This window comes from Meriones unguiculatus, chromosome 1 (assembly GCF_030254825.1).
Source record: "Meriones unguiculatus strain TT.TT164.6M chromosome 1, Bangor_MerUng_6.1, whole genome shotgun sequence".
NCBI lineage: Eukaryota > Metazoa > Chordata > Mammalia > Rodentia > Muridae > Meriones > Meriones unguiculatus.
The window spans coordinates 173,382,198-173,454,286 of record NC_083349.1 but is presented as its reverse complement, the minus strand read 5'-3'; the positions used below and the strand labels follow the sequence as shown (position 1 = coordinate 173,454,286).

The following is a 72,089-nucleotide window of genomic DNA, read 5'->3' as shown; positions in this document are numbered from 1 at the left end:
TGAAAGGTATATCTGCCACACAGGCATAACTGACGTGGTCTCTTTGGTCCATCATCCCTCAATCCCTAATCTGACACACAGGTAGAACTCCATTCCTGAAAGTGCTGAATAGAATTTTAGAATCCAGTTCCTATCATACAAGACTATTTTCAACCACAGATTCCCTGGGGACCACCTCCCAAAATTTATTTCTTCATAATTTCTTTGTTGGTCTGATCAACAGTCAGTAACAACTATTACCAGAACCAATGGGACCTTTCCCTAATCTTAGAGGAAATATACCCTCCTTAAATTCCCCATTTTTCCCTCAGTGTTCTAGAGATGGGTTCATCACTGTAGGCCAAGCAAGATGACCCTCAGGGCTCCCAGATCTTACTTACATACCTTTAACATTTAGGAGTAAGGCACACTTCTCACCAGGTTTCGCCTTACAGCATCTTTCTCCTTTCTCACAAATCCCCTGAGAATTGAGCCTAGCACACTCAAAACATGTCAACGCTGAAAAGACAAAAGCCAGTGTAAGGGGCTCATTCAGAGCCCAGACTCAGGTATCAATAGGAGTTGAGTGTGTGGCTCTAGTTAATGAATAACAAACAATAGGCAGACATGGAGGTGGCTATATGCTGAGCTGACCCCCTCATGAAAGGTCATGACCATGGGACTAGACTCTGAAAAGGGAAGTTTAAAGAAGAGTTGGAAGGCTCCCCATCCTCATACTCTGAGAATGGACCAGGTTATCAGAATGAGAAAACAAAGCTCTGATGTGGGGTACGTAAGCCACCACACAGTGTTAGGTTTCTGAGAAAGCCTAAAGAGAGAGAGGGCAGAAAGAAACCAGAGTCTGACCTCACCAGACAGGATTGTTATTTGTTGGCATACACAGCAAAGGGAAACCTCTCTCCCACAGGAAAAGGACCTTCAGAGGTCAGTGAACTGATCTCAAGTCTTTGTGGTCAGGGGAAGGAGGAATCTTTTAACCTGCTTCAATCTGATGAATGGGGCAATATAGAAGGGGCAGCAGTTAGCATGCCTCACATTGGATGGACACTCCTGCCAGGGGGAAAGGCTGGCTACAACCCGTTATAAGGGCAGGGTGAGGTGTTTGGTGATGAATAAATTGCTGCGGTTTGGGTGCTATGTAGCATGCAGTCTCTACTTCCTGAAAGTGCTTTCCTAAGGTGAGGCAGGCTATCTTGGGAAACAGGCTATCTCAGGAGACATTCCTTTCTGTGACTGATAAGGGAAGAGTGAGGGCATCTATATTCTCACAGGAATCCTGTTTTCAAAACACTCTGACATTCCAAACCCTGAAAAGCACAGAAAGAGCTGGGAGCCAGGATGGACATTGAAAGAAAGGGAAGCTGGACAGTGATGCTTTCCTGCTGCTTCAAGTGGAGGGGATTTGTTGTTGGGAGGGAGTAGTCCAGGAACCCTTGAATAGAGTAATGAAACATGTGGTTACTTAGCAGGAGGAGAGTTTCTCTTTATAATCTGCAATGGATCACATGATTGCAGTCATGTATTCCTGCAGAAACCTTTGAAAAATAATCATTGGAGGGCTCTAAACAGATGTTTAGTTAGAATAAAACTGAGATTTCCCCGGAAGGTAAAGGCAGGGAGGGAGTAGAAGAGGGAGAGATGGTGAGATGACATAAGTGTCTATAAACAGGAGCTTCTAAATAGGGAGTGGGAATTGCATTGCATTTCTTTGGGAGGGGTGGGTCTGGTCAGAATGAAAAGATGCCAGTGGAGTTGATAAGGTGGAAGAGAGTGACAGAAACACTTTTGGGTTTGTGGAAAGAGTAGAAGACGGTAGGAGAGAGAAACTTTTCCTTCCAGGTCTAACTGATTCAGGGTGACAAGGACTACCAGGAGTTCCACTACCAGGATTGCTGCCCCAAAGTAAGCTACTTAGAAGTGACAGAAGCTATGGAGTATTGACGGAAAGAAGAGGGAGAAAATACAGGACTAATATAAAGAATTGTTTCTGGCCTGAGGTGAAAGGGAAAGCAGTCCTATGCATCCAGAGTTTCCCGACAGCATCTAAGACATCTTTCTGCAGATGAGTCAGGATCAAATGGAGCTCTTGTAGGGTAGGTGCCATTAGGAGAGCTTATGGGGCACATTTTATTTGGGTGTAAGAGGAAGTTCAGTAAGTAAAAATACTAGTGTGAGGATAATAAGGAGAAAGAAGTGATCAAGGGGAGGAGCCAGGGTGGGAGGGAACCAAAAGCCCATAGGTGGCTTATGGTTGAATTTTTTTGCCTGGTCCTTGAGTCTCAACCAGTTAGGATTTGTTGGTGCAAAAGCAACAAAACTAGAGAAGGATGGTACAAATCCCATTCTTAGCAGTATGCAGATCTAATGAGTTTTAACCTAGAAGTGCTGCAACAGGCAAAGAGCACAGCTGGTCCTGAAGGATGTTAGGCTGATCTGAAATTTCTTTATGATTTTCTAAGAGCTTGTGAGACAGAGAGGTTAATTGATGCAAAGAAGCCCTTAGACAGCCCATTTTAGTGCTGAGTTCTGATAACACACCCAGAGTAGCAAGAAGAGAGATGATTTGGATGGCCCATGGCCCATTAATAACCCAGTTGAGATGTCAGTGAACTGATCTCAGGGGCTTAAAGTTGGGGGCAGGGCTGATATTTCTAAAACTGCTTCAGTCTGATGAAAAGGGCAGTGTAGAAGAGGCATCAGTTAGCATGCCTCAGAGGAGGGTCCATCCAAGCTATCGCAATGAAACTTAACAAATGGCAGATCTAGAACATAAGTCAGGAGGTAATAACCGTACAGTTTGGGGGAAACACTGAGACACTGTAATCAGCTGTTTGTTTCATCAGACTTCTGCATAAGGAACAAGTGCCTGGAAGCTTTGTCAAAGAAGTCAGCTGAAGTCAGTGTCCTGGGTTTTCTATTGCTGTGAAGAAACACTATGACCAAAAGCATGGCAGGGGGAAAGGCTTTCACTTCCACATTGAAGTCCATCACAGACGAAAGTCAGGGCAAGAACTCAAATACAGCCAGAGCCTAGAGGCAGGAGCTGACGCGGAGTTCTTGGAGGATGCTGCTTATTGTCTTACTTTCCATAGCTTACTTACCCTGATTTTTTACAGAACCCAGGGCTGGAACTACCCACAATGGGCTCGGACCTCCCCCATCAATCACTACTTAAGAAAATGCCCTAGAAGCGTGCCTGCAGCCCAGTCTCACAGAGGAGGTTTTCCAACTGAGGCTTTCTCTTCTCTGATGGCTCTAACTTGTGTCAAGTTGGGCATAAAAGTAGACATCACAGTCAGCATCAAATTGATAATTTAAGTAGAAATAGAATCCTATTGAGTAATTTTTATAGGATTGTCTAGCAAAATGTCCAAAACAGTGCTTGAATATTCTACATACTTTTCCAACCTCGTTTAATCATGAGCTGTGGGTGGTTAGGCACTCTGGAATTAGCTTTTGCTAAGGGAATAAATTGAAAGCCAAGGTAACCAGCATGGCTCATTGAACTAGCGCGCAAATCCCATACCAGTCGAGCAGTAGCTTTAGCACAAGGTTCCCTGTCCACAGCATCCTCATAGGTCAGCTTGAGAGACACTGAGGCAGAGTAATTGCTGCTGGCCTCTCTGCTATTTAGACCTCTAAGGTGTGGGTGCAGACTCTGAGATCCTCCACATGAGACATAAGGAATGATTCATCTTCTCTATAGATAGGAGTTTTTCCTGGTCTGGCCTACACAGGCAAAGATAGGGCAGCAGACTTCTGACAGCTTATTTGTCCATGCGTTTTTCTCCTGTAATGAGGCTGAGATTCATTCTACTCTGCTGAAATTTTGCCCCATCCAAACAAAAGGTTACAACTTCAGTCTGGGGACACTCTGCCATGTAAGAGTTTTGTAAATTTAACCCATTTACTTAAGCAATCAATTTTTCATGATTAATGTTTCAAAGTGTGGTTCATTTCTAATGTTATTTTACATTTAAAAAATTAAGTTTACGTTAAATTTGTTTTAAGTTACATGTGTTGAGCCAAAAATTATATAGAGGACTGTATAATGAGAGATATAAATTGGTGTTACTTTGCAAGCTTTCCTCTGTAAAGGAAGACATTTGCATTTAGCATGGCTGTAAACAGAGTTGAGAACACATTAAAATTTTTGATCATTTATAAGGTGACTGATCATTAACTTTTATGCATAAATTATCTTTAGCAGTTTGTAATAAATTAGTAAGACTTTTAAAATTCTAAGTTTATAATTTTATCCCTGTTAAAATTTTGAGCCATAAAACTTATAACTTTGAATTGAATATCTTACAGTGTTAGGTAAACTATAAATATAGTCTATAACTATTATAAATATAGTCTATGAAGAATCTGGGGATAGAATCTCATTCTACAAAATATCACAGTTTTTTGTATCGCTCTGGTTCTCCAAATAGCTAAAGCTTAACAAAGTTAGCAAAGAATACGTAATTATACATATAACTTTGTCAGATTTTTGTTAGCATGAATAGATCATTATAACCTTAAGAATTCATAAATCTTTTGAATCAAACTTAGATCATTCTTAAGTCCTACTTTTCATAAATCTTTCATAACTTACTCAGACATTTTGCAATTTAGCTTTATGCTTTTGTTGTTTCTTTTCCTTCTTCTGTTATTGTTTTCATTGTTAAGACAAAATTGTTTTACAAAAATCCATTCTTTTCTGAGATATTTAACTTTTTTCTCCAAAACATAAACTAATATTTTAAGTTTGTTAAAACACCTTTCTCATATGTGCTTACTGTTTCTTCCTATTTCCACAGTTTAATCCAAGTTACATACAAGGCATACTGTAGCAAGCTAAAGTCGATCACCTATGAGACTTTTGGCTATCAACCCCTTTCATTGTAGGTCTTAAGATTTCTCTCTGCTTGAAATTAAATAGTTTTTTTTTTAAACAACCCTCAGTGGTCTTACAGATCCTGTGAGAAGAAAAGTTTACATTTCGACAAGAACTTCAAAGATAACCATGACCTTGAATGGAGAAACATTTTGTAAACAAGAACAAAGAAGGGCAATATTCAAAGAGCTAGACATCTGTAATTACATTTAGTCACTTCAGCTTTTGTATAGAAATCCTTCTCAATTTAAAAAATATACTCACTCATATAGACATACAACATAGGACAAACCCACTAAAACCTGTGCATCTAAAGAAACTAAGCAAGAGAGAGGACCCTAACTAAAATGTCCAATCCCCATCCAGAAAGGCAAAGAGGATGGACATCAGAAGAAGAAGAAAACAGGAAACAACCTAGGAACCTGCTACAGAGGGCCTCTGAAAGCCAGAAGAAGAAAACAGGAAACAACCTAGGAACCAGCCACAGAGGGACTCTGAAAGCCTCTGCCCTGCAGACTATCAAAGCAGATGCTGAGCCTGATGGGCAACTGTTGGGCAGAGTGAATGGAATTTTAGGTAAGAACTGGGAAATAGTAAGAGCTGGAGAGGACAGGGTCTCCACAAGGAGAGCAACAGAACAAGAAAATTTGAACACAGGGAACTTCCCAGAGACTCATACTCCAACCAAGGACTATTCATGGAGATAACCCAGAACCCCTGCACAGATGTAGCCCAGGGCAGTTCAGAGTCCAATTGGGTTACATAGTAATGTGAAGAGGGACTGCCTCTGACATAATCTGATTGGCCTGCTCTTTGATCACCTCCCTCTGGGGGGGAGCAGCTTTACCAGGCCATAGTAGAGGACAATGCAGCCACTTTTGATGTGAACTGACAGACTAAGATCAGAAAGGAGAGGAGAACCTCCCCTATTAGTGGACTTGGGGAGTGGCATGCAAGCAGAGGGAGGAGGGAGGGTGGGATTGGGAGGGGAGGAGGGAGGGGCTTATGAGGGGATGCAGAATGAATAAAGTGTAATTGATGAAAAATTAAAAATAAATAAATAAATACTTGTGGCATAATAGGAAGAAATAACCTCATCATTTTCTGTGAGATAATTTCTGTATGGATAGGTTTAGTATCTGAGGCATTTACTCTTTATTTATAACAATTTTCTCAGGGCTGCATGGTTGGACTCCCTTCCTATTTTTAGATTTTAGTCTCTAAATTCCAGTCTTTTTCTCCTGAAAACCCTCATACATGCCATTAGGACCTAATTATACATAATTGGCTAGGAGGAGTGACTGAACACTCAGATAAAGGTTCAAAGATCTTGCCTATGTTCTTCTTTCTTGACTTAATATATGCATCTAACAAGTCCAGCTGTGACGATTTTAAAGAGACAAAGCTAGAGTTCTGAAGATCAAAATTGTTTAGCTTAAAACGTCATGTGCAACATCACCTTAATAAAACAAGGTTAAATGTAAATTTTGCACATAAAGTAGTGTGGCAAATTATAACTACCTGTATGTAACACAATCATCAGTAAATTCATGTGTATAGAACTGAAATTAACTGAGAAAGCCCTATTAAAACTATGATGCTGGACTACTATTGAAAGATTTTAAACAGATGGTCCCTTTTACCATTTTCATGTATGAACATCCTATTACATGTTGTTACAGACATTTTATACCGTGAGATAAAAAATAGCATCTTCTATTGGAAATAGTTTACTTCTAAGCTGTGTGAAATCACATAACATTTTTGGGGTGTGTTCTGTTGTTTCTTTCCCTGTCACATAGTCAGAGGGACAGCCTGACCCAGGACAGAGGCTTTGACAAAATTTGAGACAAACGTGCTTGGGTCTGAAGTTGGCAGGTCAAATCCGATCTCCAGTGCCAGATTTTCAGTGAAGTGAAACAGCATGTGGTGGACTGGAGAGATGATTCAGAGATTAAGAGCACTGGCTGCCTCTTCCAGAGGTTCTGAGTTCAATCCCCAGCAACCACATGGTGGCTTACGACCATCTATAATGAGAGCTGGTGCCTTTTCCTCTCCTGAAGGCACACATGCAGGCAAAACTCTGTATACACGATAATGAATAAATCTTTAAAAGAACAGCATGTGACAATTTTCCAATATTACCTCCCAACAAAAGACATTTTAATCTCTATAAGATGGAACCCAATGGTCTATCCATAACCAGTTTGTATGTGTGTGTGCATATGTGGCCAAACAACTTGAAAATCCTAACAAGTATTTTTTTTTTTCTCTTATGAAGACAGCAATTTGCCAATAATGTAAGTACCTATAACCTAGCAACCATCAAATAGAAAACTGGAAAAATACAAGCAAGAGAATCCATGCTTGGTGGGGAAGAAACAATAACAGAACCAAGTTATAAGGAATAGAAGTGTGTCCCAAGAACAGTAAGACTAGACTATCTCATTTCAGTTAAGGAAAGCAGGCTTGGAAATCCACAGAAGCTGCAGGCAGCAAGACCCATTGTAATTTCTACTCCCAGTTTCCCTTCCATGCCGCACAGCAAAGGGGCCTTGCTTATACAGAAAATCTTGTCTTTCATATAAAAACTTGCCCTCACCCTACAGCCTTTCTAAGGTGGGCTCCTGGACTCATTGGCTAACAAGACTGTTGAGATGCTTGAGATTTTGTCATGGATAGAGAAATGAAAGGGGCTGCTCCATTTTCATACTCTTTGCAGCACCTGATCTGTAGTTCCCACAGGGAGCATTCCCCTTATGCAATAAGCTGTCTCAGTTGGGACCTTATCTTGACTTTATGGTTCACTTCCCATGAGCTCAGAGGACCCTTTGGGAGAAGGGGGTTGGGAATTAACTAAATTGGCATTCTGAGCAAGATGGTAATCTGGAGCTGAGTAAAAGGTATGAGGAAGGAAAAGATTAGATGGGAAAGTCCTTAGACCATTCTCCATCCTATCTTAGGAAGTTATCTAAATCAGTTTAGATATTAAGATTGAAAGTTTCAATTTTGATCCATCAAATGGACATTGTCCAATATATATTGAAGGTAGAGTAGGACTGAGAGATGAAAAAGTATGGCTAGTCAGAGGGCTCCCAAAAGAAGCTTTTAAAGTTTAGTCCATAAACATGCTAAGGGTAATTAATTTGGAACCCATAATGGGTGCAAAACCAAGGGAAAAAATCAAGTGTCAAATCTAGCTACTAGACGAGTCCCTTGGGTTTTGGGTTGACCAAATATATCTGGAAGTAAAAGGGCATCCCCAGAGGTATGTTCCAGGAGCCAAGAGACCACAAAGCATGTGGAAAGTTCCTTGAACTATTGATGGAGTGAAGTTCATGGCCCATTGGAAAGCTTCTAGAACGATCAACTAAGTGAGTCTCGAGATAAGAAAGAAAGGGCTTCAGTGAGCTCCCAGACCTAAACGAGGTGCCTTTGAGTTAGTCACAGAGAGTTAACTTGTCCTAACATTTGAGCTGTGGTGAATATGTGGGCTAGTTGAAGGAACTGGGCCTTGGTCTGGAAGTCAGATTGTGTCACAGTGAGACAGAGGAAAGTAAAAGGAAAGAAGGAGGTATTCTAGAGTAAAAGCAATGGTTGCCTGAGAGAGACAAATGTCCCTGCTAGACTACGTGGGGTCTAGGATGCTGCTACAGATGAGAACAAGCAAGGTCCATGCAGGAGGACTCAGGCCAACAGTGGACTCTGATGCCCTTTCAGTGTTTTGGCACTGAATGTTAGATTTCTGAGGCATCATGAGGAATCAGAAAGCAGAAAGAGGCCAGATCTGACCCTACCAGGGAGAACTATAAGCACACACGGTGAGGAACGGCCTCTCTCCCAGAGAAAACTGAAAGGTCTACCTCAGGAAAAAGATGACTTTGACCCTTTATAGGGACTGGCTGAGGGACTTGGGAATGAGGGAAATTGTGCAGCTATAGGAGGCTATATAGGTCTGCAGTGTTTCTTTCCTGAGTTTTCCCAAGACAGACAGACTATCTTGGGAAAGAGGCTGTCAAAAGAGGCATTTCTTTATATACTGGCTAATAAGGGCTGAGCAAGACTAGCTGTATGTAGTCTCTCAGAAATCCTGTTTTTAAAACTAAGGCATTCTATCACACAGGACTGGATGAACCCAGGTTTTCATTCTGTTAATGACCTTCCTATCCCACTTCCTATCCAAATTTAGGCACATTCACATTTGAGTTTGAGGAACTGAGGATGTTTAGATATGACAGAGCAACAGGTGAAAGAAGATAGGGAGGAGGAGAACAGGGTGGCAAGGAGCAGGAGGAAGAGTACCAGGACCATAACAAAGAGAAGGAGGAGGGAAGCATCCTTGAGTGTGTACAAGAGGCAAGGGGAAAAATGGAATGTGAATATCACATCCCCAACACCCCTATTCTGGGACATCAGTATGTCTCCCCACCATCATCAATGCCCCCAGAATCTTACCTTGCAGGGAGCTTGCCAGCAAGGAGAGGCCCAGCAGGAGCAGCAAGATGTGCTTTCCCATTGCAGTGAGATCTTCAGATCAGAGAACCGCAGAGAACAGGACAGAGCGCTTAGGCCCCATCTCAGTAAGACAGGTTTATATTGTAGCCTAAGTTAAGAGGAAGCCAGTGGCATACCAGACAACGGACTGAGCGTATAGCCAGGGGGAAGCCCAGATACCACAACCTTTTACTAACTTTATGCTGCTGTAACACATGGCCTGTAAAGCTGTCATTAGGGAAAAGCTTAAATTCAAGGTATACTGAGTCACAGTTAATGCTACCCTTGGTGCTCCCATCTCTTTCCAGGAAATTGGAATGCTATCTGATGACCAGGAGGGCAATTCCTTGGAGGACTCCTTTTGGGAGAAGTGTGTTCAGAGGAAGTATGAACACCTGTGACCTCTGAAACTGTAGATAAGGACTAATACTCCCAATAACTAAGTAACCCTGCTCTCTCCTGCTCTCTCACTCAAATAAGTTGTTCCTTTTTTTTTTCTAACCAAAAAGAATCAAGAGAATCTGTGTTTGATTACTGCACTTCTTTTCCAGAACTCCAAATTTTACAGAAACTTTAAAATCGGGGTTTATGGCTGTGAGACCCCAAGGAATCCTAAGGTCTGGATGAACTGGAGGGGAGCTGCATAATGTGCCCTGGCTTTTTTTCTGTGCATAAGCAAACTATTTGTCTCAACAGGATACACTGAAATAATAAAATTCTACGTTCATTGAAATGAGATATGTGCCTGGGAGTATCCTTGTAGTTCAACCGAACAGTAGTAAGAGTAAATAGCTGATTAGGTTTGTCTTCCCTGCATGCCATGTTCTCCTCCTTACATAGGATACAAAGACAGGAAAATTAAAGGACTCTGAGGAAGGCCTAGGAAGGAAAAGAGTCCTTCACTGTGGGTCTGGTTTCCTTATCCTGCTGATGAGTCAAAAAGCTTCAGGCACTGTGGATAAAGCCTTGGCGGTAATGGATTTACCTTAACACACATCAAACAGATGGCCTGCTTAGATTTTATTGTCAATTTGGCACACCCTGGAAAAGGAATCTCAATTGAAAAATTGCCTGGATCATATTAGCCTGCGAACACAGCTGTGGGTCTTTGGCACTGTCATTGTTGTAGGCAAATTGATGTAGGAGGGCACAGTCCAACATGAACAGTGACAACCCTAGGCAGGCGAAATCTAGCTGAGCGGAAATGAGTGAGCCAGCCAGGATGCAGTGTTCCTTCATGATTTCTGCTTCAGTTCTTGAGTCACTGCTCTTAATTCCATCAGTGATAGAGCTGGAATTATAAACTGATATGAGCCCTTACCTCACTCAAGTTGCTCTTGGTCATAGTGTTTGTCACACTGACAGAAAGAAAACTGAAAATCATATGAAAGATGATAAATGAACGACTTATTTAGCATCAAAAGATGTATAACCTTGAGTTTCTGACATTTTTTTTCTCTCATTCGTATATTGGTACATCCACCTAATATTTTTGTTTTATACGAAAATCCTCTAAACCTTTAACATTGCACTAAACTACACTCTGAGAAATGTTTAAGGGAGGGGAGCTTAGCCACTTTCAGAAATTATTTTAGCACTACCAAAATATGATAGACATTTATTGTAAACCCAGTTAGTTCAGACAGTTCCTTAAGGAGCCCACTTACACATTTGTGTTTTATTAGGACATGGACCTGCTGTTCTAAGATCTGCAACCAGGAAAAGTTGAGTTATGCCACCACCTCATGCTGCTAAAAGCTGGGCATTGCTGTGAAGAAAATGACCTTTCTTTCTTTCTTTCTTTCTTTCTTTCTTTCTTTCTTTCTTTCTTTCTTTCTTTCTTTCTTTCTTCTTTCTTTCTTTCTTCTTTCTTTCTTTCTTTCTTCTTTCTTTCTTTCTTTCGGTCTTTCAGGAAAATAGAAGATTTTTGAGCTTTGGACTAAAGAGTTTATTAAATGCTATAAGCAGACCTTAATGTCTCATCTTAATCAAAGCCTGGAACACAATAATGCTGGCAGTGAAGCAGACTCAAAGTAATAATTCAAGTGGTTTCAGAATAGCAACTGATTCAGAGGCCATTCCTGTGATAATTTGGGAAAGAATATGGCCATCTTCTTCCATTGTCCTAGGAACTGGTTTGAGCCTAAATTTAATAGTAATGGATGATTTGGTTGAGGTGGTACATGCCTATAATCCCAGCACTTGGGGAGACAGAGGCACGTGGATCTCTGTGAATTTGAGGCCAGCCTGGTCTACAAAGTGAATCTAAGACAGCCAAGGCTACACAGAGAAAAACTGTCTCAAAACACCACAAAAAAAGTATATGATTAATTTCTTTGGCAGAGATTTTTTTTTTCCATTTCAGACCATTTACTTAGGTTTTTTCTTTTCTTGTTCTTATCACTTATTTATTTATTCAGTTTGTATCTCTTCTGTGGACGCTCCCTTATCTCCTCTGAATCCCTTCCTTCCTTCCTCCCTCTTCTCCCCCTGAGCCCTTCCCCTAGTCCACTGATTGATAGGGGAGGTCCTCTTCCCCTTCTATCTGACCCTAGCCTAACAGGTTTCACTAGAACTGGCTGCATTGTCTTCCTTTGTGGCCTGGTAAGACTGCTCCCCACTAAGAGGGAGGTGATCAAAGAACCAGCCACTGAGTTCATGTCAGACTTCATGTAAATAGGGAACCCAATTGGACACTGAGCTTCAGTGGGCTATATCTGTGCAGGGGTTTTAGGTTATCGCCATGCATGGTCCTTGGTTGGAGTATGAGTCTCTGGGAAGACCCCTGTGTTCAAATTTTCTGGTTCTGTTGCTCTCCTTGTGGAGCTTCTGTCCCCTCCAGGTCTTTCTATCTCCCACTTCTTTCATAAGATTCCCTGCACTCTACTCAAAGTTTGGCTATGAGTCTCAACATCTACTTCAATGTCCTGCAGGACAGTTTTTCAGAGACCCTCTGTGGTAGATTCCTGTCCTGTTCCTTTTTTTCTCCCTCTTTCAATGTCCATCCAGTTTGCCTTTCTGAATGAGAATTGAGCATTTTATCCAGGGTCCTCCATCTTGATTAGCTTCTTTAGGTGTACAGATTTTAGTACGTTTATCCTATATTATACATCTAATAACCATTTATGAGTGAGTATATACCATGCTTGTATTTCTGATTCTGGATACCTCACACAAAATGATCCTTTCTAATACCCACCATTTGCCTGCAAATTTCATGATTTCCTTGTTTTTAATAGCTGAGTAGTATTCCATTGGGTAAATGTACCACAAATTTTGTATCCATTACTCCATTCAGGGACATCTGGGTTGTTTCCAGATTCTGTCAATTACAAATAAAACTATTACAAACATGGTTGAGCAAATGTCCTTGTTGTATACTTGAGCATATTTTGGATACATGCCTAGAAGTGGTATAGCTCAATCTTGAGGAAGCACTATTCTAAATTATCTGAGAAAGCATGAGATTGATTTCCAAAGTGGTTGTACAAGTTTACATTCCCACCAGCAATGGAGGAGGGTTCCCCTTTCTCCACATCCTCTCCAGCATGTGATGTAACTTGAGTTTTTGATCTTAGCCATTCTGATGGGTGTAAGGTGAAATCTTAGGGTTGTTTTGATTTGTATTTCGGGATCCAAGATGACGACGACCTGTGTGCACCTTATCTGAGAAGCAGAGGATCTGAAGCTCCTAAATTGGTAAGTGGAGGGGAAACTAAAGCCAAAAAATCAACATTGAGGTTTCCTGAACAAAAGGGGATATCACATGAGCTAAGAACATTTAGATGCAGGTCACCAGCAGACTTCTCTGGGGAAGGAGAGGGGCAAACTTTCTAACATCTTGCACTTCCTGTTTTTGGGTCTCCCACCTCCTCAGTGGAGCTGGCATTCTGCACCAGAGACTCTCTGCACAGAACTCACTGCCTGGGGACTGAGACAGCAGAGGCTGGGCTTCTTGCTCCTCAGCCATGGCTGCCAGCTGTACCAGTCTTCCGAGTCCCAGATCCTCGGGACCATCCTTCCAGGTCCTGGGTCTGTGAGCCACTGTACTGACTCCACAGGGCCTCCCAGCCAGTGACTCAGTGACTATAGGTGCGGCCCACCCCATCAGTGGCAGACAGCTAGCTATACAGCCACCAAAGTCCAGCAGACCCTCAAAACCACCCAGGTACACCAGGTACCAGGCCAGTAGTCTGTGGACCACTGTTGTGACCCCCAAGGACTTTCCAGCAGGCACCTGGACCTGTCTCCCAGTTCTGTGGCTGCAGCTGGACTCCCTAGCTCAGCTGCTGCAGCACCACTGAGCTGACAGAGCTCATCCTCCTGCATTTGACTCAACAGGTCCAAACCTGAGACTAAAGAACTGGAGGAACCCCTGTGCTTTACAATTTGACCTGCTAGAGAGTGAGTGCGCCCTCAAGTGCCTATAGGAGCCCCAGATCCAGGGTGTTTTTAAACTAGCAGTCAGACATCAGATCCCTCTCACGCACACATCCACTGTGGGAAACAGAGGAATTCTTGGGACATTGAAGCCACTGTCCTGCCGATCTACCAGTGGAGTTCAGGCAAATAACTCCTGGAGCTCAGTCAGAGCTGAATATGAGTAGCCTGTAGGCCACTGAGGTATTCAGAGAATTTGCACCCATGATCATCACCAGCAACTGCGATACCTTTAGGGCCTACAACCCCTTCGGTGCCTGCAAGACACCCCGCCCTCACTGAGGGCCTCTACATTTTCTAGCACCCTGTCCCTCAAGGCACAATTTCACCCATGTGTGCACATGCTTGCCTGAATTTGTCCTTCTGTGCCCATGAACTTTCCTCCCACAGGTACAGCTGAAACACCAATGCACATGCTGAAACCACTGGACTTCTCTCAGCTTCATGAAGAATTCTCCAGACACCAGGGAAAAACATTACCAGTCTGAATTGCAGAATCCAGGAACATGTAGTGAAGTGACAGATAAGCAAATGGCCAAAGGTCAGCAAAAGAACACATCCAACAAAAATCAGGACATTATGGCTTCACCAGAAACCCCCAAAATCAATAGATACTCCAATTCATTGGAAACACGGGAAAATGACTTTAAAGCTATGCTTATCCAGTTATTAAAAGCACATAAAGAGGAAACAAACAAATCTCTCAAATAAATAGCTACACAAATGGAAACAAATAAAGAGGAAATGAACAAAGCTCTCAAAGAAATACAGGCAAATATAGCCAAACAAATAGAGGAACCAGTAGAGACACAATTAGTGGCATATAGAGAGGAAACAAACAAAAAAAAAATAGAGACCTTCATAGAGAGACAGGAATCCACATTCAAACAGATGAAGAAAATGGCACAATGCATGTAAACAGAATTAGAATCAACAAAGGAAACACAAACAGGGAAAACACTGGAGCTGGGGAACTTAGAGAAAAGATCAGGAAACACAAAGGTAAACATTACCAACAGAATACGAGAGATGGAAAAGAGAATCTCTGGTGCTGAAGATACACTTGCAGAAATTGATACTTCTCTCAAAGCAAAAGTAAAATCAGAAAAGTCCCAAACACAAAACATCCAAGAAATCAAGGATCTCATGAAAAGACAAAGTCTAAGAATAAAAGGAATTGATGAAAGAGAAGATTCCAGGCTCCAAGGTCCAGAAAATATCTTCAAGAAAATCATAGAAGAAAAATTTCTCAACTTAAGGAAAGAGATGTCCATAAACATATAAGAGGCCTACAGAACACCAAATAGACTAGACCAGAAAAGAAACTCCTCATGTCATATCATAGTCAAAACACTGAATCTACAGAACAAAGAAAAGATATCAAAAGCAGCAAGGAAAAAAGGCATGCCAAGTAACATATAAAGGTAGACCTATCAGAATCACATCAGACTTCTCATCAGAAACTATGAAAGCCAGAAGGGCCTGGGCAGATGTCTCACAGACCTTAGGGACCACAGATGCCAACCCAGACTACTATACCCAGCAAAGATTTCAGTCAACATAGATGGAGAAAACAAAATATTCCATGGCAATATTTAAGCAATATCTACATTTATCTAAATGTAGATATCTAAATTTAAGCAATATCTACACAGCAAACCAGCCCTACAGGAGATACTAGAAGAAAAACTTCAATCCAACAAAAACAACTGCACCCAAGAAAACATAAGATACAGATAATTTCCCAACCAAAATTAAAAGAAAAGAAGAGATGAATCACAGTAATGAGTCACAAGTAATGAATCACCACCAACTCCACCATAAGAGGAACTTATGTTCATTGGTCACTATTATCCATCAACATCAATGAACTCAACTCTCCAATAAAAAGACACAACCTAACAGAATGGTTTTGGAAACAGGATCCAACATAGTGCTGCATCCAAGAAACACACCTCTGCAACAAAGATAAACACTACCTCAGAGAGAAGGGCAGGAAAATGTTTTTCAAGCAAATGAACCAGAAAACAAGCTGGGGTAGCTATTCTAATGTCTAATAAAACACTTTCAACCAAAATTAATCAAAAAAGATGAGGACGGCCACTTCATTCTCAACAAAGAAAAATTCCACCAGGAGGACATCACAATTTTGAACATCTATGCCCCAAATACAAGAGCACCTACATTTGTAAATGAAACATTATTAAAGTTTAAATCACACATCGATTGCAACACCTTAATAGTGGGAGACTTCAATACCCCACTCTCACCAAGGGACAGATAATCTAGACAGAAGCTAAACAGGGAAATAAGGACACTTACAGAGGCCCTGAATCAAATGGACCCTAATAGATGTCTACATAACTTTTCACCCAAATTCAAAAGAATTTATTTCAGCACCTTCTTTTCAGCACCTCATGGAACCTTCTTCAAAATAGACCATATAGTAGGTCACAAAACAAGCCTCAACAAATACAAGAAGACTGAAATAATCCCTTGTACCTATCTGATCACCATGGAATAAAGCTGGACCTCAACAACAACAGAAATAACAAAAAGCCTCTATACACATCGAAACTGAACAACTTGCTACTCAATGACAATTGGTTAGGGAAATAATAAAGAAAGAAATTAAAGTCTTCCTAGAATTCAACAAAAATGAAGGCACAACATACCCAAACTTATGGGACACAGTGAAAGTAATGTTAAGAGGAAAACTCATAGCAGTAAGTGCCTTCAAAAAGAAATTTGAAGCATCACATACAAGCAACTTAACAGCTCACCTGAAATCCCTGGAAAAAAATAAAGAAGCAGACACACCCAAAAGAAGTAGAAGGCTGGAAATATTCAAGATCAGGGCAGAAATCATAAATTAGTAACAAATTAAAAAAATTCAAAGAATCAATGAGACCAAGAGCTGGTTCTTTGAGAAAATCAACAAGATAGACACGCCTTTAGCCAATCTAACTAAAAGGTACAGAGAAACTATCCAAATCAGCAAAATCAGAAATGAAAAGAGGGACATAAATACAGACACTGAGGAAATCCAAACAATCATTAGGTCATACTACAAAAGCCTATATGGCACAAAAGTTGAAAATATAAAAGAAATGGACAATTTTCTTGATAGATTCCATCTACCAAAATTAAGTCAAGAGCAGGTAGAAAGATTGCATAGTCCTATATACCCCAAGAAAATTGAAGTAGTCATCAACAATCTCCCTTCCAAAAAAAAAAAAAAAAGCCCTGGGCCAAATGGTTTCAGTGCAAAATTCTACCAGACCTTCAAAGAAGTGCTAACTACAATTCTCTTCAAACTATTCCACGAAATAGAAACAGAAGGAACTTTACCAAACTCATTCTATGAAGCTACAGTCACTTTGACACCTGAACCACACAAAGACCCAACAAAAAAAAGAGAGAGAGAGAACTTCAGACCGATCTCTCTTATGAACACTGATGCAAAAATACTCAATAAAATACTTGCAAACTGAATCCAAGAATACATAAAAGATATCATCCACCATGACCAAGTAGGCTTCATCCCAGGCATGCAAGAGTGGAGTGGTTCAGCATATGGAAATCCATCAATGTCATCCACCATATAAACAAACTGAAGGAGAAAACCCCACATAATCATCTCCTTAGATGTCGAAAAAACATTTGACAAAGTGCAACACCCAATCATACTTAAAGTCTTGGAGAGATCAGGGATACAAGGCACATACCTAAACATAGTAAAGGCAATATACAGCAAGCCTATAGCCAACATCAAACTCAATGGAGAGAAAATTAAATCAATCCCACTGAAATCAGAGACAAGGCAAGGCTGCCCACTCTCTCCATATTTCTTCAACATAGTTCTTGAAGTCTAAGCTAGAGCAATAAAACAAATAAAGGAGATCAAGGGGATACAAATTGGAAAGGAAGAGGTCAACGTGTCACTATTCGCAGATATGATAGTATACATGAGTGACCCCAAATATTCAACCAGAGAACTACTTCAGCTGATAAACACCTTCAGCAAAGTGGCTGAATACAAAATTAATTCAAAACAATCAGTAGCCCTCCTGGATACCAAAGACAAAAGGGATGAGAAAGAAATCAGTGAAACAACAACCTTCACAATAGCCACTAATAACATAAAGTACCTTGTTGTGACTCTAACCAAGGAAGTGGAAGACCTAGAAATTGAAGAAGAGATCAGAAGATGGAAAGACCTCTCATGCTCATGGATTGGGAGGATTAACATAGTAAAAATGGCCATCCTGCCAAAAGCAAGCTACAGATTCAATGAAATTCCCATCAAAATACCAACACAATTCTTTACAGACCTTGAAAGGACAATTGTCAACTTCATATGGAGAAACAACAACAACAACAAAAAAAAAAACCCAGAATTTCCAAAGCGATCCTGTACAACAACAAATCATCTGCAGGTATCTCCATCCCTGATCTCAAGCTGTAATACAGAGCAATAGTAATAAAAACTGCATGGTGTTGGCATAGAAGCAGAAAGGTGGATCAATGGAACCGCATAGAAGACCCAGAAATAAACCCAAATAGCTATGAATACTTGATTTTCGACAAAGAAGCCAAAACCATTCAATGGAAAAAAGACAGCATCTTCAGCAAATGGTGCTGGTCCAACTGGATGTCTACATGCAGAAAAATGAAAATAGATCTATATTTATCACTCTGCACAAAACTAAAGTCCAAGTGGCTCAAAGACCTCAACATAAAACCAGATACACTAAATTGGTTAGAAGAAAAAGTGGGGAAGACATTGGAACTCATTGGCTCAGGAGACAACTTCCTGAACAGAACACCAACAACACAGGCTCTTAGAGTAACAATTGATAAATGGGACCTCATGAAACTGAAAAGCTTCTGTAAAGCAAAAGACATTGTCATCAGAACAAAACAACAGCCTACAAACTGGGAAAGGACCTTCACCAACCCTATATCTGACAGAGGGCTGATATCCAGTATATATAAAGAACTCAAGAAGTTAAAAAGCAGCAAATCCTAGTCAATTAGGTCTCATCCAGAGTGGCTGCGTTGTCTTCTTCTGTGTCCTGGTAATGCTGCTTCCCCCTCCTGATGAGACCTAATTGACTAGGATCAGAAGGAAGGAAAAGAAGTTCTCCCCTATCAGTGGACTTGGGGAGGGGCATGCATGCAGAGGGTGGAGGAAGGGAGGGATTGGGACAGGAGGAGGCAGAGAACCACAGGGGGGATACAAAGTGAATAAAGTATAATTAATAAAGAAAAAAACAGCAAATCAAGCAATCCAATTATAAAAATAGGGTATGGAGCTAAACAGAATTCTCTGTAGAGGAATACAGAATGGCAGAGAAACACCTAAAGAGGTGCTCAACATCCTTATCCATCAGAGAGATGCAAATAAAAATGACCCTGAGATTTCACATTACACCCATCAGAATATCAAAGGTTAAAAACTCAAGTGACAACACATGCTGGAGAAGTTGTGGAGAATTGGGAACCTTCCTCCATTGCTGGTGAGAATGTAAACTTGCACAACCACTTTGGAAATCAATCTGGTGCTTTCTCAGAAATTTAGAAATAGTACTTCCTCAAGATTCAGCTATACCACTCCTAGGCATATATCCAAAGAAGCTCAAGTACGCAACAAGGACATTTGTTCAACCAGTTCATGGCAGCTTTATTTGTAATAACCAGAAACTGGAAACAACCCAGATGTCCATCAATGGAGGAATGGATACAGAAATTGTGGTACATCTACACAATGGAATACTATTCAGTGATAAAAAAAAAACAAAAAACAAGGAAATCATGAAATTTGCAGGCAAATGGTGGGATCTAGAAAGGATCATCCTGAGTGAGGTATCCCAGGAGCAGAAAGACATACATGGTATCCTATAAGATAAGATAAGATAAGATAAGATAAGATAAGATAAACATACTAAAATATGTGCACCTAAAGAAGATAAACAAGAAGGAGGACCTGGGGTAAGATGATCAATCCTCATCTAGAAAGACAAATGGGATGGACATGGGAAGTAGGGGAAAACAAAAAATAGGACAGGAGCCTACCACAGAGAGCCTCTGAAAGACTCTACCTAGCAGTGTATCAAAGCAGATGCAGAGTCATTACCAAACCTTAAACAGAGTGCAGGGAATCATACAATAAAAGGGGGAGTTAATATGACTGGGAGAGGACAGGAGCTCCACAAGGACAAAATATATCAGGGCATGGGTGTCCTCAGTGAGACTGTTTCTCCAGCCAAGGACCATATATGGATATAATCTCAAACCTCTGCTCAGGTATAGCCCATGGTATCTCAGCAACCAAGTGGGTTTCCCTAGTAAGGGGAACAGGAAGTATTTCAGATATGAACTCAACAGCTGGCTCCTTTACCTTCCCCCCAGCCCTGAGGGAGGAACAGTCTTGCTAGGTCACAGAGAAGGACATGGCAGCCACTCCTGAAGATACCTGATAAGCTAGGGTCAGATGGAAGGGGAGGAGGACCTCCCCTAGCAGATGACTTGGAAATGGGCAGGGAGGAGATGAGGGAGGGAGGGTGGGATTGGGAGAGATTGAGGGAGGGGGCTACAGCTGGGATACAAAGTAAATAACCTGCGCTTAATATAAAAAAAATTTTAAAAAGTAAAAAGAGAGAGAGAGGTTCAATAATGTATCCAGGTAACATAACAGCTAGCAAGCTGCAGATAATGTGAACACAAAATTGTCTGCAACAAAGTTATATTTGAGATAAAAATTGACTTATTTAGAAATCTTAATTTTTCTAATTACTGGCACTTCTGATGTATTTCTCAACTCTTGAGAAAAAGATCAATTTTTTGTTCAATTCCTACAACTGTGCCATAGGAAAAAAAAAACTCAATTCTATATTCTTAGGGTTATATATGCTTATTGGTTTCCTATTGCTATAGTAAACATAATCTACAAGCAGTGGCTTATGATGACATAGACTATTCCCTTAAAGTTTTGAAGGACATACATCTAATGGGGCTACAATAAAGATATCAGCAGAAGGCTGGTTCCTTTTAGAAGACACAATGAAGGAAATATACATTTCTTTGCTTTTTTCATCTTGTAATGACTTCTAATATTCCTTAGTTTAGGAGCTATTTCTCCATCTTCAAAATATATAACTTCAAAATCTACTTTCATCATATCACATTCTGCCTTCTATAGTCGGATCGTTTTTTATTTATCACCCTATGTCCTCCCCATATTTCTCCTTCTTTATGAGGCTGGTGAATGAATCCAGGCTTTGCATATGCTAGGCAAGTGTTTAACTTTTGAACTATGTCCTCAAACGTCTACTTCTCTTTTGTGAGGTCATCTGTAATTGTATTCAGGGACCCAACCACATAAATCATGACAGCTTTTTTCCATTATCTTTTTCATAATCAGATATTAAAACTTCTTTGGAATATATTCAGTAATAGTTCTAGATAGTAGATTGGGATGTAAGAACCAAAAGTTAAGACAGAAATACTTGAAGACCCTTTTGTGTGAATTCATTTGTAAAAGTTCTGTTGCATGTAGTTTTCACATGTACCTTGCTCATGACACATCATTAACATAATAACTGTGCATAGGTAATTATGACTTTATAGCTGAATGAAAAATATAGCTACATTATTTGTAACCTATTCTGTATTATGAAACCATAAACCATTCATTGGGATTTTAAGCATGAAATGCTATACTAGCACTATACAAGTACTAGCTGCATCTGCCTTGCATCATGGCATTTTTGTAGCCTGAAATATCTCTGCTATGACTGACTTTACAGAAAATAAAATAATAAATCTCCTGACAAAAAAGAGAGAAAGAAAAAGAAACAATAACATCTTAAATTAATAACAACAAAATTTTGAATATTTCTCACCCTTAACTGAAAAAGAATATCTGTTCTTACATTCTGTAAAAAGAAGAAAGAAAAGGAATTCTCTGCATTAATGAAGCGGAGAGTGGAAAAGGTAATCACAGAAGGGAGCTATGAAAATTCAACTACTAGTGACAACTGACCTCTGATAAACTTCTTGAAAAAAATATTAATGAGGTCAAACACTTAGAGGCTTAGTTAATAGTGATCAGGCAAGAGAATGAAATAAATGAAGTCAAAGACTACCTATCTGCTGATGATATGATAAAATACATAAGAAACCCTAAATATTCTACACCAAACTCTTAGAGCTGATGAACACTTTCAGCAAAGTGACCAACTACAAATTTAACACGCAAAAATCAATATAAAGGATTTCTTTTTTTAATGGGATTACTTGATTTGTTACTTTTTAACTTCTTGAGTTCTTCATATATTCTGGATATTAGTCCTCTGTCAGATATAAGGTTGGTGAAGATCCTTTCCCAAATCTGTAGATTGTCGTTTGGTTCTGAAGCCAGTGTCCTTTGCTTTACAGAAGCTTTTCAGTCTCATGAGGTCCCATTTATTGATTGTTGATCTTAGAACCTGTGCTGTTGGTGTTCTGTTCAGGAAGTTATCTCCTGTGTCAATGAGTTCAAGGCTTTTCCCCACTTTTTCTTCTGATAGGTTTAGTATGTCTGGTTTTTTGTTGAGGTCTTTGATCCACTTGGACTTTAGTTTTGTGCAGGGTCATAAATATAGAAGGGTACAGAGCTAAACAGAGAAATCTCAATAAAGAAATATTGAATAGCAGAGAAACACTTAAAGAGATGCTCAACATCCTTAGTCATCAGGGAAATGCAAATCAAAACAACCCTGAGATTTCACTTAATACCCATCAGAATGGCTAAGATAAAAAATGACAACACATGCTGGAGAGGATGTGGAGAAAGGGGAACCCTCCTCCATTGCTGGTGGGAATATAAACTTGTACAACCACTTTGGAAATCAATCTGGCACTTTCTCAGACAAATAGGAATAGTGCTACCTCAAGATCCAGCTATACCACTGCTAGACATATATCTAAAATATGTTCAAGTATACAATAAGGACATTTGCTCAACCATGTTCTTAGCAGTTTTATTCACAATAGCCAGAATCTGGAAGCAACCCAGATGTCCCTCAACCTAGGAATAGATACAGAAATTGTGGTACATTTACACATTGGGATACTATTCACCTATTAAAAACAAGGAAATCATGAAATTTGCAGGCAAGTTGTGGGAACTAGAAAAGATCATCCTGAGTGAGGTATCCCAGAAGCAGAGAGACATACATGTATATACTCATTTATAAGGGTATATTAGACATATAATATATGATAAACATACTAAAATCTGTACACCTAAAGTAGCAAATCAAGAAGGAGGCCCCTGGATAAGATGTTCAATCCTCATTGAGAAAGGCAAATGGGATGGATATTGGAAGAGGGAGAAAACAAGAAACAAGACAGGAGCCTACCTGTCACAGAGAGCCTCTAAAAGATTCTAGCAGGCTATCAAAGCAGAGGCTGTGACCCATAGCCAAACTTTGGGCAGAGTGCAGGGAATCTGATGAAAGAAGGGGGAGATAGAAAGACCTGGAGGGGACAGGAGCTCCACAAGGAGAGAAAAAGAACTGAAAAATCTGGGCACAGGGGTCTTTTCTGAGACTGATACCCCAACCAAGGACCATGCATGGAGATAACCTAGAACCACTCTGCATAGAGGTAGCTCATGGCAGGTCAGTGTCCAAGTGGGTTACCTAGTAAGGAGACCAGGAGCTGTCTCTGATATGAACTCAGTGGCTGGCTCTTTGATCACCTTCCCCCTGAAGGTGGAACAGCTTTAGAAGGCCACAGAGGAAGACAATGCAGCCAGTCCTGATGAGACATGATAGGCTAAAGTCAGAGGGAAAGAGAGGAGGACCACTCCAATAATGGACTGGGGGAGGGGCAAGGGAGAAGAAGAGGGAGGGAGGGTAGGATTAGGAGGGGCTGAGGGAGGGGGCTACTGCTGGTATTTAAAATGAATAAATTGTAATTCATAAAATATTAATAAAAAGTTTTTTAAAAGGATTCCTTTTCTTCCCCATGCTTTCTCACCACCATTTGTTGTTTGGTTTCTTGATTATAAACAATCCAACTGGAGGCTGGAGAGATGGTTCAGCAGTTTCTGGGTACTCTTCCAGAGGACCAGGCTTTAATCCCCAACTTGCACATTGTAGCTCACAGCCATCTATATTTCCAGTCCTAGGGTATCTGTTGCCCTCTCCTGGCCTTCTTGGGAACCAGGCACATACGGTGCTCAGAAACACATTCAGATAAGATACCAACACACATAAAATTAAGATTAAAAAAATTCAATTGTGGTGAGATTCACCCTTAATGTTGCGTTAATTTTCAGATTCCTGGAGGCTAAAGATAGTACATGAGTTACTTTTCTGTTGCTGTGAGAAAATGCCCTAACAAAAGCAACGTAAGGAAGAAAAAGTTTACTTGATCCCACAGATCCCAGTTACAGTCTGTTATGGCAGGGAAGTCATGCCATCAGGAACAGGAGACAGCTGGTCACATCACATCTGAAGTCAGGAAACAAGGGAAATGAATCCTCATGTTCCCACTATGTGGTCCAGGACCCAAGTCCACAGGATAGTGCCACCCTGTCCCATTATTTGATCTTTATTTGACTCATTGACTGAAGGTCATTGTTATTTCCAAGTTTTTGCAATTATCAATAAAGCTGCTCTAAACATATGTATGTAGACAGCATAAATTATAAGTTCCTTTACCAAAGAGAATTATTCCTGGATTATATAATAAAAATTAAAAGTGCCTTAGTAAGAAATTGCTAAATTATGTTCCAAAGTGATTTTTATTATTTTGCATTTTATCCAGCAGTGAATGAGAGCTCTGATCTCTCTATATCCTTATGCACACAGTATAATCCATGCCCTGAATTATTGTCATTCTAATAGATGTTGCAGTTATGTTTGATTCAGGTTTCCCGATGGAATATGATGCAGCCCACGTTTCATGTACTTATTTGACATATGTGCATCTCTTTTGGTGAGGTGCATGAAGAGTTCTTTGGTCCATTTAAAACTAAACCTACTAAACAGCATCACCAACTGGGATCCAAATATTAGAACACCTGATCTTATAGAGGACATTCTCATTCAAATAACATTTTGTTTTTTAAATGTTTTCATTTAAAGTTTAAATGTTAAACACCCTTCCTCTCCCCCCCCAAAAAAAGATATGGGACTCTTAGCCACCTCTTTTCCCAATGTGGCTACACTGATTAAATATTCTGTGATAGCTAATATTGGTAGTCATGTTGACACTTGTAAAAGGATTAATTCAGTCAAATTAATCATCCCTGATACCAACAACACCTCTTTAGAATAGGATGAGTCTATGATTTGACTCGTTCACTAAGACCAGTGGGGAATAACAGGGCAAAAGTTTCTCCATCTTGTCACAGCTGGAGCCATGTCTGGTTTAAACTAGAACTGTGTCATCCTTTTTTTGTCCCTCCTCTGTGCAAAGCCCTACAGGAAAGTACCCAACCCTGTTCTAGAAACTCAGGGTTGAAATGCCCCAACTGACTGCATGTTCCTGGCTCATATTAAACTGATTACTTGCTTCCCCTGCAACTGTCTAACAGGATGTAGTTTTTCTGTGTCTTTGTATTTAAAAACTCCCTGTAATATGTATTTGAGGCTGCAGGTTGTTAGCCAGCATAAAACAGACTCTCAATTTAAACTTTGGTCGGGCTGAGTGGTCTTTGCACTAATATTTACAATTTTCCCAATTCCTAGGGCAGTGTCTGGAGGTGGGAGCAATAAATACTTGTGGAATGAATGAAACCCTTGAGGCCCAGTTCCCTGCCTTGTTCTATGACAATGCAAGCATGCTCCAGCAGAGGGCACACAGAAAACGTTTTAGATGTGAGCTTGGTGCATTCTCCATCTTGATACACCATGGTCTCACAAGGCTTCTTGTGACAGCTGTCTACTTAGCCTGTTAACTACAATGCCTGTAATGTGGTGTAATCTGCTTATTAACTGGTCATCAAGAAAGTGTATGATTTGGGAGCTATTTTTTTAATGTTCATATATTATTTAAAAATTGTAGCATCCATGTGTTATTTTATAACTGAAATTAAGTGCAAACTTAAATGTTTAAAAATAAGAAATACAGTTTGGTTGGGAAAATGATGCTGGATGATAGTTTCTGAATGTTTTTTTCTATGGTTCCCAAGAAATTTGCCTTTAAGTGTTAATTGCTCTCTTGAGCAGATCGAGGCTCCTTTCTAACTTTGCTCTGCTACTGTCTTTCTTCCTAATATTCCGTTCTCAGAAGTATCTGTATCTTTATGTCACCACCTGCTTCTGCTTAATTCTGTTGTGGGACAATTATCACTACTCAGATCTGACTTAATTTTCCTAATCCCAAATTCCCATGTCTGTAGGAGAAAGTACACAAATCAAATAAATGCAAAACATCTTACTTTTCCTTCTAGAGTCATGGATTCCCCTCCATCTAACTCAAGCACCTGCTCTGATTTCATCACCTGAAGGTCATAGGCTCATGTGGAATGGGACGGTTTTTCCATCTCCTCTCTGGGGTAAAATGTCTTTTCTATAAGTGTGGCTAGACCATCTGGCAGTATCACTGCTAACATTACAGAAAATATCCACATTGCAATGGCTTGACACCCATCCTGGAAATAGTACCTGATGTCCAGGGGGTTTCATTTTTATAGCAACCTGCCTAGATGCAGCAACCTTGAAAAAAACCTATTTTGTAAAATTACCTTCATAGCTGAGACCCGGCTGTGACCCGCAAAAGTTTACCAGAGTCTACCAGTGTTTCTCAACCTTCCTAATGCTGCGACTCTAATACAGTTCTTCATGTGTAATTTTGCTACTGTTATGAATCGTAGTGTAAACATTGCTGTTTTCTGATGGTCTTAGGCAAACCCTGTGAAAGGGTCATTCAACCCACAAGGGATTGCAACCCATAAGTTGAGAACCACTCTCTATTATTAAATGACAATGCATGAGAGTCGCCAGAAACTTCTCATGGGTAGTGCTTTATTCCCAAAGCAGTGTAAATTTTCATTTCTTCCTCCAGGGACGGAAAACTCATCGGTATCCATACTTCTGGATTAGTTAGTCTTTCTGTGTCCCAGGGCTGTTAGCAAAAATACATTCATGAAAGTTTTTCTCAAAGGCAGGGTCTGCATGACAGGTCACAGATGAGGTTCGGGTCCTGAAGACCCAGTGAGGACCACCGTGGAATATTGTGTTGTTGGCTAGAGATGGAAGAGATGCTTCAGTACGCAGTAACACATGATAGGCAACCATGTCCAGAAACGGCACCTGTAGTTCCTAAATAACAAAAGTCCCCTGAATAGAACTCACCCGTGTCTGTGGAAGGGAGAAGAAGGGAAGGACAGAGAAATTCTGTGGCCTAGCACAACTTCACAGAGTGGGAATGTGTATGCATGTGTCCCTTCCACAGCATCTGGGTAGCCATCAGAGGACAATGTGTAGGAGACAGTTCATTCTAGTTTATCTGTCTTAGGGATAAAACTCAGGTCGTTAGGCTTGGCAGCAAAATATTGATCGCCTTGTTATGTTATGATGATTGAAAATGCCACCAGTAGGGATAATTATATGAATTATGATATGTTCTGCTGAATAATTTCTAAAATATCATAATGTCACAAAGCCTAATAAAATAAATTGGCTAGAAAACTACGTGGCTATTATTATTCATCTCCAACCTCCCACACCCAGATGCTATCGCATCTTTGCTGCCCTCTGCGTCTACTGAGCCTGTCATGAGTTTCTTATTATAGCCTAGGGCAATACTCCCAGGAAGCATGGTCCAGCTTTCCTCTGCTGGATGACTAGCTTTGTAGTTCTACCTAGCCAAGGTTGTACTTTAGCCTGTGGGCTTACTCGTTCTGTACCTTCTAGATTAGCCTGCAACTTGTACTTGCTTTGATGTGGTACAGAAAGCCTCAAGGCAGGCTCAATGAATTTCAACTGTGCCCACTTTATGTGCAAAACAAAGTCACCACTTAGTTTCCTTCTGGTGCCGAGCCTTCACTGTCATGACCACTGTGTGACCCTTCTTTCCTTGACAGTGGCTAAAGAACAGCCAGACTTCTTCTGTCAAATACGCATTCACAGATCCCAACTGAGGGAAATGACATACATCTTTTCTTGCTGTTTCTTCCTCTTCTGTTCTCCCAGCAGCTTTTCTCCTCTGGCTGGAAAGAAGAGGGCATGGTTTCCCTTTTATTTAAATCCTTTCCTTTGATGGAGTAGTCAGAGATGTCACAGTATGTGGAGCAGCCACACTGTTCTGTGAGGAAGATACCATTTTTGGCTGTTAAGGGGTAAAGACATTTGGCGAACCCCCTCAAACTTTTCTTCCTGTTGAGCAGTTATCTGGCTTCTGTTGTCACTGACTTTGGCATAATAGGATTTTAATGTCGGTTTTTAAAAATTTATCTTCTGCTCTCACTTTGTTTTTCCTTGGGGAAAATAAAATTTACCCCTAGAAAATATAAATGGCCCTTGAAAGAAATAAAAGAAAAATACATGACGTGTTTTAAGCACATTTGTACTTCTATCTCAGGAGCTTCAGGCCAGGCAAGCCAGACACTGCTTAATAAGTTGTATCTGTTACCTTAGCATCTTCTAAGACAGCTAAGGTTTAGGCTTGGGAGATGGCCAACATTGTCACCTTGACAAGGTCCAACATCACCTTGGGGATAATCCACTGGGCATGGGGAGACTTTATCCTGGGTAAACTGAGGTGGAAAGACCTATAGTAAATGTGATGGCACCTTCTATTCTGGCATTTTGGAATGACTCAGAAGAGAAAGTGAGCTCAGAGCCAGGTTCACCTCGCTCTTCTCTCACCTGCCGAGACCATGTGATCTGAAGCCTCTAGCTCCTGCCACCGTGTTCTTACCATGATGGGCTAAACCCTCAAATTATGAACCCAAATAATCCCCCTCCTTCTTAAGTTGCTTTTGACAGGCATTTTATCATAGCAGTGAAAAAAGTAAGCAAAATAGTTTACCATGCCAACTTCACCTTTTATGTGTTCTCTACTCTAAAGTAATGTCTCTTCAAGGATCCTTCCTACATGAGATATTTCAGAGCTCTTCATTAGATATCTAAGGTTTTTTCTTTTTTTTTTAATTTTGAGAGCATTTCTATATTTGCCTTTACAAAGCACAGCAGATCAATCCTAGAATCTATTTAGAATCTGAAGATTCACTATCAGGCATATGGCATGTAAATTATGTAATGATGGAAGTCTTCTCCTCCTTCTCTCACTATCTATACCCTGGTATAAAGCAGAGAGGAACAATCACATAAGCAATAATATTACTGGTCCAATTTGAGACCCACCCCATGGGAGAGGGCCAACCCTGACACTATTGATGATGTGCTTTCAGATAGGAGCCCAGCATAACCATCCTCGGAGAGGCTTCATCTAGCAGTGGATCAAAACAGATGCTGAGACCCACAGCCAAACATTACTAATGGCGGAGCTCGGGGAGTTTTGTGGAGGAGTGGGAGGAAGGATAAAGGGACCCAGAGGGAACAAGAACTCCACAGAAGATCAACAGATCAACTAAGGCCTGTGGGAGCTTACAAGACTAAGGCACCAACCACAGATCATGCATGAACTGGCCCCCTATACATATGAATCAAATGGACACCTTATTCTTCATGTGGGTCCCCTAACAATTGGAGGCGGGGGGAGGGGGCTGTCTCTGATATGGACTCTGCTGCCTGCTTTCGGATCAATTTCCCCTTGCTGAGCTGCCTTGTCTGGCCTCAGTGGAAGAGGATGCACTTAGTCCTGATGCAACTGGGTGTGCCAGGGTGGTTGGTACAAGGTGGAGGTTGCTCCCCTTTTCTGAGGAGAAAGGGAAGACAGAAAAAGGGAAGAGGGTGGGAGGGTGAAACTGAGAGGGGAGGAAGGAAGGGGCTGTGACTGGGATGTAAAGTGAATAAATAAATTTTAAAAAGAAATAAAAATACAATATCAGCAAATATGAATTGTAGATACATGCGATGGTCATTGTGCTCAAGACTTTGTCATTTAATTTACCACTGTTTCCTCATATTATATACGAGACCAGGATGAGAAGTGACTTCCTCAAAGAAAGTAAACACCAACATTTTCCCTTACCATGACCATATCGACCAAATACTGTTTCTTCAATAGCATCTCCTTACCTGTCCATTTTTCCTCTCAAGCTATCTCAGCTGTCCTATCTCAACACCCTAAATGTGGAGTCCCCATTCCATGACACTAGTATATGTATGATGACTTCATTACTGTCTCCATGCTCTGCTAGAACCAGGGCCTGAATCTTTCTCCTCACAGCTCCTTGGTACCAGAAACATACCTGTGGGGCTTAGTTATGTTGAAATTAAATATATGAGAAAGAAATGTGGGAACATTCTTTTTTTTTCTTTTCTCTTTAATTTTTTTATTTTAATTGTTATTATTTATTACAGTTTATTCACTTTGCATCCTGGCTGTGGCCCCCTCCCTCATATTATCCCAATCCCACCTTCCCTCCCTCTTATCCCCCTATGTCCTTCCCCTAGTCCACTGATCGAGACATGGAAACAGAGGCTGAGAGTCATAGCCAAACTTTAGGAAGAATGCATGGAATTTTATGAAAAAAGGGGGAGACAGAAAGACCTGAAGGGGAAAGGATCTCCAAAAGGAGACAACAGAGCCAAAAAATTGGGCCCTGGGGGACCTGCAGAGACTGATACTCCAACAAGGACCATGTGTGAAGAGGACCTAAAACCGCTGCGCAGAGGTAGACCATAGACTCAGTCGCCAAGTGGGTTCCCTAGTAAGGGAAGCAGGGGCTGTCTCTGGCATGAACTCAGTGGCTGGCTCTCTGATCACCTCTCCTGGGGGGGGGGGGGGGAGCTGCAGCCTTGCCAGTCCACAGAGGAAGACAATGCAGCCAGTCCTAATGAGACCTGATTGGCTAAGGTCAGATAGAAGGGGAGGAGGTCCTCTCCTATCAGGGAACATTCTTTAATGGAGACAGAGAAAAGTGGTATGTTGGTTGAACTTTCATGTTCGGCTGACTTTTGTGGTTTTTTTTTTATTTTTATTGTTTTTCTTCACAGTTTATTCATTATATATCCTGATTGAAGCCACCTCCCTCAACTCCCCCAGGAGTTTTTCCCTCCCTTTTCCCCTCATCCCCTTCCCCTAGTCCACTAACAGGAACAGTTCTCCACTATTGCCATCTGCCCATAGCTTGTTAAATCTCATCAGGACTGCTTGGATCCTCTTCCTCCATGGCCTGGCAAGGCTGTATCCATGTTTTAAGGGGCCAGATTTGGTTCCAACGTTTACAGATCTCAAGTGGGGCTCCAGCTGCCGTGCTTGTCATGCTAGGTAGAGAGAGGTGATCAGAATGTGCTTTAGGGTGATGTTTAATAAGCCCTTATGGCTACCTCTAGTCTGGTTTTTGTTTTAAAGACAATTTCCAAAAAGTCAAGGTATTTACTATCTATATAGAGATTCCCTTTACCTTTTCTCCATTCCTCCCTCTTTTCCCTTTCTCCCCCATCTTTCTTCCTTCCTTCCTTCCTTCCTTCCTTCCCTCCCTCCCTCCTTCCTTCCTTCCTTTCTTTCTTTCCTTTCTTCCTTTTTCTTCTGTTTTTTTTTTTCCTAGACATATTCTTACTCTGTAGCCCAAGATAACCTGGAATTCAATATGTAGCCCAGAATGGCCTCAAACTTATTATACAGCCCAGCCTATCTTACTGCCTTGTCCTTCTGATGCCAAGATTATAGGTGTGGGTACCACAGTTGGCTTTGTCCAGAGGTTTCTAATTGAACTAACTTTACTCCAGGGATTCTTCTATTTTTGTTGATTAGTATATATTAATTACACATAATAGTGTGCTCCATTCTGACAATTTCATATATTTATATAATGTATTTTGATTATACCTGCCCACACTGACCTTTGGTGTTGCTCTTACATGCCTGCTGATCCCCTTTCTTTCACTGACCCGTCATCTTTCTACTTTCATGATGTTTTGCTATGGTGGCCCAATGAGTTTCATTAGGGTTGCATATATGAGCATGGATAAGGTGTTATTTACAGGAGCATGGACAACTTGCCAAAGGCTACAACACTGAAGTTTAACCTCTCCTCCCAGTAAGCAATGGCTCCTCATAGAGGCATGGGACCTTGTGAGTCCCACCTGAATCCATGACTGACTGTTGATAGACCCAGCCTTGTGCAGATCATGCATAGGTTATCACAGCTTCTGTGAGTTCACGAGGGCAGTAGCCATGCCATACTGAGAAGCCAGCCTTCTACAGCACCCATCTCATCCCTTGAGCTCTCCCTCCCTATCCCATACATTTTTTTCCATGTTATTTTCTGAGTCTTAGAAGGGAGTATAGTGTAGATACTAAGATTGCAGTCACATATTCTTAGCATCTTGGTCACTTTTGAATCTCTTCAAGTTCCGTTGCCCACTGCCAAAAGAAACTCAGAGATCTCAGTTTTTCTGTTTGTACTTTGTTGAACGGAGTTGGCTATTAGTTTTTCTTATATGCACTAAATCCTCCAGATGTTATCTTTTCCTCCATCTGTGTAACCATCCCTCTATATTTCATATCTACACAGCTAAGATTTTTCTTTCTGATAAGTAGTTAGACTGTGAGCATGATACCTTTTTGCCATTATTTATGAAACCAAATAGTCATCTTGGACCTTCTGAGAGATTGATACTAGATGTTTTGAAACCATACACAGTGTCCTCTCCACATTTCAAAAGCTAGCTCTCTCTCATGCTTGGCTGCCTTACTGCCTTGGACCTATCATCTCCCACGCTGTAATGGGTTCAACCAGGAACAAATTAATATACTGATTGCCCAGCTTTCTGGTTCTGTTTCTTAAAATCACCCCAGGGAACTTTCTTCCAAATAGATACTAGGATAAAAGGGATATATTATATTCATTTCTATGTCATCTAAACATTGTTGCTCATAGTCCATACTACTCTTTGCTCCATGAGGGTCTTTCTTGTATACTAAATTATCTTGTGTGCTCTGAATACATATACTGAACTCTTACTCTCGGTATGTTAGAAAGTGAACATATTTGAGTAGAGAGCCTTTAAAAAGGTGATTATGGCTAACTGGGGACATATGGGTGGTACCTAATTCAATGACTATTATCTCAGAGAAGATAACAGAAACTGGGGATTTGTGCACTCACAGGAAAAGACTCAGGATGAAGGTAGCCATCTACAAACCAAGAAAAGGAGTTTAAGAAAAGCCAGCCCTGTCAGCACCTTGACCTTGGGCTTCTTTCCTTACTACTATTAGTACTACTACTACTACTAATAATAATAATAATAATAATTCCGTGGTTTGAGCCACCAGTTGTGATGTTCTGTCATGGCCCTAGCAGACTAATGTGTTTATGGACTGCACTCCTTTGTCATAAGAATCACTGTCTGTCTCTGAAGCCTTCTGCTAGGCCCTTGCTGTGGGAAGAGCTAAAGAGAGTGTCTGTGTTTCCCTAGAAGATGCTATAGAGTATCATGCTTCTGAAAAAATGGAGGGATTGTCAGGACTGGTGCAGCTCTCTAAACTTGGGAACTGCCTGACTCTGGGTTTGGTCTGGGATCAGTTTCTCTTCTAACCTTCCTGGACCAGAGCTTGTTGATATTCTAGAAGAAAACTGCTTGAGCCTCAGAGTTTGATCTAAGAGGAAGGGCCCCCAGAGACTCAGAAAAGTCCCTAGGTGAAGGAAAGCCTTCAGATAGAGAGAGGAGGCAAGTCAAGGCTCCAGACACATCTGTGGAGGTCCCGATGGCCACAGCTCTCCAACTGTGTCTTTGATCACTCTGAGTTGCAGAGGTGCAGCTCCAGACTTCTTGTGACTCATCGCTAAAATGAATGTCTGTTTATTCTGTTTGCTCAGCTGTCTGAGAGAATTCAGCCTGTTTGGAACCTCACCCCTGACTTCAAAGACTGTCTAGAATAAATTGTTCTTCATTTCCTGCCCACTCCAGCATGCAAACCATATCAAAGCCATGTGGGTAGCTGACTTTTTTGACAACTCCTACAGTTATCTCTCACTGCCAGGTTCTTTCCTTTCCCATGACAGAGAGTCACCCACAAGGCCTTTGTCTGTTGCCTTCCCTGGAGTTGTGATCTCTAAAAGCAGCCTCTGACTGAAGTATCTAAGTCCTACATTTATTGTTTTTGTTATTGTTTTGTTCTGACAAGTTCTCACCATACAGCTCTAATCACCTGGACCTCACTAAATAGACCAGGCTCGGCATGAAATCACAGAGATCTGCTTGTCTCTGCTTCCAGAGTAGACAAGGTTTAAAGGTGTATGTTACCTTGCCCAGTTCTGAGCCCTACTTTTGCCAACTGTTCTAAATGGCTCCTGAGAATCCTGAATGCCAAGCATTCTCTTATCTCATATCTCTTGTTTCTTTGCTTTTTAACATAGAAGAACAAGTTTGACATAGCCCTGCAGTCACTTATTCAAGGAACAATGAAATGAATCCTATAAAATGATGCTGTGTGTCAGTGATTCGTCTTTTTCCCCCAGGATCCTATGCTAGTAATCTATGAAAATGGAAGCTCCACGTGGTTATTCTTATGAATATTGTATATTGATTTCCTTGAGCACGAGTATTCAGAAGTCATACTGTGAATTTTTTCAGGCTTTCTTCTCTAGTCAAACTGTCCATACTTCTGTCCATACTTCTCTAGTCAGACTGTCCATGCTGTAACTACAGCTGCGAAAGTAAATGAAGAACTTCTTATGAGCCCTCCACATTGGATGATACAACTAGATGGAGAGCCTGAAAGCAGAGAGTCATGTGTCAGGACATCCTGTGAGAGTAGACTCAGGGCAAAGCCTCTCACAACGGCACACTGAGAGTCCAGGCAAAGACACATGGAAGGAGCCTGCAGAGAAATTTTCTGAGGAAGTTAATTGGTGACGTTTTGGGGTTCCCAGAATTCTCTGTTTGTGTTGTCAGTAGCTGATGGCACTATGCCAGGGATGTGGTAGAGATGGCCTGTGAAAAGAGATGACTCAAAATCCCTACCTAAAACCAAATTTATACTCCATACTTGTCTCACCTGACATCTTGCCTGATAACTGAGAGAACATGGAACAGGGTCTCCCTCTGCCTTCATATTTTTGTGGCATTTTAACTGACTTCTATTTCTCATGTGTAAAACAGATGTGATACTCCATGGCTTCCATTCGTAACTCCTTTACTTTACACATATGGCAAAGTGCTATTGTCCATGGAACCTTTGAGATCATCCAAAGCTAGAAAGTTTGCAGAGTACTTAGAAGAATGGTCCCATGGGCTCTGGAAGGAGCCTCTCCTTTGTTGGTGGTATGTGAGAAAATAGAGGGTGTAGGGTTTCTTGGTGGAATCCAGGGAGACAGAATAATCTCTTGGGATGAGTGTGGGCTGCCAGGGTGTGCTTGGCTCTGAGGACATCTACATGTAAGGGGACCTAAGTGACCAGATTCCATTTGCCTTGAACACTTGGAAGTGAGACATATTAGATACTATGGAGAAAGAATATGATGGCCAGGATACTTGCTTCATTTTTCTGTGTATGTGGAGTACCTGGTGGAACCTTACCATGCAGCCTCTTCTCTTGCACACTAGTGTGTTTTGGTACAACTTTTCAGGTTTCATCCCTGTTTTTAATGGGTGAAAAGAACTTAATTTTGAGGACATTATTCTTTGTTATTCTTCCCTTGTTTCTCTCCAAGGGTAAACATGAAGGAGCCTAATCATTCTTCAAATCTACCATTTACCTTTTCCTTGACAGCAGTTAGGGAGTGGGAGGGGGAAGACTCTGGACAGAAGGAGAGAAAGACAGAATAGTTTTCCTACAACCACAGGTCCAAGAAAGAGCAGTGAAGAATGACAAGGTTTTGGGTCAGAGCCAGGGTTGGATATGGGAAAGATATTTTCCAGGCTTAGGAGAAGACTCATAGAAAGGCCAGGTTATTCTGGAGGATCAGATAACAGGAATGGAGAGGGCAGGTTGGACAGCAAGTTTTCCTCTCTGTGGGAGGGAGAGGGATCCCCAGGTATCACAAGACTGTCTGTGTTCTACACAAACCTGGCACGAATAAACAATCTCAAGGGGAAAGTTTGGGAGTCATCCCTTCACAGGGGTTCTTCTGACAACTGTTATACAATACTGTCTCAATTGTAGATTTTGCCTTCTAGAAAGGATAATGATTTAAGGGGATAAATTACACAATAATTCATTAAGTACAAATGTCAAAACAACACATACATTAATATATCAACCACGTGAACATAGATTTGTAATATGTGTAGGGAAATGATATTGGATAGAAAGGTAGCAAAGTACATTGTTTCTCCTCAGAATTAGAGACAGAAAGGTGATTTTCATTTACTGTTTAAAATTTTTGTTCCAAATTTCCTATTACTCTAATTCTGAGAAAAAATATTTGGAGTTGTGCGAAGAAGCTGTAAAAGACTGAGTTTGGATGGAGCTAGGCCTTCCGTCGACATGTTTAGTCATTGGACACCCATGACATTTTTCTAGGCTGGAACAATGGGGCTTGGTGTTTTTAGGCCCCTCTGGGGCTTATGTCTGTGAATTGTGCTGAGTCTCACATGCTCCAGTGTGAGACCCATGAGAGAGGTCCTCACACCATTATGGAAATTCTTTCCTACAATGACATGTAAATTCTAGAGCCCTGCTTGTTTCATGAAGCCTTCTAGTCTCAATGGGATCTGCTAGTAACTGTTGTCTTTGCCAGGCAGAGAGAGCCTGAAGCCTTTCCACTGTCTCACTCACCATTGTTGTGATGATCTTATAGTAAAAAAACATCCAGTGCTTCAACTCTGGGCACCTGAATCTAGACGGTAAATGCAGGGTTGTACTAGAAAGATAGCATCCAGGTGAATCAGACAGCTGTGCACCCTTGTTGCCTTGGTGACAATCCATTCCATCTTTTTACCCCTTGGTCTACATCAGTAAGACTAGGTCGGTTATTTCTAACCCACAATAAATGTCAGAGAATTCAAAAACATAAGTAAGCAAAATAGTAGAAAATGTCTAAAGCTGAACAAACCATAGTTATGGCTTCTACCTCTTCCTTATCACCCATGTACAAGTTCCTAAATCCTAACAGGTGCCTCAGAGATTCCATATACCTGTAATAGTTTTTCTTTTCACCTTTTGAATCAGAGACCCATAGAACAGGCAAGCAGGACTCTTAGGCTTACATCCTAACTGTGTGGTGAGGGGTTGCATTCGATGGTACATGGACCAGGTTTTGGGGATGAACCTTCTCAGATAAGTTCACTCTCTCCCCACCACAGACAAAAATATGTCATTTGTGCTGCCTATCAGCTCTGTAATGATGATGATTTGCAAACCAGAAATTTTATTTTGTAAGCTTGGAAGTAGGACTGTCAGTCAGTATGAAAACTTGTGGATCATTCTCTGACGACTCCTATGTTGCCTGTATCCAGTTATGCCATTCATCTTTCTGCCATAGTCCTTATGGTCTGATATGTTCAAGGCATAATGTAGACACAGAAGATACAGAGGGGGGGACTTCAGCACATGAAACCAGCATCTACAGAGAGGCAAGTAACAAAATGAACATAAATAAGATAAAGCTAGGTGATCATAAACCAAGTTGAGCACACTGACGGAGAGGCAGAAAGGGTGATCAGAGAGTCTTATTCTTTCATCTGTGTTTTTGTGTGCTTCACTGAGAAGATGGCAGCTAACACCACAATGAGAGCTGGCAGGAAACTAACATTCCTGGAACTCTCACTAACTTACCTTCCACACACCAATCCAGTCATACCTCCCTTTAAGTGTTAGTCTCTGTCCCTATCAGTAGTCTTGTCTTCCTTGGAAAAAAATAATAAATTAAGTTCATGAAAGGTTGAGATCATCTTTTCTTCAATCTCTTGTGTCTTTTTCCCAAGGCTCTTTTACACCCTCAGAGAGAAGCTGAGCAGTCAGACCACAAATGAAGTGTGAAGCTCAGGTCCTCACATTTCTTCACATTCTGCAAGGAAGTGAGAGGGCTTGCTAGATGTCATGCAAAGGCAAGTTAGAAAGATTGTGGTCTCTGAACGGGGTTCATTAAGTCACTCACAAATGCCACAAATGCTTTTTTTTTTTTTACCTCAGCATTATCATATCTGGAAGTCTGCCATGTAAATGCAAAGCTAAGGTATGTTTCACCCAGTTAACAAATCAACAAGAGGCAAGAGATTCTGTTCCAATATGAAGTAGTGTCTTATGAGTAACCTAAAAACAATGACACAAAGTGTCTGTGTAGGCTGAGTCTCAAGTGGTTGGAGGAACATAAATACAGACAGGATGTACCCTCTTCTTGGAACGTTATAGAGGAGATTTAGTTGTTTTGACCTTAAATTTATGATTCCCTGATTCTAGTAGAATGCCTGAGGGCAGATGATGGGAATAAATATAGCTGGAACCTCCTGGTGGGACCTTGTCAGAAGGAGATCCAATTATGTTCCGGATGTTTCTGCTGAGTGTATCCATAATTTTCCTCATGGACACAGGTAAGGCCTGGAAAGAGGATTGGGATGGGTTACAAGAGGCAGAGGTATTGTACTTGGCTACAGGTACTACTATGTACATAGTAGGCTACAGGCCTACTATGAAATTATTTAAGGTAAATTTTCCTTCTCTTCACAGGAGAAAGAGTGGTGACAGGAAGATGTATAGTATATTTGGTTTGAATTTCTTGGAAAAATCATATTAATTATGAGGGGAGGAATTCTTGAGCTCTTTACATACACTCTCTCTCCACTCCTCACTCTACTCCAGGCTCTTCTTTCTATAGCTTTGATTTGTGGATGGGTGGGAAAATTTTTTTGGAAGGGATCACTGCTGCCATTAATAAAGGTGGGGGAAGAAAGAGTACCAGATTTATTCTCATGGGTTTGTACAAGCTTAGATTTCTAAAGTACTTTCCTTAGATCTAATCTTTAAAACCTCCCTTTCCTTTAGTGATTAAATATTGCAATCTATGTAGTCATCATGATGGATTCAAGTGCCGCAGTGGCATGCAAAAATGCTGGAAGTTTGAACTTTTTTCAAAAAACAGGACTTGTGCAACAGAAAACTTTTATTTTTATAACCGTATCACAGGTAAGTGAACACACACACACACACACACACACACACACACACACACATGCAATCTCCAGTAGTACCCCAAATTTTTGGAGTTAAGGTGCAGAGGGAAGCTTGGATCCTATGGGTTCTAAAGACACAGACCAGGCATGGGTCTGGTTGGTGGAAAACAGGCATCTTTTGTCTGATGATGGCTAGAGGTATATAGATGAGATGCAGCCACGGCCCTAAGATCATACTAGTCTTCAAAAAACTGACAAGGTTCTGGAGGGAGGCCTGGTGATAACATTTGCTTTTCTTCTCTTTAGGGATGTACCTTTATCGCTATTCAAAACTTTCCTGTAAACCTTGTGCAACTGGAATGTATCAGATATTCCATGACCTTCTGAGAGAAACATTTTGCTGTACTGATAAGAGCTTCTGTAATGATGGCACCGCTAACTTGGATATCTCAACATTACTTCTCGAGACTCAGAAGGAGATGGACAAGAAATTGTTGAATGACTGACAATACAATAACAAAAGTTTAAATACCATGTCTTTGTAGTCTTGACACTTATAAAACCCAGGCCCCATACTTCACTCTATGCCAGAAAATATTCTAATGTAAACTCAGTGTTTCTAGTATCCATGTTTCAACTAACAAGAAAGAGAGAAGCCACAGGGCACATAAACCTTAATTTTCTGTCTTCTTGTGAATGTCTTCGTTTGGGCTCCCTGATGCCTCCTGATAGTCTCCACTTATCCTTACATTTTGATATTTGACTGTGCTAAAAAACAATTGCACAAAGTGTTTTTTTTTTCTGATGGAGATTTTTATGGAGGATCAAGAAAAGCTGGCTGCATGGAAACAGGACCAAGAAATCCTGTTTCCAGAGGAATGACTGACAGGGGATAAAGGGGGTGAAAGGAGGGTTTGTATTACTCAGAAATGGAAAGACAACAAGAAGCTAGAAGACTTTCTGAAACTTAAATGCAAAGAAAGTCAATGTATTTAATGAAGTCCTAATGTCTGCCATCATTTTGGGGCCATAGCTACCCCTGCCCATTCAGCTCTGGGCCATGGTATTTCTAATCACTTTACTGTACTCTCATAGCCAAAGACAAGTATGTCAAGATGAATAATTGCCAGGAGGCTGGTCAATCACTCTTTTCTTAAGAGGCATATGAGGGATACCAGTCTTAAAAATATTCAAATATAACCTTGCATTTAGTGAACCAATGATAAGAAGTAGGTTTTATCTATCAACACACCTTTGTAACAGAAAATGTAATTGGCTGAAGAAATTTCAGAGGGCCCCTGTAATTTATAAACATTATTTATTATTTACATTATACTTATCAGACACTCTCTTTGTTAGTATGTTAACTCTTTCACATTTTATAATCTTCAGACCTGGCTATATTTTAACCATGTAATCATATACACAAATGCAATATTATCTCAGATATAGTCGTGGTATCCCTTTTTGCTTAACCATTGTGATTTCTTATTTTTACCATGTTATATTTATATAAGTAAATTAAAATACTTAAATCTAAAAAATATTTTCCAAACACTCAAAGTGTAAGAGAAGATCTGCCAAATATTATAAATAATAGAATGGAGGTTAGAGTTTAACTTCATGTCATGGGAAATATGGCAGATTCCTCCACTGGGGTTTGTATAATTAGTTTATGTAAATGGAATGCTGGTACCAACAATAAGTTCTCAATATGTAATGATTCCTGGGGAAATTGTTGTGTGGGGAAATACTCATATACCTACAATGATTCCAGGCAAGTAAAAATTACACTGAAAGAGACATACAGAGAAAGGTTCAAACAAGAGAAGAAACAAAAAGTAGATAGGGATGAAGGTAGGTGACAGCAGGCGGAGTAAGAGAGACCCTGAGTGAGAAAGAGCAGGAATGGAAGCCACACTCAGCTCAGCTCGAACTTATCAGAGCAGAATCATATTCCCCCACATGGCCTCCAGGTCTGGCCTTCCTGAAGTCTGATCCTGTCTTGCAATTCCAGGGATTCTGACTCTCACGTTGCCCCATGTTAAAATTATTTTCTTCCACTGTTTTTGGCCTAGTTACAAAAAAATGTGTTTATAACATCTTACAAACAATGAAAACCAAGTGAGAAATTGAAGATATTGTCAAGAAGGCCATATTTTAAGGAAATGTGGTAGCTCTAGATTGAGGTCTCAAATACCTTTCTTTGCAAAAGATCTCTTGATTGATGATGAACCTGCAGTGAAAAAACTATTGATCACACAGGAGAGACAGATATATTAGAAATTACTCCAAAAAACTGGGTCTTAATTTATAGGAACTGACCTCATAATATCTTGAGACAGAATAAAGATAAATCCACAAATGCCATAATGCAATTTAATGGGGATTTACTGAATAAACATAGTCCTTAATGCAAAAAAAAGACAAATAGATTATAATGATTTGGTTCATAAAGAAGGGGCATATAGAATGGTCATGACAAAAGTGATTTTATATAAATCTTAAATTTTCTGCGTGTATGTGTAAATTTCTGTCACATTACCAGAACTGATGGCATTAGTGTCAGGATCATAAAGCTCTACAGAACACCGGTGTCTTCACTTATTTATAAGATGGTGGGAAAATCTCAATGAAAAGTCAAATAGGAACATTCAGGGGCAATCATGGTAGTGACATCTCAAGATGGCTGCAATCATGTCAGAATGAATCACATAGAACTGTTGTCCTGGAGTGTTGTTAACATAAGGAAGAATACAGATTCATTTGGGAAAATAGATATAAAAGCATATAAACCCAATAAAATATGTTTACTTATTGACAAACTCTTTTAAACCCCAATCTCAGACCTCAAAACAATACAGGGTATTTCCATATCTTTCATGCCACCACTAGAAGTTGATGGTAAAACTCTATTGCTGAAGAAACCACACACTTTGGTCATAAAACATGAAGGAATCAAGTTGATGCTCACTTGTAAGCTTCCTTCTTATGACCAGAGTTCTTAGGGCTGGAAAGTGCTTTATAGGATGCTGGGAGAGAATAATCACTAACAATTTTACTCAGCTAAGAACCCCAAGAGCTACAATAATGACTGGTATGGCAAGATATGCCCACTGGTGCAATAGTTTTAAATGCTATGGTGTAGCCAATCACTTTCTGAGTGCATTTACAACCCACCCTGAAAGGTGGGACACATACCTGGTAACATTACCTGGACTGTGGTTGGGTAGGTCATCAGCCCTAGTGGAGACTCTACTGCTATTTGATGTTAGTGGACACAGTAATAGTAGTAGTAATAGTAAGACTTCTGTCTTAATAAAAGAAAGTCTATTCATTTATTCATCTATTTCATGTTTATGTGTGTTTGCCTGACTGTGTTTATATGCACCGCATGCACCAGAAGAGGACATCACACCATTTGAAACTATAGCTACTCATGCTTGTGAGCTACCATGTGGGTGTTGGGAATCCACTCTTTGTGGTGTGGTTCATTCATAAAACCTGTAAAAGACCAGCTCATTCAGATTTACTACACGGATGGAGAAGGGACTTACATAGCCATGTCCTCGCTGAGGAAGTGTTGATAACTGATACCTGCTGGGCAAAGAGTATCAGTTTGCTTCAGGAATGTGGATCTTGGTAGATTGCCTATGCTCTAGGGGGTTTCCTTACTACCATGCCCATAGTAACATCACTAACAGGACTCAGTAGTTTAAAAGCAAAATGAATAAATGAAGTTAAGATAGATTTGTGGATTGAGGGGAAGATCATAGAGGAGTTGGAGAGAAAGATCAGGGAGTGGATTCAAGCAAAACATGCTGTATACATGTTATAAATTCTAAAAACTAAAAACATGTTTTTAAAGAAGGAAGTGAGGTTCAAGGGTGCCTGCACTTTTATGTCAATAAATGTTCTCCAAGGGTTTCCTGTATAGAAATTAGCAATTTAGATGTTCAGCAATAGTTTGTGTGTTCCAGTTTCATGCACCTTTTGTGATGTGGGATATTGCCAGAATTTTCAAACTTGTGAGTGTGATATGTAGAAAATCAAGCTCAACTCTTGCTGTAGTGTTTGCACCTGTATTATATGAGAATCAATGAACTTTGTGCAGAGTTTTGCATTCTCTTCTTTGGAGTAGTCTCTTCATTCTTTGCCTTTATGTGCATATGTGCTTGAGGGTTATTTCCTGACTTATAGGAACACTTTTTACTGAAGATAACTGAGCTCCCTTGGATATCTTGTTTTTAAAAAGAACAGCTTTTCTAAATTCTCTATTATTGGAATCTGGCATGTGATAGAGGTGGTGAGTTAAAGTTGGAGATGGTTATATTTTGGCCAATACAAAGTGCTGCTGAGCCTGGAATACCCAAAGGCCAATGGTGCTGCTTCTAGCTTAGGAGGCTCCTTTCTTTTCATATCATGCAAGACTCTCAGGCTCACCAACTTGTAATAAATTGATGAAATGATTAAAATGTGGTTTTTCATTTTTAGTGTATTCAATATTGTTATCATAATGGGATCATATAATTAGATGAATTTTTAAAATATTCGTTTCTTCAATTTCATACAAAACCCATCATGAAGAACTGCATATTACCCATATTACCTCATATTAGGCTACTTCTCGAAAGTACTTTCAAGAAAAATCTTTCTTAATGTGTGGACGTATTCCTGGCTTAAAAACAGAGCAATACCTATGTGTTTCTGTAACAAATAGTGACCTGTCTTGACATTATACCACAACATAGATCAAAATCTGCCATAGTAATGAAGAACATTTAGCAGAGTTTGAGAGTGAAATTCAGTACACATTGCTGTGGATTGGTTGGTCCAGCAGCTAGCCATTTTTTCTTCACTGGTTAAGCAGAAATGGCAAAACACGGTTCACCACCTTTGCACATACTAAAAACTTCAATTATAATATTTAACTGGCATGGATTAATAGAGTTAGAGTTTTACTTTAAAAATTCACAAGCTGAGTTCCACTTAATTAATTACCCTTTTATTTTATTAAAATGTGTAATTAACTGAAGAACAGAATGTTCTTCCCAAATTAAGGCATTTCTTTCAATTTAGACTAAATTAGTAATTCACTAAGTTAAAATAAATTAAAATAAATAGCTTAAATATATCTGCATATTATTTTATATTTGTCATGACAATGTTTGTACCTATTTAGTGTACTAGACAAATAAACTATTCTTTCAAACAAACAAATGAACAAAAGAAGTTTCCTAAAGACAAGATGAAAAAGAAGCACCAAGTTAAACCTACATTTAAAAAGTTAGTTATAGGCATAAAATATATTAGTGGTTTAAAACAGTTGAAATGTAAGGAACTATTTTTATATGAGGTAGGATTTTAGATAGTAATCTGATATAAAGTAAAAGGCTATTTAAAGAAATTAAATAGATTTCCAAAGTGGTTGTACAAGTTTACATTCCTGCCAGCAACAGAGGAGGGTTCCTGTTTATCCACATCCTCTCCAGCATGTGTTGCCACTTGAGTTTTTTATCTTAGCCATTCTGATGGATATTAAGGTGAAATCTCAGGGTCGTTTTGATTTGCATTTCCCTGATAGCTAGGGATGTTGAACATGTCTTTAAGTGTTTCCCTGCCATTCGTTAGTCCTCTACCAAGAATTCTCTGTTTAGCTCTGTACCCCGTTTTTAATTGGATTACTTGATTTGTTGCTGTTTAACTTCTTGAGTTCTTTATATATTCTGGATATTAATCCTCTGTCATATATAAGGTTGGTGAAGATTCTTTCCCAATATGTAGGTTCTCGTTTGGTTCTGAGGACAGTGTCCTTTGCTTTACAGAAGCTTTTCAGTTTCATGAGGTCCCATTTATTGATTGTTGATCTTAGAGCCTGTGCTGTTGGTGTTCTGTTCAGGAAGTTGGCTCCTGTGCCAATGAGTTCAAGGCTTTTCCCCACTTTTTCTTCTGACAGGTTTAGTGTATCTGGTTTTATATTGAGGTCTTTGATGCACTTGGACTTTAGTTTTGTGCAGGGTGATAAGTATGGATCTATTTGCATTTTTCTACATGTAGACATCCAGTTAGACCAGCACCATTTGTTGAAGATGCTATCTTTTTTCCATTGTATGGTTTTGGCATCTTTGTAAAAAATGAGGTGTCCATAAGTGTGTGGGTTTATTTCTGGTCTTCTATTTGATTCCATTGATCCACCATTCTGTTTCCATGCCAGAACCATGCAGTTTTTATTACTGTTGTTCTATAGTACAGTTTGAGATCAGGGATGGAGATACCTCCAGAAGATCTTTTATTGTAGGAGATTGTTTTAGCAATTCTGGGTTTCTTGTTATTCCATATGAAGATGAGACTTTTTCTTTCAAGGTCTGTAAAGAATTGTATTGGTAATTTGATGGGAATTGCAAACTGGTGCTTTCTCAGACAATTAGAAATAGTGCTACTTCAAGATCCAGCTATACCACTCCTAGGCATAAAACCCAAAGATGCTCAAGTATACAACAAGGACATTTGCTCATCCAGGTTCATAGCAGCTTTGTTTGTAATAGCCAGAAGCTGGAAACAACCCAGATGTCCCTCAGTTGAGGAATGGATGGAGAAACTGTGGAACATTTACACAGTGGAATACTACTATTAAAAACTATTGGAATACTACTATTTAATACTGCTATTAAAAACAAGGAAATCATGAAATGTGCAGGCAAATGGTGGAAACTAGAAAAGATCATCCTGAGTGAGGTATCCCAGAATCAGAAAGATACATGGTATATATTTACTTGTAAGTGGATATTAGACATATAATATAGGATAATCATACTAAAATCTGTTCACCTAAAGAAGCTAATCAAAAAGGAGGACTCAGAAATGCAAACAGGATGGCCATTAGAAGAGGGAGAAAACAGGGAACAGACAGGAGCCTACCATAGAGGGACTTCGAAAGATTCTACCCTTCAGGGTATCAAAGCAGATGCTGAGAGTTGTAGCCAAACTTTGGGCAGAGTGCAGGAAATCTTATGAAAGAAGGGGGAGATAGAAAGACCTGGAGAAGACAGGAGCTCCACAAGGAGACCAACAGAACCAAAAACTCTGGGCACAGGGGTCTTTTCTGAGACTGATACTCCAACCAAGGACCATTCATGGAAATAACCTAGAACCCCTGAACAAATGTAGACCATGGCAGCTCAGTGTCCAAGTGGGTTCCCTAGTAATGGGACCAGGGATGTCTCTGACATGAGCTCAGTGGCTGGCTCTTTGATCACCTTCTCTGAAGTGGGGAGCAGCCTTACCAGGCCACAGAGGAAGACAATGCAGCCAGTCCTGATTAGACCTGATAGGCCAGGGTCAGAAGGAAGGGGAGGAAGGACCTACCCTATCAGTGAACTGGAGATGAAGCATTGGAGGAGAAGAGGGAAGGGGTGTGATTGAAAGGGGATGAGGGAGGGGACTACAGTTGGGATACAAAGTGAATAAACTGTAATTAATAAACAAACAAAATAATAAAAATTACATAAAGAAAAGTGAGAAGAAAACCTGAAACTTAATTATTTTACAGAAGTAACATGTAAAATGAATTAAAATGAGTAAAATTAACAATGGAAGATAAAACTTAAAGATGGTATGTGTATGACTAAGTTTATGACAATTAAAGTTATTTTTCCTGCAATCATATTTTTGCCAGGAACATATTTCATCATTCCTCTAAATTAGACAAAAGGACCAATAGAAACCCCAGATATTCACATTGGTTTTACATCTGTATTTAAGATTTTTTTTCAACAACAAGACAAAACTTGTACAGTCTCATAGACCCCAGAGAAATGAGTAACAGACAAAAGCACAAGCCCAGTGGTGACCTAAACCCTGAGGATATTTTCACTGACAGATTGCAACCTAAGTGTCTCAGAGAAATACTTTCAAGGCAACTACACAGGGGTGGCACTGCACACAATGAGTTGGGCCCTTGCCGATCAATCATTAATCAATAAAATGCTTTACAAACTATCCCACAAAAAATCTAATGAAAGACTGTTCTCAACTGAGATTTCTCCCAGAGAAGCTTAGTTTTTATCAAGTTGACAAAATGTCAACCAGAACATTCATTGAAGTGCTTCAAGTAACATTTTTTTTAGTTAGTTACTTACTTTATATGCCTATCACAGCATCCCCTCCCTCCTCTTCTTCCAGTCACCCTTTTCATCTTCTCCCCTCCACCGTCCTCTTCTCTCCTTCTCTTCAGAAAAAGGGAAGCCTCCCATGGATATCAACCAGCCTTGGCATAGCAAGTTGCAGTAAGAATAGGCCTATCTTCTATTGAGGCTAGACAAAGCAGCCCATTTTGGGAAAAGGGATCCAAATGCAGGCTATGTAGTCAGAGACAGCCCCCTGCTCCTACTTTAGGGGTTCCACATGAAGACCCATCTTTTGAATCTTACAGTCATGAATTCCTACATGAAAGTTAGTGAAAAATCATTGGTAAAGAAGACAGAAGTACCTCCTCCCTGCCTTTGTCATTATTCTGATTCTGGTCCTGATGGTCCTATTCCTCCTTTTCTGTTATCCTTAGTACATACTCAATTTCTCTCACTTAGTTGTACATGAACCTAAATTTGGGCAAGAAATAGGAGTAAAGATCATTCTTGACAATTAAAACAGCTGAATGAATGAGGAGAAGTTTTGGGGTCATGGGTACTGGGCTTATGCACCTTGAATCACAGCTTTGATCTTCCTCCTCACAACCTTTTCCATCCCCAAGGCTTTAGGATGAAAGAATCTTCTGGTTTTAGGGTCCAAAGTAATAAAGTTTTCTACAAAGATCAAATCAACATACATCTATCTTCTTCCTTGGCTTTATTTCTTATTCATTAAACAGAGGTACTGGATCCCTGCTGTCTGATGCTTGAATCTAGCCATTGAATAAATAAACTTCTTATAATTGCATTTGCTTTTTCAGCTCCCACCTGGGTCCACTGTCTTTTGTTATTCATTGAGGAAGAGAGTGTTTGAAACAGTCAAACATCTATGTGGCTAAATCTAGCCAAAAATATGCTATACACACAATTTCTGCAAGTATATAGGCCCAGGCTGGTCTTGGGTTAATCAAGCTTGTCCTTATGGACGTGGGTCTCTTGAGAGCCGTGGGGGAAATGTGAAGAGACTGATACTTTTGTTGAACCTCACAGCCAGAGTTAACAATGTATCTCAAGGTGACTTAAGACTGGCATCCTACTATGTACTCGGCCTCTTTGTTTAACATGCCTTTAAGAGAACAATATAATAACCAACCTTATTTGCCTTAGATTTCCCATGTAATCAGTTTTTACAGTCTAAGGTAATGCATGGCTGTAATCTTAAATTACTGACTCTTTCATGCCCATGACCCAGAATAATACACAAATAATATTTATAGAAAGAAGGAGAAGAAGACCTCCCCTATCAGTGGACTTGGGGAGGGCCATGCGGGTAGAAGGGGGAGGAAGGGAGGGATTGGGAGGGAAGGAAGGAGGGGGCTACAGGGGGTATACAAAGTGAATAAAGTGTAATTAATAAAAAAATTTAAAAAATAACTTCATACTGATATACTGGGACTGGCATAACACACCACAACAGGATGAACATATGAACATATATATATATATGGATATTGTTTGAAAAATGATGATGATTGTAGTAATGTCTGTTATTTGAGTCAGTTTCAGTTAGTGCCTTAATCCTTTGTAAAACCCTGTTTAAAATTTCTGCAAAGCATCCCTCATTCCTTCCCCATGTGATGTTTTGTGTGCTGCTCAATAAAATCAGAGAAAAGACCTCTGTTAAGGACAGGCCGAGACATTCAGACAGTCTGATTGTCAAGACAGCCAACAAGCAGGCACAGATGCTGACTCATACAACAGACAGTGAATAGAAGATACAGGGGGCAAGAAGTAGAGAATTCAGATCTGGCATAGCTTCATTTTGGAATAAGGATATACGAGCATTTTGTGTTTCTACAGTTACATCCTAACAAATGGATAGGAGCACAATCCACCAGTGGAGAAGTGTGATGATGTCATACAGTTTCTCCCAACTGAAATTGTATAGGATGTATTTTAAATTCAGGTGTGGTTAGACATTCTCATCATTTGGATTTTAATTTTATTCTGAGGAAAGAGTTTTAAAACAACCCTTTAAAGTACTAGGAGTTTAAAAGCAAAATCCTCAATAGAACCAGAGTGAATCAATAGCCACTAATAACATAAAGTACCTTGGTGTGACTCTAACCAAGCAAGTGAAAGACCTGTTTGAGAAAAACTTCAAGCCTCTGAAGAAAGAAATCGAAGAAGATATCAGAAGATGGAAAGATCTCCCGTGCTCATGGATTGGTAGGATTAACATTGTGAAAATGGCCATACTGCCAAAAGCAATCTACAGATTCAATGCAATTCCCATCAAAATACCAACTCAATTCTTTACAGACCTTGAAAAAAAGATTCTCAGGTTCATATGGAGAAACAAAAAACCCAGAATCTCCAAAACGATCCTGTACAACAACAGATCATCTGGAGGTATCTCCATCCCTGATCTCAAGCTGTACTATAGGGCAACAGTAATAAAAACTGCATGGTATTGGCATAGAAACAGAAAGGAGGATCAATGGAACCGCATAGAAGGCCCAGAAATAAACTCACACACCTATGAATACTCGATATTTGACAAAGAAGTCAAATCCATTCAATGGAAAAAAGACAGCATCTTCAACAAATGGTGCTGGACCAACTGGATGTCTATATGCAGAAAAATGAAAATAGATCCATATTTATCACCCTGCACAAAACTAAAGTCAAAGTGGATCAAGGACCTCAACATAAAACCAGATACCCTAAATCAATTGGAAAAAAAAAGTGGGGAACAGCCTAGAACTCATTGGCACAGGAGACAACTTCCTGAACAGAAGAACACCAACAGCACAGGCTCTAAGAGCAACAACCAATAAATGGGACCTCATGAAACTGAAAAGTTTCTGTAAAGCAAAGGACACTGTCATCAAAACAAAACGACTGCCTACAGATTGGGAAAGAATCTTCACTAACCCTTTATCTGACAGAGGACTAATATCCAGTATATACAACTAACTAAAGAAGCTGAAAAGCAGCAAACCAAGTAATCCAATTAAAAAATGGGGAAGAGAGCTAAACAGAGAATTCTCGACAGAGGAATATCAAATGGCAGAGAAACACTTAAAGAAATGCTCATCCTCATTAGCCATCAGGGAAATGCAAATCAAAACAACACTGAGATATCACCTTACACCCATCAGAATGGCCAAGATGAAAAACTCAAGCGACAACACATGCTGGAGAGGTTGTGGAGAAAGGGGAACCCTCTTCCACTGCTGGTGGGAATGTAAACTGGTACAACCACTCTGGAAAGCTATCTGGAACTTTCTAAGACAATTAGGAATAGTGCTTCCTCCAGACCCAGCTATACCACTGCTAGGTATATACCCAAAGTTTGTTCAAGTACACAAAAGGGATACTTGCTTGACCATGTTTATAACAGCTTTATTTGTAATAGCCAGAACCTGGAAACAACCCAGATGTCCATCAACGGAGGAATGGGTACAGAAATTGTGGTATTTTTACACAATGGAATACTACTCAGCAATCAAAAAGGAGGAAATCATGACATTTGCAGGCAAATGGTGGGATCTAGAAAAGACCATTCTGAGTGAAATATTCCAGAAGGAGAAAGACAAACATGGGATATACTCACTTATATAGACCTATAAGATATGATAAACATAATGAAATCTATACACCTAAAAAAGATAATCAATTAAGCGGACATGGGGTAAGATGATCAATCCTCGTTTAGAAAGACAGATGGGATGTGCATTGAACGTATGACAGGAGTCTACTGAGCGCATCTGAAAGACTCTAACTAGCAGTGTTTTCAAAGCAAAGACTCATGACCAAATTTTGGCAGAGTACAGGGAATCATAAGAAAGAAGGGGAGTTAGTCTGATGGGGAAAGGATAGGAGCTCCACAAGGACCAAATATATCTGGGCACAGGGTCTTTTCTGAGACTGACATTCAACCAAGGACCATGTATGGATATAACCTAGAACCTCCACTCAGATGTAGCCTGTGGTAGCTCAGTAACCAATTGGTTTCCCAAAGTGAGGGGAACAGGGACTATTTCTAACAGGAACTCAATGACTGGCTCTTTGGTCTCCCCACCCCCGAAGGGAGGAGCAGTCCTGTTAGGCCACAGAGGAGGGCTTTGCAGCCAGTCCTGAAGATACCTGATAAAACAGGATCAGATGAATGGGGAGGAGGTCCCCCCTATCAGTGGAATTGGAAAGGGGCACGGTGGAGATGAGGGAGGGACGGAGGGACTGGGAGGGAATGAGGGAGCGGGACATGGCTGGGATACAGAGTTAATAAAATGTAACTGATAAAAAAAATAAAAATAAAAAAAGAACCAGAGTGAATAAGATAAGCTTATAAGAGGTTGTGTTGCACAAAGTCCAGCATACTTTCATTGACAGCCTGGTTGAGCCATTTGCCATAGGGTATCAATTTGCTCCTGCACGAGGTCAATCCTCTGATTGAACACCATCAAGCCTCCTTTTAGTTGAGCACTAATTCCTTTTTGTACATCTAAGGCATGAGCTACATTGGCTAAAAGATTATTCGGGGTCTGAGCAGTCTGCACAGTATGAGTCATGGCTAATGCCACAGTGGTAGCTCCAACAGCCGCCAATGAGATGGCAGTAACAGTGGCGGCTGTAGTTCCAAGATCCCTTTTCTGTCTGAAGAGAGTCATAGCGTGAGGGGCATCAACGGGCACAGGCACCCAGCGAGGCATGCGAGTAACCAGGGCATACCTAAATTCACTAGCATTCCAGCATTGGGCAAAAAAGCAAGTATCATCACCACAGTTACTTGGCTCTATCTGGCTAATAACATGAGAATTTTTCCTGTGCTGCAAATCTGTCTAAACAATTGTCTAGCTATATTTTAGGTAATTGGACTGGAGAATTCGATACTACGATGGAGCAGTGGAGAGTGGCCATTATCACAGTAAATTCTACCAGAGTGGACGCAGGACTAGCCACAGGATAGCAATCACCATGGATTGCTGCAGCCATGAATCATCTGAAGGAATGGGCGGGCATGGGAGCATTAGCAGGCCTTCTGGTGTTGGTCTCCTTGGTTTGCCTGTGGTGTATATGCAAGATTAGAGTCTCACAACAGCGTAATGCAGCTATGATCATTCAGGCCTTTACAGCCATTGAAGCAGGACAGTCTCCCCAAGCATGGTTGGCTACCATAAAAAGCTAAAATGTTATGCTCAGGATGTGAGGCTAAGCACTGCACTCAGGGTCAGCCGCTTTGGACCCAGAGAAGAGCAAGTCTGATTGTATGCGGGTTGATGCCCCAGGTCCCGCCTCTGAGAAAAAGGTATTGGACGGGTCTGATGCTCTTTGGGTGGATGACACCTAAATGAACATCGGTACAAAGTCCCAATTTATTTCTAATATCAGAGATCAGACCTCTACTCTTGCCTGATGCGTCTAAAACAAAAAGGGGGAACTGTAGAGAGCTGCGGAATGCCGCGTCTTAAAGATGGAGCTGGTTTCCGCCTTCTACCTTCCCGATGGTGAGTGCTCTCTGTCACAAACAACTCCACATTTGGCTAAGGCTGAGGATCTGGCTTGCTTCCATGTATGTGGACCTATCTGCATTGCCCACGTAGCACGCTGGGGTTGGCTACCCAGAGGCTATTTAAGCTGTGGGCTGGCTTTCCCCAGGGTCCGATGATTGTTCAAGGTTCCTGAATAAACTGCATTGAAAAAAAAAAAAAAAAAGAGGTTGTGTTGCAACCTCTTTGGGATCAAATGACCCTTTTACAGGGTCATCTAAGGTCATCAGAAAACAGATATTTACATTATAATTCATAACAGTAGCAAATTACAGTTATGAAGTAGTAATGAAAATAATTTTATGGTTAAGGATCACCACAACATGAGGAACTGTATTAAAAAATCACAACATATTTCTCTCTCTTGGAGACAGCTGTTCTGCCTACTACTCAGCCTCACCTATATCAGACTTTAGAAATGAGTCTTCCTAGAAATGAAGGCCATTAAATAATATGTATTAAATAATGTGTGGCCTCTGCATGCATAAAATGTAATATTTGTACAACAGGAGGAACTTTAAACAAATGTTTCTAGAATGAAGCTGCATTTTCCACTGAACCTTCTACAAGGCTGCTTAATCAGACCTTCAAAGTTTGCAGAAAAATGGAATGTTTCAGTTCCAGAATATAACTATCTTGCACAGCTGAAGAGCTTGATTAATGGTTAAGAGTTGATATTTTATTCTAGCTGGCTTTTACCTGATCATTTGCCTGTCAATGCATCTTTGGCAACCTTTTGAAACATTTTTTGTCACTAGTTGAAGTTGCTATTTACAGAGTGCAAGGTTAGGAGGTATAAAGAAAGAGTCTTGTAGAGCTGTGTGTGTGTGTATGTGTGTGTGTGTGTGTGTGTGTGTGTGTGTGTAAATATGTCCTGCTCTTTGCTGCTCTCTGCTGTGCTCTGCTGCTCTCCAGTCCTAGATCTCAGTGCAATGGCATAGCACTTATGGCTGCTCCTTCTGGGCCTCTCCTGGCTACATGCTTCCTGAAAGGTAAGGTCCTGGAAAATGGTCGGAGCTGGTGCTGGCTGGCAGACAGACTGGTTACTGCAAAATGTATAGTCTTGGGAAGATGAAGACTAGTGGATAGTGCCTGACCACCTTTAGAAGTGATTGCTATGCCATTAATCTCCACATCGCCTTTCTCCTCTGTAGTGCCAAATATGGGTCTCTGCCCTTCCTCCTCTTTCTTGTTGTTCTATCCTGGTGCTCTTCCCCTGGTCCTTTGTTCCTTCTCTTTCTTTGTTCTTCTTTATTCCTCCACTTTCTGCTTCAAATATAATTGCCAATATTCTCAATTCCTTACACTTACTTGTGCCAGGGCCCAAATTTAGAATACAACTGAGGCACACATTTTTTTTTTTCTACAGAATAAAGACAATGAAAGGAAGAGAAAAGTTTTTCACCCTTTGTGGTTCAATCACACCCCATACAAGAATGTTCTTTCCTCCCATGGCTCTATCCATTGCCAGAATTTGAGGTGCTGGTAGCTATTAGCTTTCCTCAGACCTTCCCTTTGGGTACTCCAAGGTTACATGCCTCTCTTCAAAAGTTGTTCATGTGTACAGATACCTTGGGACCTTTGCTGCTTATTCACTTTTCAAGCTCTTCTTGTTGTATCTTGACACTTGGTCTTGAGACCTCTTTCTTTCTTTTCTCTTTCCAACTCTTAATTTCCACAACTCCACATCCCCCTCTCTTCTCTGTGATACTAGATACAGGCCTCTTTCCTCCCTCCTCTAGCTTGTTTTTCTGTCCTGGTTCTGGGTTCTTCCTCCAGATGTTTGTGGTGTTACATTCAACTCTGAGAGGATTTGTGAGAATGGGGAAAGATTCGCTGAGTCTAAAAGCGGCCAGCATTGCCTTGTGGGCAGTCCCACATTAAAGCTGGAAGGATGCAGCCAGCTCTGCAGCTCTTGGGACAAAAACAAACAGTGTAGGAGGATGTGGTTTTATTTTCTTCATGTCCTCCCTTCCCATCTCTCTCTTAGTCCTTTTATTCTTCCTCTCTTCCTTCTTTAAGTCCTTCCTTCTTTCTTTCCTTGCTTCCTTTGTTTATTTATTTTTTAATGTCTGTGTAGCATTTGGCACTGCTAGTCATTTGTGTATTTGTTCTCTTGTTTCAGCCATTCTAACACATGGTTGCAACAAGATTAGACCTTTGAAGAATTTTCTTTTGAAAGTATAGTAGTAAGGCTGATCTTTGAATGGTAAAAGGGCGATCCAAGATGTTGGCAACAAGCGTGCACCATATCTGAGAAGCAGAGGATCTGAAACTCTGAAATTGGTGAGTAGAGGGGCAGCTGAAGCCAGAACATTGACATTGAGGCTTCCTTGGCCAGAGGTGACAACACATGCGCTGAGACCATTTAGATCAAGGTCAGCCACTAACTTCTCTGGGGACAGAGTGGCAAACATTTGATCCCCCTGCACTTCCCCTTGTTGGGCCTCCCTCCTCCTCAACAGAGATGGACCACAATACCCTCGGCTCACAGCCCAGAATCCCCTGCCTGGAGACTGACACAGTAGAGGTGGGCCTCCTAGTTCCTCAGCGGCAGCTGCCAGCTGTAGCAGCCTTCCGTGTCCAGGATTCAATACCAGCCTTTCAGGTCCTGAGTCCTCAAGCAGATGCATGGCCCCACAGGGCCTCCAGTCAGTGACTGTACCAGCCACAGAGTCCCTCAGTGGCAGGCAGCCAGCAGTATGAGACACCCACTTCTACCAGGCCCACCAGGCAAACCAGGTCCGTGGATGGCTGTAGGGGCTCCCCAGGACTTCCATAAAACAGGTATATATTATTTCCACTGAAGAAACAAGCTTTTGTTTTTAACATTCCTGGTTTTCCTACTGCTTATCTGTGAGCATAAAGACCTCATACTCTCTCTATCTGGGGATCTGAATTTCTTCCCAGGAAATCACATGGTATAATAAAAAGAGAATGAACTCCCAAAAGTTGTTTTCTGACATCTACACTATGACATGCATTTCATATATGTACATACACAAGAAAGTAAATAGAATACAAAAAGTTTGAATAAACAAAGAGTTTATAGAGTTCGACTACACAATAGTGGACTTAACAGCTATTGTGATGAGTATTTTTGGTTGTCAACTTGACAACATCTAGAATTAACTAAAACCCAAATGATTGCTATACCTGTGAGGTGATCTTTTTTTCCTTCTTTTTTTTTTCTTTAGGAGAAACAATTTAGTATTTTTAATTGAATACATCAATATTACAAATAATATATGTAAATTTTATTCCCCATTCAATTGTAGTCTTTATAAAAATATTACAGTTTGTAATAATTATACATTGTTTACCAGTAAACATATCATTGGGTGTATTTCTTCAGAATATGTGAAAAAAAAATCCCAGCTGTAACATTTTGTCCACATAGTAACCAAAACAAAGATTTTCTTTATTGACAGTTCCCACACTTAGTTCAAATACAGGAGCCATATTAAATGCAGCTTAAAAAAAATTGGAACCATTATCATGTCAGTGAAAGTAAACATTCTTGTAGTAGGCCTTTCTGGGTTGGCTTAGGAGCATCCCTTCTGAGTTAAACAGAGTCTGATTACAGACACTCCTTGCTCTCTGGGTCCAGAATAGGCATATAGAATGTGGTATGACAGATATCCAATAATTATTATTTCTTCAGGCCTACCTTCTCGTGATGCTTCACTTAATAAGCACATTTATGCTGTGATATATACATTATATCACATATGTTAACTTAATACAGTTGCTTCATTTAAACTGAGAATTAGAACTTTTCTCCACCAGGACTCCCATTGCTCATCTTCACTGTACTTGCTGGGATATAACAACTTTTCAGACTTCCCCTGTAGTTTATGAGCTGATACTTTTGAGCAATAGGGAACTGGAACGTTTCACAGTGTTTTCAGATTTTGGTTCATCTCATGTTTGGGAATTATAGATACAAAGGACAGGGAGGACACAGTGCTGAAGTGTCATTGACACCATAGCAAAAGCGTATCTACCAACCCCGTGACCCCTGTAGCCTTGATCATTAGCCTGAGGTACTATTTATTGGCTCTTCCACTGGATTTAGGTTCAAATGAACTAACTAGGTTAGTAGCTCATTGTGTTTATTTTTGTTGTTCTGTTAACTCATTGATACTCAAACATTGTTCAATCTCCAGGATTTACATTGGTCTTGTGGGCAAAGACTAATAAGGAAGTTTTCAAAATAATAAAAATCGAACAGGGCGGAGCCAAGATGGCGACTAGCACACACAGTTTCTGAGCAGTGGGATACCTGATCTTCTGAGTTGGAGAATGGAAGGACCCCCAACCCAGGAAAACCACAGCGAGGCTTTCTGAACACCAGAGAACATCGCAGGAGGTGAAAACTTTGGCCTCCGGTCACCCGGAGACTTGCTTGGGGAAGGAGAGAAACGATCCTTTGTTCTTGCGGCACTCCCTTCCCCCAGACCTCCTTCCTCCTCGGCACAGCGGCACAGCTGACTCATCTTTCTCAGCGCAGACCTAACTGCCTGGGGTATACAGCCGCTGAGACGGAGCCCCAACCACTTTAGCGGCAGACAAAAGCCAGCAGTACGTGCCCCGGACTCCCAGATTCGCGCAGCGGCTGCGCCATCCTCCCAGGGCACGAATCTGCTAGACACCATACTAGCTCCGCAGGATCGCCATCACTGACGGTGCGGCCCGCCCAATCCCACAGTGACAGAGAATACGCTATATACTCACCAAAACCAGGCAGAAACGGCATACAACCTGGACACACCAGGCGCTGGGCCTCCCAAGCTTGGAGAGCACAACGAAGAGATCCCAGGACTTCCCAGAAAGCTTTGGGACTGGCAACCCAGTCTCCAGTTACAGGGGGACGTGGAGGCGGAGCAGCACTGAACTGGCGGGGCACCACAGCCCTCCAGATTAAGACTAACCAGGGCCAAACCAGAGAACAGAGAGCCTGGTTGCCCCATCCCTGCTGAAGTGACCACCCTGAAATCTCCAGCTGCAGCAAGACCTCAGAGCCTGGCAGTGACAGCAGCACAGAACTGGCGGAGCACATCGAGGAAGCGGGGCCAAACCAGAGAGCAGAGAGCCCTGGATACCACGATCTCGGCCAGGAGACCTGCCTGTAAGTGAGTGCATCCTTGAGAATCTGCAGTTCCCCAGATCCTGGGTCCTTCTAAATCAGAAGCCAGGCATCGAACCCCCCTCCCACCCACATACCCACATTGTGAAACAGAGGGGCACTAGGGGCATTGAAGTTCCTGCCCTGTGGGCCTGATTGAGGAGCTAAGACAGTTAATGCCAGAAATTGCGCTGCGATCATCATTAGCGCCTGCGACATATACAGTGCAGAGCCCCTCCCACACACTCAAGGGTTCAACATTAGCCATCACTCTGTCCCTCGAGAAACTCATCCACGCACACTTACACACACAGACACGCACGCGCGCGCGCGCGCGCGCGCGCGCACACACACACACACACACACGCTTGCATTTGCCCCGTTTGCGCCTGCGTACTTTCCTCCCACAGGTACAGCTAGTCCTCAGCACACGCTAAGAGTGCTCAGCTTCCTGAAGAACTCTCCAGACACCAGAGAGAGACAGCACCAGTCTGATCTGCAGAATCCAAAAACAAACAGGGAAGGTTTCAGATAAGCCAATGGCCAGAGGTAGGCGAAAGAACACTTCCAACATAAATCAGGACATCATGACTTCACCAGCAAACGCCAAAATCGGTGGATACACCAATTCAGCAGAAGCACAGGAAAATGATTTTAAAGCCATGCTTGCCCAATTATTTGAGGCTCATAAGGAGGAAATGAACAAGTCTTTCAAAGAGATGGCCAGTCAATTGGAGGCAAAGAAAGAAGAAATAGACAATATCCTTAAAGAAACACAGGCAAACATAGCCAAACAAATAGATACACAAGTAGAGGAAAAATTAGTGGCATATAAGAAGGAAATGAAAAAAGAAATAGAGGCCATCGTAGAGAGACAGGAATCCAAATTCAAAGACATGAAAGAAATGGTGCAAGGCATGAAAACAGAATTAGAATCAATAAAGAAAACACAAAATGAGAAAACCCTTGAGCTGGAGAACTTGGAGAAAAGATCAGGAACCACAAAAGTAAGCATCACCAACAGAATACAAGAGATGGAAGAGAGAATCTCTGGAGCTGAAGACACACTTGCAGAAATGGATACTTCTCTCAAAGAAAAAGTAAAATCAGAAAAGTTCCAATCACAAAATATCCAAGAAATCAAGGATGCTATGAAAAGACAAAATCTAAGAATAATAGGAATTCATGAAAAAGAAGACTCCAGACTCCAAGGTCCAGAAAATATTTTCAAGAAAATCATAGAAGAAAATTTTCCCAACTTAAAGAAAGAGATGTCCATAAATATACAAGAGGCCTACAGAACTCCAAATAGACTAGACCAGAAAAGAAACACATCACGTCACATCATAGTCAAAACACTAAATCTACAGAACAAAGAAAAGATATTAAAAGCAGCAAGGGAAAAAGGCCAAGTAACATATGAAGGTAGACCTATCAGAATCACGCCGGACTTCTCATCAGAAACTATGAAAGCCAGAAGGGCCTGGGCAAGTATCATGGAGACTCTAAGAGATCACAAATGTCAACCCAGACTACTATACCCTGCAAAGCTTTCAATCAACATAGATGGAGAAAACAAAATATTCCATGACAAAACTAAATTTATACAATATCTACACAGCAAACCATCCCTACAGAAGATACTAGAAGGAAAACTCCAATCCAATGAAAACAAATTCACCCAAGAAAACAGGGCATACAGATAATGTCCCAACAAAAATGAAAAGAAAACAAGCAATGAAACTGAATTAGATCATCGACTCCATTACAAAAGGAACTAACATGCATTGGTCACTATTATCTATCAATATCAATGGACTCAACTCACCAATAAAAAGACACAGGCTAACAGAATGGTTAAGGAAACAGGATCCAACATTCTGTTGCATCCAAGAAACACACCTATGCAACAAAGACAAACACTACCTCAGAGTAAAGGGCTGGAAAACTATTTTTCAAGCAAACGGTTCCAGAAAACAAGCTGGAGTAGCCATCCTAATATCTAATAAAATAGACTTTCAACCCAAGTTAATAAAAAAAGATAAGGAGGGCCACTATATTCTCATCAAAGGAAAAATCCACCAAGAGGACATCACAATCTTGAATATCTATGCCCCAAATACAAGAGCACCGACATTCGTAAATGAAACATTATTAAAGCTTAAATCATACATTGATCCTAATACCTTAATAGTCGGAGACTTCAACACTCCGCTCTCACCAAGGGACAGATCAACTAGACAGACACCAAATAGGGAAATAAAAGCACTCACAGAATCCCTAAATCAAATGGACCTAATAGACGTCTACAGATCATTTCACCCAAACTCAAAAGAGTACACCTTCTTTTCAGCACCGCATGGAACCTTTTCCAAAATAGACCATATAGTGGGCCACAAAGCAAGCCTCAACAGATACAAAAGGATTGAAATAATCCCTTGTATACTATCTGACCACCATGGACTAAAGCTCGACCTCAACAACAACAGAAACAACAAAAAGCCGACACGCACATGGAAACTGGACAACTTACTACTCAATGACAGCTGGGTTAAGGAAGAAATAAAGAAAGAAATTAAAGACTTCCTAGAATTCAATGAAAAGGAAGGCACAACATACCCAAATTTATGGGACACATTGAAAGCAGTGCTCAGAGGAAAATTTATAGCACTAAGTGCCTGCAAGAAGAAATTCGTAACATCACATACAAACAACTTAATGGCCCAACTGAAAACCCTAGAAAAAAAAGAAGCAGATACACCCAAGAGGAGCAGACGGCTGGAAATAATCAAACTAAGGGCTGAAATCAATCAACTAGAAACAAATAAAACTATCCAAAGAATCAATGAAACAAAAAGCTGGTTCTTTGAGAAAATCAACAAGATAGACAAACCCTTAGCCAAACTAACTAAAAAGCAGAGAGAAACTATCCAGATCAGCAAAATCAGAAATGAAAATGGGGACATAACCACAGACATTGAGGAAATCCAAACAATTATTAGGTCATACTACAAAAGCCTATATGCCACAAAATTTGAGAATCTGAATGAAATGGATAATTTTCTTGAAAGATTCCATCTACCAAAACTAAGTCAAGATCAGGTAGAAAGACTGAATAGCCCTATATCTCCCAAGGAAATCGAAGCAGTTATTAACAATCTCCCCTCCAAAAAAAGCCCTGGACCAGATGGCTTCAGCAAAGAATTCTACAAGACCTTCAAAGAAGTGCTAACTCCAATTCTCCTCAAGCTATTCCACAAAATAGAAACAGAAGGAACACTACCAAACTCATTCTATGAAGCCACAGTCACCTTAATACCTAAACCACACAAAGACGCAACAAAAAAAGAGAACTTTAGGCCTATCTCTCTTATGAACATTGACGCAAAAATACTTAATAAAATACTTGCAAACCGAATCCAAGAACACATCAAAGATATCATCCACCATGACCAAGTAGGCTTCATCCCAGGCATGCAAGGGTGGTTCAACATACGGAAATCCATCAATGTAATCCACCACATAAACAAACTGAAGGAGAAAAACCACATGATCATCTCCTTAGACGCCGAAAAAGCATTTGACAAAGTCCAACACCCATTCATGTTTAAAGTCTTGGAGAGATCAGGGATACAAGGCACATACCTAAACATAGTAAAGGCAATATATAGCAAGCCTATAGCTAACATCAAACTCAATGGAGAGAAACTTAAATCAATCCCACTGAAATCAGGGACAAGACAAGGCTGTCCATTGTCCCCATATCTCTTCAACATAGTACTTGAAGTCCTAGCCAGAGCAATAAGACAACTAAAGGAGATCAAGGGGATACAAATCGGAAAGGAAGAGGTCAAAGTGTCACTATTTGCAGATGATATGATAGTATACATGAGCGACCCCAAAAATTCAACCAGAGAACTCCTTCAGCTGATAAACACTTTCAGCAAAGTGGCAGGATACAAAATCAACTCAAAAAAATCAGAAGCCCTCCTATATACCAAAGACAAAAAGGCTGAGAAAGAAATTAGGGAAACAACACCCTTCACAATAGCCACTAATAACATAAAGTACCTTGGTGTGACTCTAACCAAGCAAGTGAAAGACCTGTTTGAGAAAAACTTCAAGTCTCTGAAGAAAGAAATCGAAGAAGATATCAGAAGATGGAAAGATCTCCCGTGCTCATGGATTGGTAGGATTAACATTGTGAAAATGGCCATACTGCCAAAAGCAATCTACAGATTCAATGCAATTCCCATCAAAATACCAACTCAATTCTTTACAGACCTTGAAAAAAAGATTCTCAGCTTCATATGGAGAAACAAAAAACCCAGAATCTCCAAAACGATCCTGTACAACAACAGATCATCTGGAGGTATCTCCATTCCTGATCTCAAGCTGTACTACAGGGCAACAGTAATAAAAACTGCATGGTATTGGCATAGAAACAGAAAGGAGGATCAATGGAACCGCATAGAAGACCCAGAACTAAATCCACACACCTATGAATACTCAATATTCGACAAAGAAGCCAATTCCATTCAATGGAAAAAAGACAGCATCTTCAACAAATGGTGCTGGACCAACTGGATGTCTACATGCAGAAAAATGAAAATAGATCCATATTTATCACCCTGCACAAAACTAAAGTCAAAGTGGATCAAGGACCTCAACATAAAACCAGATACCCTAAATCAATTGGAAAAAAAAAGTGGGGAACAGCCTAGAACTCATTGGCACAGGAGAAAACTTCCTGAACAGAACACCAACAGCACAGGCTCTAAGAGCAACAATCAATAAATGGGACCTCATGAAACTGAAAAGTTTCTGTAAAGCAAAGGATACCGTCATCAAAACAAAACGACTGCCTACAGATTGGGAAAGAATCTTCACTAACCCTTTATCTGACAGAGGACTAATATCCAGTATATACAAAGAACTAAAGAAGCTGAAAAGCAGCAAACCAAGTAATCCAATTAAAAAATGGGGAACAGAGCTAAACAGAGAATTCTCGACAGAGGAATATCGAATGGCAGAAAAACACTTAAAGAAATGCTCATCCTCATTAGCCATCAGGGAAATGCAAATCAAAACGACCCTGAGATATCACCTTACACCCATCAGAATGGCCAAGATGAAAAACTCAAGCGATAACACATGCTGGAGAGGATGTGGAGAAAGGGGAACCCTCCTCCACTGCTGGTGGGAATGTAAACTGGTACAACCACTCTGGAAAGATATCTGGCGCTTTCTAAGACAAATAGGAATAGTGCTTCCTCCAGACCCAGCTATACCACTGCTAGGTATATACCCAAAGTTTGTTCAAGTACACAAAAAGGACACTTGCTCAATCATGTTTATAGCAGCTCTATTTGTAATAGCCAGAACCTGGAAACAACCCAGATGTCCATCAACGCTGGAATGGGTACAGAAATTGTGGTATTTTTATACAATGGAATACTACTCAGCAATCAAAAAGGAGGAAATCATGAAATTTGCAGGCAAATGGTGGGATCTAGAAAAGATCATTCTGAGTGAAATATCCCAGAAGGAGAAAGACAAACATGGGATATACTCACTTATATAGATCTATAAGATATGATAAACATAATGAAATCTATACACCTAAAAAAGATAATCAATTGAGTGGACATGGGGTAAGATGATCAATCCTCATTTAGAAAGACAGATGGGATGTGCATTGAACGTATGACAGGAGTCTACTGAGCGCATCTGAAAGACTCTAACTAGCAGTGTTTTCAAAGCAAAGACTCATGACCAAACCTTTGGCAGAGTACAGGGAATCATAAGAAAGAAGGGGAGTTAGTCTGATGGGGAAAGGATAGGAGCTCCACAAGGACCAAATATATCTGGGCACAGGGTCTTTTCTGAGACTGACATTCAACCAAGGACCATGTATGGATATAACCTAGAACCTCCACTCAGATGTAGCCTGTGGTAGCTCAGTAACCAATTGGTTTCCCAAAGTGAGGGGAACAGGGACTATTTCTAACAGGAACTCAATGACTGGCTCTTTGGTCTCCCCACCCCCGAAGGGAGGAGCAGTCCTGTTAGGCCACAGAGGAGGGCTTTGCAGCCAGTCCTGAAGATACCTGATAAAACAGGATCAGATGAATGGGGAGGAGGTCCCCCCTATCAGTGGACTTGGAAAGGGGCACGATGGAGATGAGGGAGGGAGGGAGGGACTGGGAGGGAAGGAGGGATCGGGACATGGCTGGGATACAGAGTTAATAAAATGTAACTGATAAAAATAAATAAAAAAAAAAAAAAATAATAATAAAAATCTTCTCAATAATACTGTCTGCACCACTCATGACCCATCTATGATTATTTCTGGGAGTTCAGATATGAAAGGATCCACCTTCATAAAGGTGAAGTTTTAGGTTTATTGGCACTGATGTGGTTATTGCTGATAATTTATCAGCATTAAATATAAGTTCCAGTGACTTAACTTATTCTCTATAGTAACCATCAAAAGCCTTTTTCACTAGTTCCATTTTTAAAGGAAAAAAATGTTAATTAAAAAAACAGTATAAACCTGATATCCTAGAATGTAAAGCTGGATTTTTAATTTTCTCACTTATTCAAAAAGAAATTCAACTCAACAGGAGTCAAGCAAAAAGAATTTTTTATCATTCTTTACAGAAAAAAATAGTCCTCTTCTTTTAAAATTATTTATGAAAAATGTATAATTGAGTGCTGTAATATAACATCCTACCAATATTTTTCTTATATGAATTGCCACTTAAGAAGGAAAAAGAATGTAGAGGTGAGAATTTGACACACAAAAACCCCATAACCTGAAGGCATTAAGCTCAGTTTCTTTAGGGAGAGAGGAGAAAGGGAGAAAAAGAGAGAGAGAGAGAGACAAATATATTGATAAGAGACTAGACAGACAGAAAGACAGTGAGAGATAGACAGAGCAAAACACACAGATAGAGACAGACACAGAGACAGAGAGAGACAGTTTCTAAATTATTCCTAATTTTTCAAACACTTGAATGAGTTCTTATTTCCCTGGCCACCGTATTTTCATGCTCAATATTGTGGTTTTGCAATCCTCCAGTGGGCTTGCTCTGATAATAACAAAATGTCCCAGAAGCTTCAGAAGCACTTGCCACCTGGTTCCCCTCCCACCTCTCCAATCATTTCCCATCAATCTTCTGTGGTGGGACCTACACCCACTCTACTGTGTGTCTGTCCCTGTCTGCTGTGATCAGTGCTTCAGGCTTGTCCTCACTCTACTCATTGAAACTCCAGATCTTATAACTCAGGTGTCAGGAGGTACTAGCTCTGTGTCCAAAGCTATTGATCACAACTTTCTAACTCAGGCCTTTATTTCTTCCCGAACTTTAGGACCTCTCTATTCATTGGGTGTGTTTTCCTCAGCTTTTCCACTGAGCTTTGTCACCCTTCCTAGAAAGAGGACTCCACTTCATGGGAAGACTTTCAACAGTCATTTCTAAGTCAGTGGAACTAGAAGCCAGGGAGCTAGTCAGATAGAGTAACTCAGTGATTGTAAGGATTGATAAAGGCAAGGCCTGCAAGACTGGTTGTGGTGATTTTCACATGAAAATGAAAACGGTGTTTTCTCCTACTTCCCATGTCCATCCCATTTGTCTTTCTAAGTGAGGATTGATCATCTTACCCAGGGTCTTCTTTCTTGTTTATCTTCTTTAGGTACACATATTTTAGTATATTTATCCTATCTTATAGGACTATATAAGTGAGTATATACTATGTGTGTCTTTCTGCTCCTGGGATACCTCACTCCGGATTATCTTTTCTAGATCCCACCATTTGCCTGCAAATTTCATGGTTTCCTTGTTTTTAATTGCTGAGTAGTGTTCCATTGTGTAAATGTACCACAATTTCTGTATCCATTCCTCCGTTAATGGACATCTGGTTTGTTTCCAGGTTCTAGATATTATGAATAAAGCTGCTACAAACATGACTGAGCAAATGTTCTTGTTGTGTACTTGAGCATCTTTTGGATATATGCCTAGGAGTGGTATAGCTGGATCTTGAGGAAGCGCTGTTCCTAATTGTCTGAGAAAAGGCCAGATTGATTTCCAAAGTGGTTGTACAACCAAACCTTCAGTAGAGTACAGGGAATCATATGATAAAAGGAGGAGTTAATATGACCAGGAGAGGACAGGAGCTCCACAAGGACAAAAATATATCAGGGCACAGGGGTCCTCTATGAGACTGTTTCTCCAGCCAAGGACCATGTATGGATATAACCTTGAACCTCTGCTGAGATGTAGCCCATGGTAGCTCAGCAACCAAGTGGATTTCCCTAGTAAGGGGAACAGGAAGTATTTCAGACATGAACTCAACAGCTGGCTCCTTTACCTTCCCCCCACCCCTGAGGGAGGAACAGTCTTGCTAGGTCACAGAAGAGGACATGGCAGCCAGTCCTGAAGATAATTGATAAGCTAGGGTCAGATGGAAGCGGAGGAGGACTTGCCCTAGCAGTGGACTTGGAAAGGGGCAGGGAGGAGATGAGGGAGGGAGGATGGGATTAGAAGAGAATAAGGGAGGGGACTACAGCTGGAATACAAAGTAAATAACCTGTGATTAATATTAAAAACATAAAAATTTAAAAAAGAATTTAAAAAAAGAAAATGAAGAAGGTGCGGAAACAAGGTTGAATGGCAAATGTTTGGTATCTGATGTTACGTAGGAAGGCATCAGTATCACGGACAGAAGAAAAGAAGAAAGTTTAGAGCTTATGTGAGTGCTCCATCCTCAGGAGAACATGTGTGGAGGGAGCTCCACAGAAACTGAAGCAGGGAAAGGAACTGGCAATCAGTTATCATATGATTTCGCTATCTTTCCTCTATATCTGTTACAGAAATCTTGACTTTTGCAACAAAAGCTTGAAATTTTCAGATGATAATAACTCTCCTTTGAAGCCTCACATGGTTTTGAGCACTCCAGTATAGTATGGTTGTAGTGAAACACACCTGGAAAAGAACAGTGATATTTAGTATATGAAAACAATACTTAAAATTCAATACATGAGGGTCTTTGCTACCCACACCAAGTCTGCTTTTCCACTAGAAGCAGCACTTACTTGCAAGTTCCCTGTTAGTGTTACCTCCTACATTGGAAAGATAGATGTCCCTGGTTATGCATGCACCGCCTTCCTCCGTGGTACATGTACCTTCATCTTCTACACATCTGCCTTTTATAAACATGTTACAGGTCATGCATATTCGTGCTTGAGCTATTAAAACAAAATAGACATAAAGAGTGAAGCCAGGGATGACTGGGATAGAACCATCATGGATGAGAACAGATAAGGAACGAAACATCAAAATAAATAATTCTCACAACCTAGTACTAAAAATATCCTTATCCATATCATAATCATAACAAGCTTCGGAACTTTTAATAGGTAGAGTTGTAGTGTTAATTATCTCACATAAAATCTGCTTTATAAAAAGGGAATCAAAGCTTAGAGTTTGTATGTTTGCTCCATCCTCAGAACAGGTGCGGAGAGAGAGCCACAGAAACTGAAGCAGGTAAAGGAACTTGCAATCAGTAAGCATATGATTTTACTATCTGAAATATGAGGGAAGACTCAGTGGTTAAAAATAGGTACTGCTTGGGCAGGGGACCTGTGTTTGGTTCTCAGCATGCAGGTCAGGAAGTTCACAACTGCCTGTGACTCAAGTTCCAGAATATCCAACATCGTCTTCTGGATGCTGAATATATAAATAAACAAATAAAAAACTGACATTTAAAAAAGATAGTGGCATGCTCTTTAGTGACCACTTCCCAACTGATAACTGTGTGAGGCAGCTTGTACAGAGTCTTGAGTACCCGTGGACGGCTCCTAGCAAGTCAGTGAAGCAGACTCAAAGGCACAGATGTACATGAACACAGAAACTTATTCTTTCCTAGAGAGTACCTGATCCCACTCTGAAATCCTGGGAGAGACCAGACCTCTTACTCCAGCAAGACCAAGGTAGAATTAATACAAGGATCCCAGCTCTATAGGATCAGTTCATCCCCAAATCCTGACCTTGACCTCCCTCAGCTTCCACATACGACATTCAGGCCATCATCCCAAGTCTATCCCTCCTATCTCTAGCCCCTGTCCTCATCCCTGTTTCAGTCTCCAAGGACTCACTCTCACCTTGGATAAACGCCAGAGAAAAAATCCCAAGCATCAGGAGAAGGAGCAGGAGCTTGCCCATCTCAGTCTGTGCTGGTAGAGAACACAGCAGAGCAGCCAGCAGCAAATACCCTGGAGGGGTCAGGGTAGATGAGAGCAGGCTGTAGAATCTGCTCTGAGTGGCTCCCAGGATGTGGGCAGGAGCTTCCTTACACACCTGCCAGTGGGTGTTTTGCCAGTACCACGGCTCAGGAAAGTGTCTCAGAGAACCAGCTCCTTCAGAGATTCCAAAGGCACAGGATGTCCACGATCCATTCCCTGGTCCTCTGTAGGCAAGAATCTAGTGTTCACTTTTTTCCACTGTCTTTAAGGTTGATCTCAGAGCAGGACCATGGTATTTTCTTCTCTAGTTGGCAATGACCCCAGTAGTCAAAACAACAGAGTCTTGTTATGTGTATTCTGTAGACCAGGATCTGTGTTCGTTGCACCGTGCCTCTTTAGTCTGCTAGGAACCTATTAAAGTTGGATGAAACACCATCTGAATAGCACATAAGCAACAGAGGCAATAATGTGAAAGTAATGTTTATTTCATTAATATCGGTGACCTTGCATTTGGGGCATAGATGTTCAGAATTAAGACGTCTTGGTGGATTTTTTCCTTTGATGAATACGAAGTGTAATTCTCCATCTCATTTGATTAATTGTGGTAGAAAGTCTATTTTAGGATAGGGAAAGGATCTTTACCTGCCCTATAACTGACAGAAGGCTACTATCCAGAATATATAAAGAACTCAAAAAGTTAAACAGCAACAAATCAAGCAATCCAATTAAAAAAATGCAACTGTAAACTTGTACAACCACTCTGGAAAGCAATCTGGCGCTTTCTCAATTAGGAATAGCGCTTCCTCAAGATCCAACTATACCACTCCTAGGCATATATACAAAAAAATGCTCAAGTATACAACAAGGACATTTGTTTAACCATGTTTGTAGCAGCTTTATTTGTAATAGCCAGAAGCTGGAAACAACCCAGATGCCCTTCAGTTGAGAAATGGATACAAAAATTGTGGTACATCTACACAATGGAATATTACTCAGCAATAAAAAAAAAAACAAGGAAATCATGAAATTTGCAGGCAAATGGTGGGAACTAGAAAAGATCATCCTGTGTGAGGTATCCCATAAGCAGAAAGACACTCAGGGTATATACTCACTCATAAGTGGATATTAGATATATAATATAGGATAAACATAGTAAAATCTGTACACCTAAAGAAACTAATCAAGAAGGAGGACTCTGGCTAAGATGCTCAATCCCCAATCAGAAAGGCAAAGAGGATAGAAATCAGAAGAGGGAGAAAATAAGGAACAGGACAGGAGCCTACCACAGAGAGCCTCTGAAGGGCTCTACTCTGCAGGGTATCAAAACAGATGCTGGGACTTATAGCCAAACTTTGGGCAGAGTGCAGGGAATCTTATGAAAGAAGGGGAAGATAGAAAGATAGAAGCTCCACAAGGAAATCAACAGAACCAAAAAATCTGGGCACAGGGGTCTTTTCTGAGACTGATACTCCAACCAATGACCATTCATGGAGATAACCTAGAACCCCTGCACAGATGTAGCCCATGGCAGCTCAGTGTCCAAGTGGGTTCCATATTAATAGGAACAGGGACTGTCTCTGATATGATCTGATTGGCCTGCTCTCTGAACACCTCCCACTGAGTGGGGAGCAGCCTTACCAGGCCACAGAGAAAGACAATGCAACCATTCCTGATGAGACCTGATAGACTAGGGTCAGAGAGAAGGAGAGGAAGACCTCCCCTATCAGTGGACTTGGGGAGGGACATGGGTGAGAAAGGGGGAGAGAGGGAGGGAGGGAGGTACAGGGGGGATGCAAAGTGAATAAACTGTAGTTAATAAAAGTTTTAAAAAATGAAGTACAGACCTAAACAAAGTATTCTCAATAGAGGAATACTGAATGGCAGAAAAACACTTAAAGAAATGCTCAACACCCTTAGTCATCTGGAAATGAAAGTCAAAATGACCCTTAGATTTCACCTTACACCCATCAGAATGGCTAACATCAAAAACTCAAGAGATAATACATGCTGGAGAGGATGTGGAGAAAGAGGAACCTCTTCCATTGCTGGTGGAAATGTAAACTTGTACAACCACTTTGGAAATCAATCTGGTGCTTTCTTAGACAATTAGGAATAATGCTTCAAGATCCAGCTATACCATTCCTAGGCCTATATCCAAAATATGCTCAAATACACAAGGACATTTATTCAACAATGTTCATATCAGCTTTATTCGTAATATCCAGAACCTGGAAACAACCCAGATGTCCCTCAATTGAGGAATGGATACAGAAATTGTGGTACATTTACACATTAGAATACTGCTCAGCAATTAAAAACAAGGAAATTATGAAATTTGCAGGCAAATTGTGGGATCTAGAAAAGATCATCTTGAGTGAAGTATCCCAGAAGCAGAAAGACACACAGGGTATATATTCACTTATAAGTGGATACTAGACAAATAATATAGGATAATCATACTAAAATCTATACACCTAAAGAAGCTAAGCAAAAAAGAGGACCCTGGGTAAAATGATCAATCCTCACTCAGAAAGGTAAACGGGATAGACATCGGAAGAAGGGAAAACAAGGAACAAGACAGGAGCCTATCACAGAAAGCCTCTGAAAGACTGTACCCAGCAGGGTATTAAAGCAGATGCTGAGACTCATAGCCAAACTTTGGGCAGAGTGCAGGGAATCTTATGAAAGAAGGGGGAGATGGAAAGACCTGGAAAGGTCTGGAGCTCCACAAGGAGAACAATAGAACCAAAAAATCTGGGCATAGAGGTCTTTCCTGAGACTGATACTCCAAACAAGGACCATGCAGGGAGATAACCTAGCACCTCTGCATAGATGTAGCCATGGCAGCTCAGTGTCCAGGAAAGTTCCCTAGTAAGGGGAACAGGGACTCTCTCTGACATGAACTCAGTGGCTGGCTCTTTGATTACCTCTTCCTGAAGGGGGGGGGCAGGGAGCAGCCTTATTAGGACACAGAGGAACACTGTGAAAGACAGTCTTGATGAGAATTGATAGGCTAGGTCAGATGGAAGGGGAGGAGGTCCTCCCCTATCAGTGGACTGGGAAAGGAGCATGGGAGGAGAAAAGGGAGGAAGGGTGGCTGAGATTGGGAGGGGAAAAGGGTGGGAGTTACAGCTGGAATATAAAGTAAATACATTTAATAAATGAAAAATTATATTTACAAAAGAAAGTCTATCAGTTCTCATCAAAAGTGGCTGCAAGAGAAAGGAGAGAAGAACCTCCACTATCAGTGGACTTGGGGAGTGGCATGCATGCAGAAAGGGGAGGAAGGGTGGGATTGGGAGGGGAGGAGGAAGGGGCTTATGGGGGGGACACAAAATGAATAAAGTGTAATTAATAAAAAAAAGAATATATTGAGCTGTAAATATTGGTTAGATTTAGAAGAGACTTACTGAATAGGATATTTGAGGACACTCTGACTAGGGTTTTTTTTTTTATTTTTTTGAATCTTTGAACAAAAGAATGATTTAATATATGGTAAAAAAAAGTTTAAAATAAACAAAATTTCTAGATTGAAAAAAAAAAAGAAAGTCTATTTTATTAGATAATAGAATGGCTACTCTGGCTTGCTTCTTGGGTTTGTTATTTTTCTAGCCCTTCAGTCTGAGATAATCTCTATCATCGTTGCTGCAGCGTTTTTCATATATACAACAGAATGTTGGATCCTGTTTATGCAAACATCATGTTGTGGAATCGGGTCATGGATGTTGATAGATACTAGCGAACAATGGTTGTTGATTCCTCTTATTGTGGTGTTTGTCATGATAGTGCGTTTGTATGCGTTCTTTTGCTTTTGGTTTTGATATTATGAAGTTATCTATATCCCATGTTTTCTTGGGGGTAGTTGACCTTTTAGTTAAAGGGTTAAAGTTTTCCCTTCAGTGTCCTCTGTAGGGCTGGGTTGGTACATAGGTAAAATTTAAATTTGGTTTTGTCACGTAATATCTTGGTTTTGCCATCTGTGATGATTGAACACTTTACAGATATAGTAGTCTGGGCTGATATCTGTG

At 40.6% G+C, this 72,089-nt stretch overlaps 2 protein-coding genes across 2 annotated transcripts in view; one reads left to right on the top strand and one right to left on the bottom strand.

Annotated features, from left to right (window-relative positions):
• LOC110566313 (prostate and testis expressed protein 14-like) overlaps positions 1-9,398 on the bottom strand; it is a 9,830-nt gene extending 432 nt beyond the window's left edge. The window contains exons 1-2 of the mRNA XM_021664156.2: positions 9,338-9,398; positions 385-498 (exon numbers count right to left, since the gene is read on the bottom strand). Of these exons, the coding sequence (XP_021519831.1) occupies positions 385-498; positions 9,338-9,398 (175 nt within the window). The remainder of the gene's footprint in view (positions 1-384; positions 499-9,337) is intronic.
• Positions 9,399-38,375: 28,977 nt separating this feature from the next.
• Positions 38,376-39,512, top strand: LOC132654182 (prostate and testis expressed protein 13-like). The gene is made up of 4 exons (XM_060383498.1): positions 38,376-38,427; positions 38,564-38,587; positions 38,879-39,019; positions 39,313-39,512. Exons 1-4 carry the CDS (start codon positions 38,376-38,378, stop codon positions 39,510-39,512), a joined length of 417 nt encoding a protein of 138 aa, XP_060239481.1.
• Positions 39,513-72,089: the final 32,577 nt, after the last annotated feature.

Bases quoted from the DNA above. Each gene is read 5' to 3' on its own strand.
- LOC132654182 (XM_060383498.1), top strand. From the start codon at position 38,376: ATGTTCCGGATGTTTCTGCTGAGTGTATCCATAATTTTCCTCATGGAC. The intron at 38,428-38,563 runs GTAAGGCCTGGA...TTCTCTTCACAG, and splicing joins AATTTTCCTCATGGACACAG to GAGAAAGAGTGGTGACAGGA. The intron at 38,588-38,878 runs GTATAGTATATT...CCTTTCCTTTAG, and splicing joins AAGAGTGGTGACAGGAAGAT to TGATTAAATATTGCAATCTA.